Source organism: Ranitomeya variabilis, chromosome 1 (assembly GCF_051348905.1).
Source record: "Ranitomeya variabilis isolate aRanVar5 chromosome 1, aRanVar5.hap1, whole genome shotgun sequence".
NCBI lineage: Eukaryota > Metazoa > Chordata > Amphibia > Anura > Dendrobatidae > Ranitomeya > Ranitomeya variabilis.
The window spans coordinates 1,113,527,406-1,113,599,026 of NC_135232.1; the positions used below are offsets into that span (position 1 = coordinate 1,113,527,406).

General features: G+C 47.8%; 2 protein-coding genes across 4 annotated transcripts; one reads left to right on the forward strand and one right to left on the reverse strand.

The window, feature by feature from the left end:
* Positions 1-3,370: 3,370 nt before the first annotated feature.
* TACC3 (transforming acidic coiled-coil containing protein 3) lies at positions 3,371-44,788 on the reverse strand. 3 transcript variants are annotated; one of them, XM_077280198.1, is made up of 16 exons: positions 44,639-44,788; positions 25,680-25,842; positions 25,462-25,598; positions 23,326-24,669; positions 22,782-22,842; positions 10,458-10,647; positions 10,310-10,368; positions 10,073-10,197; positions 9,891-9,999; positions 8,926-9,072; positions 8,645-8,721; positions 8,034-8,077; positions 7,609-7,769; positions 4,579-4,685; positions 4,259-4,379; positions 3,371-3,528 (listed from the first exon to the last, which is right to left on the reverse strand). In XM_077280198.1, exons 1-16 carry the CDS (start codon positions 44,776-44,778, stop codon positions 3,463-3,465), a joined length of 3,051 nt encoding a protein of 1,016 aa, XP_077136313.1. In that variant the 5' UTR covers positions 44,779-44,788; the 3' UTR covers positions 3,371-3,462. The 3 variants fall into 3 exon arrangements, with proteins under 3 accessions (XP_077136313.1, XP_077136314.1, XP_077136315.1); XM_077280199.1 differs by having other exon boundaries at positions 44,610-44,676; XM_077280200.1 differs by lacking the exon at positions 44,639-44,788 and adding an exon at positions 44,531-44,630.
* Positions 44,789-55,367: 10,579 nt separating this feature from the next.
* Positions 55,368-61,271, forward strand: TMEM129 (transmembrane protein 129, E3 ubiquitin ligase). Its single transcript, XM_077280201.1, has 4 exons — positions 55,368-55,784; positions 56,436-56,910; positions 58,668-58,827; positions 60,009-61,271. Exons 1-4 carry the CDS (start codon positions 55,511-55,513, stop codon positions 60,255-60,257), a joined length of 1,158 nt encoding a protein of 385 aa, XP_077136316.1. The 5' UTR covers positions 55,368-55,510; the 3' UTR covers positions 60,258-61,271.
* Positions 61,272-71,621: the final 10,350 nt, after the last annotated feature.

The window sequence follows — 71,621 nt, forward strand, 5'->3', positions numbered from 1 at the left end:
TCTGAAGGAGCCATCAGGTTTACTTATTAGGAATAGAGGAGAGTAGAATCCTCTACCCTGATCTCCTTCCGGAACCTCTGACAGGACATTCTTATTGAGCAGGTCGTGAACTTCTGCTTCCAGGGCCGCCTGTTCTGCTGGAGAGGACCTGAGTGGGGTAATTCTGAAGAAGTTCTGAGGGAGAGAAGAGAACTCTAGCCGCAGACCCGTAGCTATTAACCCCAAAATCCAATCACTACTGGAGATTTTGGACCAGGCCGGGTAGAAGGCAGATAGTCTACCTCCCACCGGGGCGACTAGTCATTGGGGTGGTTTTTTGACCTCACGGGATGGCTCCTGACGTCCTCCACCTCCAAACATAAATCCAGTACCTTTCTTCTTTTTCTCATCCCATCTGCTCTGGTCTCTGGCTGGTCTCCTCCGAAAGAATCTCTTCCCTGCGAAGGGACGCCTGTAAGAGGTAGTTGGTAGATTGGGAAACTTTTTCTTCTCGTCTCCAGCTTTCTCCAGCAGTTCGTCTAGGACTGGACCAAACAGGTATTCCCCTTCGCATGGGATAGAGCACAGACGGGATCTGGATTGAAGGTCACCCGGCCAACATTTCAGCCATAGGGCCCTGCGTGCTGCGTTTGATAGTCCGGCCGCCCTAGCCGCCATTCTTGCCGAATCCGCAGATGCGTCCGCGAGAAAGGCAGCGGCATTCTGAATTGTTGGCAGGAATTTCAACATAGAATCTCTGGAAACACCGCCTTCCAACTTAGACCCTAGCTGATCCAGCCAGACCATCATCGATCTGGCTGCACATGTTGCGGCTACAGCAGGTCTCAGGGCACCCGCCGACATTTCCCATGTCCCTTTAAGGAATGAGTCAGCCTTCTTATCGAGAGGGTCCTTTAGGGAAGCCATGTCGTCGAAGGGGATAGATGATTTTTTAGACGCCTTAGACACCGCTGCGTCCAATTTCGGCGCCTTATCCCATGTATTCACCATGGGGTCCTCAAAGGGATATCTGCGTTTAAAGGCAGGTGGAAAAGAGCCTTTCTTCTCCGGTTTTTTCCATTCCCTTTTGATGAGGTTCTGGACCTTGTCATTGAGCGGAAAAGACCTACGTTTTTTAGGGTCTAGACCGCCAAACATTAGGTCCTGTGCTGAGAGTTCTGGCCTTTCATCAGCCACACCCATGGTGGATCTAACTGATTTAATAAGTTTGTCCATTTGGTCCAATGGGAAACAGAACCGGTTAGACTCCTCTTCCGAAGAGGACGCTGAGGAGACAGAGGCGTCTGACTCATTCTCCCTACTAGGGCCAGCGGACAACTCCGACTCTGAGGCGCTAGGCTCCCTTCTTCTTTTGGAAGACTCCCCCCGGGACAGGGATTTCAGGGAATCCTTCACCTCCTTCCTGATAATCTCCCTAAGGCTTGATGTGAAATCAGGAGACTCTTCCGCCACCTATGGGAGCGGAGAAAAAGGCTATGTAATTTATCTGGCGCTACCGCTATCAGTGTTCCCATCAATTTATTTCCTACCGTCTGCCGTACACACGACTGACAGTCTCTTAGGGTAGGCGTCTGGCAAAGGGCAAGCGCATAGCACGCACTCCTTGTTTTTTGATTTACCAGCACTTTTTTTCCCCTACGGAAATAAACATAGGAAAAGACTGCATCAGGGTACATTCACGAAGATCTCTTACCCAGGCAGTAGCGGTAGGTACCGGATTACTGGGGGGTCGGTCCAGATCCTTCTGTTTAGATCTGCGACTGGTCTGGTTACTGCGTCCGCGGGTCTTCAGCTGGGGGTTCGCATGGGACTTCTCCGAGGATCCGTCCTGCTCCTGCAGACCGACGGCAGCTTCTGGCTCATCCATAGCTGCAGATGGGCTCACAAGCAGTGCTGCAGCATTCTGTTTGGCTATAAATAGCCCTTCCCCCGGATCCGGAATCAGTGCAGGTGTGTGGCCAAATCCAACCCCCCCCCCCCCCCCCCCGACTTGCAGGTCACTGCTCCACCCCCCCCCCCCTGCACCCAAACGCCCCCCCCCCCCCCCCCCCGCCCCCGCCGCATGCAGGACAGCGGCGTTTTTAGAAAAAAACCGGCCGGTTTTTGACTTCCGGTCCTGGCCCCGCCCCCTGTGTGTCACTTCCGGTTTCGGGCAGAGCGCTCAGGAACGAACCCGGAAGCCGGGGAACGGTGCCGCCGGACCGCCCAGCCGCCCCCCCGCTACACTACCGCCGCTTCCGCGGCCGCAGCCCAGCGGTGACCGCGGCAGAGGCCGGCGTCCGACCCCCAGCTCCGGTCCCGAATCGAAAGGAGCACACAGGACGCCGCACCGCACTGCACCAACGGGGATCAGAGTGGGGAAGACAGAGGCCCAGGGGGGTGAGCGGACCCCGGGGGGGGGGACATACTCACCTCGCTGACCACTGGGGATGGACCTCCTCCGGACGTCGCTCCACACTGCACAGCTCACTGTCGTGGAGCCCTACCCGGACCCACCGTGGCGCTTGCAGGGACCCGCACTGCCCGAGGTAGGAGACCCCCTCGCTACCTGGGTCGGACAGCCGGCCTGGGTATTGATAGGTGAACGAAGTCGTATCTGCAGGGAATCCTGTCCTCCAGGAACAGGAAACCAACTGATGCGTGGGAGAGGTGCCGCCCTTATGTATCTGTAGGTTTCCTGTTCCTGAAGGGCGGATCCCCTCTCTCCGTAGTGCTGTCATGGACGACCGATAAAGAGGTGTTATCAGTCATTATACAAGAGGAGGAGGAGGCGAGCTGTGACATCACCTATTGTGAATGGTGGATCCTGTGTTATCTACTGTATATAGAGGTGTTATCAGTCATTGTACAGGAGGAGGAGGTGAGCTGTGACATCATCTATTGTGAATGGTGGATCCTGTGTTATCTACTGTATATAGAGGTGTTATCAGTCATTGTACAGGAGGAGGTGAGCTGTGACATCATCTATTGTGGATCTTGTGTTATCTACTGTATATAGAGGGGATATTGGTCATTGTGGAGGTGGGCAGCCCATCAGTCACAGGGCCTAGAGTGAAAACTGCAGAGTATTTTTTGTTAATTCTTAGATTGTGATGGTTAGAGGATGCATCTCGGCCTTATTTCCCCATCGCTCTCCGCACAGCAGTTGAGGTCATTAGTATGGCGGTCTTTTCCACATGCTGAGCCTTCGGAGTCCTCAGGTTTCACTGTGGCCAAATTCCACTATAGAGGCTGCGAATGACTTCCGAGAAGACAATGGGGCTTCAGCTCCAGGTGCAGCCTCAGTCCGTCTCCTACTGTATATATTGTGCGTTTTCACCCAGCATGATGTATGGACGTCATTCACCATTAAATCACAAGGGTTAAAGGGTTAAATTAAAGTCCTATTTATTAGCACAAACACATAAAGAGACAAAACAGTGACAATTAAAAATACACCAAAAAAAAAAAAAGTGCTGCACATCAAATCTTCTCCATCTTTAAGATCAAGTCATCGCAAATTTTTGTCAGTTCGTCGTTTTCTTTTGTCTGAAATTAAAGAATATAAATGGGGCAATTAAAATAATAATAATTAAAAAAAAAAAAAAAAAAATCTACAGCAGGCCGGATCCCAGGTCTGTCATCTGCCCGTATTCAGACGCCCATGAGTCACGAGCCAATCTGGACTCGTCAACCAGCAACGAAGCTCCAGATCATGCAATGAAAGCTGGTGTCCACTGTTATCAGCCACATCCGGGTCAGGGCACGCTTTATGTTGCCTTGTTGCAGCGATTTACTATAGAGCGCAGTCAGCGTCCCACGGCAAGATGGCGGGAAAGGTCCCGCATGTGAATGACAGCACTTCCTTCAGTCAAAGCCTCCAAGAAGCAGCCAGGACCATAATCTAGTCAGGAGGGCGGAAGGCGCTGCCAAAATGACCCTTTACTACCCCAAGATATGGCTGAGAAAGCCTGTGTGCACTAGAACCTCAGGGCAGAGTCATTACTTGTAACACTACAAGTGATATGAATCCTCAGGTACCAGCACTCACCACTCCAAAATTAAGACCTAATAAAACTAAGCAGAGGACTGCTGTGGTCAGTGATTGGCTGCAGTGGTCAGGCGAGTGAACTGTGCTTCTTTAATAGAAAGAAAAAAACATCCATTGACCACTGCAGGCGATCACAGGCCATCATCTCCATTTCCGGTGTCGGCGGAGACCTCACAGTGGCCTGCGCTGAATCCAGGAGGACACATACACCCCTCAGCGAGCCCTCACCTTCTGCTCCAGGCTGCGCTCTAGGGACTGCGTCTTCATCTGCTCCTTCCGCAGTGCGGCCTGCAGAGCGGTCGCTTCGCCTTTGGCTTTGCTTCGTACTTGAGCAATTTCCTCATTAGCTCTGTAAAGATGGAGATGATGGTTACAATCCCAATACATGTGTGACTCTGCCGAATCAGGACGGTACAACCAAGTCCATAAAAAAAAAAATGAAAAAAAATATTGAAGAGCCAAAAGGTCTTTGTGGAATTAGGAAAGAAAATAAACGTGACACGTGTATTGTCCCAGAGACCATCAATGGGGCGGATGCGATCACTTACCGGTTCAGCTTGTCTTCCGCGTGGGCCTTGAGGGCCTGATAGCGCTGCTCCTCTTTCTTTATCCTTGCAAGATAATCTTCAACGCATTTCTTCAGGGCCTCTTCATTCTAAGAAAAAATAAATAAAATTAAAGCAGGTTAGCCTGTTATCCGCAGATCCACACCCGTTGGTCTTGACGCCTCTTCATTTGGAGACACAAAATGTCCAACTCTGATATAACCCTTTCCTATGGAGGCTGGAGAGTTACACAACCAGTTGGCGTTCTGCAGGGAGGGACAAACCGCCAGTATTACAGATAATAAAGATCCACACGTGCGCCTCTTAACCCCTTCACAACATTGACACACTTATACATCATGGTCAGATAGTGGTTCCCAACCGATGACGTATAGGTAGGTCATGGCGATCGTGTGCTGCACCGCCCCTGGCTGTTTAACCCCTTAAATTCTGTGATCAATATCAATCACAACATATGAGGCTGCGAAAGAGGGGGATCCCTCTCCTGTCTGATCGGCGCATGACAACCTCCAGGTCAGCTGGCTACAGCAAGCCTGTTGGACCATTCTCCTGGCTGGCATGGTCTAACAGGCTTCTGTCAGTGCAGCACTGACAGGTATAGAGCACTGCAGTGCCGGTACATAGTAATACATTATAGCAGCAGAGTAATAAAAGGTAAAGTCCCATAGAAGGGCCAAGTAAAAAAGTAGAAATCACACACACCACAGTAAGGCTCGAGGCACATTTATCCTGCGCTCTCCACTGAGCACTTACACAGGGGTTTCTGTGTAAATCTCTGAAATACACGGTTCAGACGAACCCTCAACAAAAGATTCCCTATGAGGCAGACGGAGGCACTGAACGCAGTCTGACATGTGATCCAGCGGTGTCAGTCATTTTAGGTGTGCATAAAAGTACCGTCGGCCACAGTTTTGTGCACTTCTGAAAAGGACACCGCTGAACAGAGGCCAGGTGGAGTCCAGAGTAACTGCTGCCTCATAGTGAGTGGCTCCCTTAGGGATTTCATCTGACTCACATCACTTGGAGATTTAGATGGAAATCCCAAAGTAAGTGCTCAGTGTAGAGCACCGGATAAATGTGATCTTAAGAGTTTTGTAAAATTTTCCCAATAAAAGCAAGTCCCCACTCAGGTCCATCATCTGCATCTGTGAAATATAGAGTGCTTCCATGTTACTGGTTTAACAAAGCCTCTGTAAAGAGAAAATGACTCCTCAAAAGAATTTCAGCAAATTCTGTGCTCCTAAATCTAAAATGTTCCCCTCCCTTCTGAGCCCCAGTGTGTCTAAACCACATTTAGAGTCCACACGTTCGGCATTTCTGTAGTGATGAGAGCCCGCCTAATTTATGCGTGCGTGTCTCCAGAAGCACGAGCTGGGCATAATGTACTGGTCACTACAAAGGCAGTTTGCAATTTTCACTCAGCAACAGCCAATGCTGCTCATTTCAGGAAATAAAAAAAATAATAATTGGCATTACACCTGTAGATCTACCCCTTTGAGAATTTAATTTCCAAAATGGGGTCACTTGAGGGGGTATTCTGCTCTATCACTTAAGGGCTCTGTTAAGAAGTTTCTGGTGTTTTGGCACCCCAGAGGTTCTGTCAATGTGACATGGCACGCTCAAACCATTGCAATAAAATATGATCTCCAATATGGTGCCTCTTCTCTTATAAACTTTGCACTGTGCTTCAAAAGTAGTTTCTCCCCCTAGGGGATGTCGGCGTACTCAGAAATTGCCCAACAAACTATACGGTCCATTTTCTCCTGCTACCCTTGTGAAAGTAAAGTTTGGGGTTAATTAACATTTTTTTGGGGAAAAAAAGTAAAATATTCATTTTATCATTCCACATTGCTTCAGTTCCTTAGAAGCACATAAAGTGTTAATAAACTTCTTGAATGTGGGTTTGAGCACCTTGAGGGGTGCAGTTATTAGAATGGTGTCACTTTTGGATATTTTCGGTCATATAGGCCCCCCAAAGTCACTTCAAATGTGAGGTGGTCCCTAAAAAATGGTTTTGTAAATTTTGCTGGAAATCTGAGAAAAGAGTAGGTGATCTTTTAAGCCTTCTAACAGAAAGAAAAAAAATGAAAATTATGTTTAAAAAATGATGCAGATGTTAAGGAGACATGTGGGAAGTGTGATAAAGCAGATTTAAGGGTATTATAAAAAAATTATATATATATATATATATATATATATATATATATATATATATATAACGTTTGAAAACTGCAAAATTTGCCATATTTTCAAAAGTGCAAAAAAAATAGTTCTAAATTTACCGCTACCATAAAGTACAATGTGCCACGAATAAACAGTATCAGAATTGGTGGGAACCGTTGAAGCTTTCCAGAGTTATTACCACAAATTTGTAAAATTTGACCTTGTCAGAAAGATAAGAGGCTCCGGATGATGGGTTAACGAATTCAGGATCTCTTAATGAAGGAGGGAGCGGTGGGTTACGACCGTTAGGGTACCTTTACACAGTGCAATTTTGATCGCTACGACGGCACGAATTGTGACATTCCAGCGATGCATTTACGATATCGTTGTGTCTGACACGCTACTGCGATCCGGACCCCCGCTGAGAATCGTACGTCGTAGCAGATCGTTTGAAACTTTCTTTCGTCGTCTAGTGTCCTGCTGTGGCGGCATGATTGCATCGTGTGACACAGGTTGTATACGATGTGCGCACGGTAACCAACGGCTTCTACATCGCAAATACGTCATGAAATTATCGCTCCAGCGCTGTGTATTGCAACGTGTGACCGCAGTCTACGACGCTGGAGCGATACTCATACGACGCTGCAACGTCACGAATCGTGCCGTCGTAGCGATCAAAATTGCACTGTGTAAAGGTACCCTTAGTGTACCCCGCTGGTCTTAATGAATGGACCCCATTGTCTTTGGGGGAGGAGAGTACGGGGGCCACATAAGGATTGTGTCCTAATGTAAAGTGCAGCACATTATTTCAGGGGGTACTACTGCAGGTGGAGGCGGCCAAGGGGTTACCTTGCGATATCCTTCCAGGACGTCCTTCTGCTTCTCAAATCTTTTGAAGAGCTCAGAGAAAGACTTCTCCATGGAGTTGAGGTCCATCTGCAGCTGCTGCTTCTCCTCCACCGCTTTGTGCAGTTCTCGTTTGCTCAGCTCCTTCTGTCTTTGTGAATCCTCTGCAGAAGATAAGAAGACGTCATTGTCACAAGTGGTTAAATGTAAAGACCTAAGAAAGGCGAGACCAATATTGGAGCAAAAAGGGGCATCAGAAGGTGCTGGACAGGACCTTCTATCCAGGATTGCAGGGTCCGGACCGCACTAATTAATACAACCGAGGGCAGAGTCCCAGAACCAGGTGCAGCCGCATCGGGACATACAACGCTGTCCTAGGAGGAGAGTCATCTCTGACCACAAGAAATCCACCATACATTTATACGCACCCAGCATCTGTGTGATTGTGCTCTCAAACTCTGCAACAATTTTCCTAAAACATAGAAAAAAAGGAACAGATTTAGATAATTAACACATCCATTAATATGAATAATAATTTCCTATATATTTGCCAAAAGGAGGCAGAGAATTTATTAAAAAAAAATAAAATAAAACTTTGCTTCCAGCCAAGACGCAGCGCACACCTAACCCATCAGCAGCAGTGGAGCTCAGGCTGTCGACCATTTAGCTGCTGCTGTCAGTCAGCAACAATTACATAGAATGCTGGCAGGTGAGCGCAACGGCTCACGATCGCCCCGATCCCTTGTGATGCACTTACAGGGCACCAATGAGTTATCATGGAGATGGAATCATGCTGAAGACCCTCATAGTCGCCATCTTGGTACTCCTGTGAAGCCAAGCCACAGGCTGCACTCTATAGAAGACCATGATTTCTGCTCTGCATCTAGATTATGTACATTTGTTTTATTTCCATAAGGGATTTGTACCCGATTGCTTGTAACATGTATTTATTTCATAAAATGGTGCAAAGCTGCTGAACATGTGTATAAAGCGCCAAGCTTGACGAATCAGGCCCTTTGGCTTCTTCTCCTAAACTTACCCCATTTCTAAATATTCCAAGTAAAGTTTCTTATGTTTATTCTTCCATTCCACAACTTCTAAGTCTTTCGCTTGAACCTAAATCCATGAAAAAAAATTTAAAAAAAAAAAAAAAAAAGTCAGAAATGAAGGGGGAAAAAAAAAAAAAAAAAAATTTGCAGCAAGCGACCCCAGAAATCTGACTTTTGCATTGCCCGTATTAAAGCCCAGCAGGACCCAGGTGTGTGGTCCAGAAATGGGACCTGGCTGCATTTTCTCCATAAATCAGGGGCAGTCACTCACCTCCAGCCTGACTTGCTCTATAGCGCCATCCATGTCCATCTGGCTGTATTTCAGCACTTCCACGATTGCCCCCACATCAGATGGCAGCAGGAAGAGCTCTGGGGGTGGCACAATGTTTGTGGTGTCTGGAATTAAGGGAGCGTTGTCCTGTGGAGTAAGAAGACTGTCCTGAGCCGGCTGTGGAGTGTAACCGGACACCATTGTGGAGCGGCTGCTGCCTAAACAAGTGCACGCTGCTATAGTGACAGGAGGCGACTGCTGCACCCAGAGGGAAGCCTCGCTGCAGGTACACGGACTGAGGATGTAGGCAGGGTCACTGCTTGCTTCCTGTGCTGGCAGGCAGTGTGCGGCACATCGGAGCTCCAGCAAGTGCCTGGGAACGGCTTTCATGGGCAGTTTTGTGAGCAGTGACTGTTGCCGCCTCTAGGACTGAAAGCCAGCGGCTCCCGGGAGGAAAGATGATAATTTTCTCCCAGTAGCTGCACTTTTAGTAAAGAGGTCAGGAAGGTAATTTACCTGCAGGTTAGAGTTTTTTCCCCTAAAGTGACAGATTTGGATATTGAGTAGCCATCCTTAGGCTCTCAGGTCGGGTAGGGCACAGACACCCAGCACCTCCACCGATCAGCAGTTTTCAGCTCTGGATTAAGACTACACGGAGCTGAACAGCACAGCTCCATATACTGTAGTAGCCGTTCCCAGGTACGGCTCAGATCACATTCACGGTACCCAGAAATGACCACTTCCCAATGTATGGAGCTGTGGTGGGACGTCAGACCCTATCCCACCGGATATTGAGCTGGCCCGTAGACAGGTCATCAATAGCAAACCTAGAAATACCTTTAATGTCCAAGAGGAGAACACTTTAAAGTCTACAATAAACTTGATTAACAGGATCGGCGCTGGCGTAACTTGCTGGCAGGCACTAAAAAAAAAAACGCAGAACATTTTTGCAAAGTGTTACTCACAGAGATGGTGAAGGTCCCCAGGAGATCGAGTCCTTTAGGCTTTTCCTCATTTTCAAGGCACAGATTCACCGGAAACGAAGGTTCAGGAAAAGATCCGAAGAGCTCGGTCCTGAAAGGGTAGAGTAGCGTTACGCGACGGCCTCACCTTACAGACGATGGGCACCGTATGGCGCGTCCCTTACCCGCTCCTCAGCGGCACATCGCTCACTACGGCCGTGCCGGCAGCCGCAGACTTCTTGGGCGACTCTCTGAGCAGGGGGTCGAATTTCAGGTAGAGGGATTGCTTTCGGAGAGCAGATTCTTTGAACTACAAAAGACCAGGATGGGAGGAGGATTTTTTAGTAAATTCCATATGTCAGGACCGGCAGGTCGTAAATAATTCACAGACAATGGGAACAGAGAAGTGACAGGAGACTTACTGAAGTGGAGCCGAAGTTCTCCAAATAGTCAATTTCTATCGGTTGGCAAAAGCTTTCCACTGTAAGAGAAGGTAGACGACAGCGGTTACTCCGAGACGTCAACCAAACCAAAAACGTTCATCTCGACAGAACAACCAGCGCTCCTTACACTCGGTGGCGGGCTTGAAGTCAAACTCATCCGCGGACGTGAAGTCCATCTGAAGGGCGGCACCAAAATCTGAGTCCACTAATCCTACGTTAGGGGGCAGCGCATTATATTCTGGGGTCGCAAGAGTCTCGGGGGGTTTGTCTTCAGTCTGTGTAGCAGCCGGCTCCCCAGCCGCCATCTTCACATCAACCTGAGGAGACAACATGGGAAAACTTTAGGACACAGTTATAAGGTTACCAGCAGAGAACCCCACCAGGGGACTGCTCCACACTGGGTGCTTTCATGACCAGGGTGATTTCTCATTTGTTTTCCTTGTTTCCTACCATTGTAGTAGAGTTGTTTTTTTTTTTTGCATGGTATGAGTTGAACCATAAAATGATCTCAGCAGTAAACATGTAGTAGTATTACTATTATTTAGTTTTTAATTATTTTTATTTTTAATAAAAATAATATTATTTATTATTTTTATTATTACTTAATTATTATTAATTATTTTTATTATCATTCCGAATAGGTTTATTTTTTAACCCCTTAAGCCCCGAGGGTGGTTTGCACGTTAATGACCGGGCCAATTTTTACAATTCTGACCACTGTCCCTTTATGAGGTTATAACTCTGGAACGCTTCAAAGGATCTTGGCGATTCTGACACTGTTTTCTCGTGACATATTGTACTTCATGATAGTGGTAACATTTCTTCGATATAACTTGCGTTTGTGTGAAAAAAAACAAACGAATATTTGGTGAAAATTTTGAAAATTTCGCAATTTTCCAACTTTGAATTTTTATGCCCTTAAATCACAGACATATGTCACGCAAAATACTTAAGTAACATTTCCCACATGTCTACTTTACATCAGCACAATATTGGAACCAAAAAGTTTTTTTGTGACGGAGTTATAAGGGTTAAAAGTTGACCAGCAATTTCTCATTTTTACAACACCATTTTTTTTAAGGGACCACATCTCATTTGAAGTCATTTTGAGGGGTCTATATGATAGAAAATACCCAAGTGTGACACCATTCTAAAAACTGCACCCCTCAAGGTGCTCAAAACCATATTCAAGAAGTTTATTAACCCTTCAGGTGTTTCACAGGAATTTTTGGAATGTTTAAATAAAAATAAACATTTAACTTTTTTTCACACAAAATTTATTTCAGCTCCAATTTGTTTTATTTTACCAAGGGTAACAGGAGAAAATAGACCCCAAAATTTGTTGTCCAATTTGTCCTGAGTACGCTGATACCCCATATGTGGGGGTTAAACCACTGTTTGGGCGCATGGCAAAGCTCGGAAGGAAAGGAGCGCCATTTGACTTTTCAATGCAAAATTGACTGGAATTGAGATGGGACGCCATGTTGCATTTGGAGAGCCCCTGATGTGCCTAAACATTGAAACCCCCCACAAGTGACACTATTTTGGAAAGTAGACCCCCTAAGGATCTTATCTAGATGTGTGGTGAGCACTTTGACCCAACAAGTGCTTCACAGAAGTTTATAATGCAGAGCCGTAAAAATAAAAAATCATATTTTTTCACAAAAATTATCTTTTCGCCCCCATTTTTTTATTTCCCCAAGGGTAAGAGAAGAAATTAGACCACAAAAGTTGTTGTGCAATTTGTCCTGAGTACGCTGATACCCCATATGTGGGGGGGGAAACACTGTTTGGGCGCATGACAGAGCTCGGAAGGGAAGGAGCACCATTTGGAATGCAGACTTAAATGGATTGGTCTGCAGGCGTCACGTTGCATTTGCAGAGCCCCTGATGTACCCAAACAGTACAAACCCCCCACAAGTGACCCCATATTGGAAACTAGACCCCCCAAGGAACTTATCTAGATGTGTTGTGAGAACTTTGAACCCCCAAGTGTTTCACTACAGTTTACAACGCAGAGCCGTGAAAATAAAAAATCTTTTTTTTCCCACAAAACTTATTTTTTGGCCCCCAGTTTTGTATTTTCCCAAGGGTAGCAGGAGAAATTGGACCCAAAAAGATGATATCTAATTTGTCCTGAGTACGCTGATACCCCATATGTTGGGGTAAACCCCTGTTTGGGCACACGGGAGAGCTCTGAAGGGAAGGAGCACTGTTTTCCTTTTTCAACGCAGAATTGGCTGGAATTCAGATCGGATGCCATGTCCCGTTTGGAGAGCCCCTGATGTGCCTGGACAGTGGAAACCCCCCAATTATAACTGAAACCCTAATCCAAACACATCGCTAACCCTAATCCCAACCGTAACCCTAACCACTCCTCTAACCCAGACACACCCAACCCTATTCCCAACCGTAAATGTAATCCAAACCCTAACCCTAACCCTAGCCCTAACCCTAACTGTAGCCCTAACCCTAACCCTAGCGGGAAAATGGAAATAAATACATTTTTTTTATTTTTTTATTTTTCCCTAACTAAGGGGGTGATGAAGGGGGATTTTATTTACTTTTATAGCGGGTTTTTTAGCGGATTTTTATGATTGGCAGCCGTCACACACTGAAAGACGCTTTTCATTGCAAAAAATATTTTTTGCATTACCACATTTTGAGAGCTGTAATTTTTCCATATTTGAGTCCACAGAGTCATGTGAGGTCTTGTTTTTTGCGGGACGAGTTGACGTTTTTATTGGTAACATTTTCGGACACGTGACATTTTTTGATCGCTTTTTATTCCGATTTTTGTGAGGCAGAGTGATCAAAAACCAGCTATTCATGAATTTCTTTTGGGGGAGGCGTTTATACCGTTCCGCGTTTGGTAAAATTGATAAAGCAGTTTTATTCGTCGGGTCAGTACGATTACAGTGATATCTCATTTATATCATTTTTTTATGTTTTAGCGCTTTTATACGATAAAAACTATTTTATAGAAAAAATAATTATTTTGGTATCGCTTTATTCTCAGGACTATAACTTTTATTTTTTTGCTTATGATGCTTTGTGGCGGCTCACATTTTGCGGGACAAGATGACATTTTCAGCGGTACCATGGTTATTTATATCCGTCTTTTTGATCGCGTGTTATTCCACTTTTTGTTTGGCGGTATGATAAAGCGTTGTTTTTTGGCTCGTTTTTTTTTCCTACGGTGTTCACTGAAGGGGTTAACTAGTGGGGCAGTTTTATAGGTTAGGTCGTTACGGACGCGGCGATACTAAATATGTGTACTTTTATTGTTTTTGTTTGTTTTTTTTAGATAAAGAAATGTATTTATGGGAATAATATTTTTTTTTTTCCTTTATTTAGGAATTTTTATTTTTTTTTTTTTTATTTTTTTTTTTACACATGGGGAAATTTTTTTTTTTTACTTTTTTACTTTGTCCCGGGGGGGACATCACAGATCGCCGATTTGACAGTGTGCACAGCACTCTGTCAAATCGGCGATCATACTTTCATCGGAGCAGGCTGCAGCTTTCATCTGCAGCCTGCTCCTGACCCGGAAGTCCTCCCTGAGTACATCACCTTGTACCGATCGTCTCAGGGAAGCCCGCAGGGAGCCCCCTCCCCGCGCGACGCTTCCCTGTACCGCCAGCACACCGCGATCATGTTTGATCGCGGTGTGCCGGGGGTTAATGTGCCGGGGGCGGTCCGTGACCGCTCCTGGCACATAGTGCCGGATGTCAGCTGCGATAGGCAGCTGACACCCGGCCGCGATCGGCCGTGCTCCCCCCGTGAGCGCGGCCGATCGCTATGACGTACTATCCCGTCACCGGGAATTAAGGCCCACCCCACCTCGACGGGATAGTACGTCAGATGGGATTAAGGGGTTAACTGGGTAAAACGGAGGCGATTCAGGTTCATTTTTTTATTTATTTACCTATTTTTAGGCTCCTTAAGGTATAAACCTGTGATCCATTGATTATTTGACATTCCATCTGTACACTACAATACCGGGGGGGGGGGGGGGGGGGGGGGGCTCTTCCAATCAATATCACTTAAACTGATGAATAATCAAAAAAAAAAAAAACCAAAAAAAAACCCCACACATAGGAAAGTTAGCTATTATACGGCAACATTTTCTACACCTAAATATGAACTCTACAAAATATGAGGTCAAAGTCCACCAACTAAAAACAAAGTTTATTGAAGTATATCAAAAAGTGGCAAGAAACATCCATAATAGTAATAAACTCAGACTCCGGTGACCAAGGAGCGAGGTCTGCACACATGATATAAGGAGGCACAGTATTCAGAAAGGTTACCAGTAATTCATATAATGGTTGTAATACTAAAAATGAGAAACTATTTTATGTGCATATCTATTCAGCCCTTTTGCAATGACGCCCCTAAAAACATGTGGTGGAAGCAATTACCTTCATAAGTCCCATGCTTAGTGACGGGATGTCCATCTGTGTGCAATCTAAGTGTCACATGGCTGTCAGTATACACACACACTTTTCTGACAGGCCGCAACACCATTAGCAAGAGGCGCCACTAACCAACCAACATGAAGGAAGAGGCACCACTAACCAAACACCATGAAGGAAGAGGCACCACTAACCAAACACCATGAAGGAAGAGGCACCACTAACCAAACACCATGAAAAGGCACCACTATCCAAAACACCATGAAGGTAGATGCACTACTAACCAAACACCATGAAGGAAGAGGCACCACTAACCAAACACCATGAAAAGGCACCACTATCCAAAACACCATGAAGGTAGAGGCACCACTATCCAAACACCATCAAGACCAAGGAGATCTCCAAACAAGTCAGGGACAAAGTTGTTAAGAACAAGTCAGGGTTGAGTTATATAAAAACATCCCAATGTCTGACGATCCCCAGGAGCACCATCAAATGGAAAGAATATGGTACCACAACAAACCTGTCAAAAAAGGGCCACCAAAACTCTCAGCCTGGACAAGGAGGACATTGATCAGAGGCAGCAGAGACCAAAAGGTAATCCTGAAGGAGCTGCAGAGTTCCCAAGCAGAGACTGGAGTATCTGTCCATACGACCACAATAAGCCTTACACTACATAGAGGTGGCCTTTATGGAAGAGTGGGCAGAAAAAAAAGCCTTCACTTACACGCAAATTGTAAAGCTCGTTTTGAGTTTGTCAAAAGATATATGGAAGACTCCCCCAAATGAGGAAGGTGATGCAGTTAGATCAGGCCAAAATTGAACTCTCGCCACTAAGGTAAATGATATGATTGGCCCCAGACACCGCTCATCACCCCCAAGAACAACATCCCTATAGTGAAACACGGTGGTAGCAGCCTCATGCTGTGGGGATGTTTTCTGACAGCAGGGTCAAGGAAAATGGTACGAGTCGACGGGAGGGTGGGGGAAGATGGATGGTGCAAAGTACAGGGATATTCTTGATCAAAACCTTTCAGTCTGACAGTGATTTGAGACTGGGACGGAGGTTCACCTTCCCAACAAGACAATGACCCAAAGCTTACTGGTAAAGCAACACTTGGGTGGTTTAAGGGGAAACGTGTAAATGTTTTGGAGTGGCCTAGTCACAGCCCAGATCTTAATCCATTGGAGAATCTGTGATCAGACTTGAAGATTGCTGTTCACCAGAGGAAACCATCTAACTTGAAGGAACTGGAGCTGTTTTGCATTGAGGAACGGGTAAAAATCCCAGTGGCAAGATGTGGAAAGCTCAGGCTTATCTAAAGCGACTTGCCGTTGTAATTGCCATAAAAGGAGGCTCTACAAAGTACTGACTTTAGGGTGTGAATACTTATGCACTCTGAAGTATTCAGTTATTTTGTTCCATTTGCTTCACACACACACAAAAAAAAAAAAAATATTCAGGTGTAGACAAGTTCTTTACATGAACTTATGCAACCCCTCAACAACAAAAAAAAAAAATTAAATAAAATTCCAGGTTGGGAGGTAGCAAAACATGGAAATGCCATTGGGTGAATACTTTTTGCAAGCTACTGTACACAGGACAATGTGAAATGGACACAAGTAATAGACAAGTAAGAAATTGCTATATGGACGGAGTGTGCAAAAACTATTAAACACTGAGAAACTGCCACAATTGACACACGTTTCGCATGGGCTACCTCAGGGGGGGGATGTTGCAGTGAATTGTACAATCGCCTATGAAGCCCCGTGTGTTGGGGGACGATGATCTATACAGAACAGTCTCGCCACTAAAGGGGTTGTCCAGGACGTTTCTAACTATGGTCCTAAAATTTAACAGACAGCTACCTGCCTGCTCTACGTGGCGCTGGCTCAGGAACGTCACCATTTGCTCCTGCTCTACATCAACACAGGAGCTTCTTCTGGGCTGCTCTGCTGGCTGCACGAGACTGCCGACATCATGCCGAGTGACAGCCAAGGTCCTGCAGTCAGGCACTGAGGGGCGGCTGTCCGTCAGCATGACATTAGCAGCCAGTAGAGTAGAAGAAGCCGCTGCTCGTCTGACCGCTCCTTGATGACAGATCGGTGCCATCAGATTAACAGCAGCATTTAAGTGGTCAAACAGTGGACAACCCTTTTAAACCATTGCTTAACCATTTAAATGCTGATGTTAATCTAATGGCAGTATTTAAAGAGGTTACACAGGACTATTTAATTTTTTTCTTTTTAAGACTCTCTCTCTCGTTAAAAATGAATGTTTGGGTGCAAAATATTTCTGCAATTGGTTTTCATTAAAACTTTTCCACGGTTTGGCTTTTATGGGTTTTGTTATTCTGCACCTCTCCGCTTGGATGTGGTCCGTGATCATAAATCAGCCAAGAGGAGTTCAGACAAAAGTTACCAAACTTCCCCTCAAACCATCATAGCACCCCCCCGACCGCTTCTGTTAACCCTTTCTACAGCCAGCAATAGAGAGCACAACACAGGCTATAAAAAGCAAACGGTGCTGAATTTTTAATGACCCAAAAAAAAAAAAAAAAAAAAAATTTAGCCCAAAATATATAAATTTTAAGTACTGTATATATTCGAGCATAAGCCAAGATTTTTAGCCCATTTTTTTAGGCTGAAAGTGCCCCCCCTCGGCTTATACTGGAGTCATTGTCCCAGGGGGTTGGCGGGGGAGGGGGAGCAGCAGGAGTCGGCGGCTGTCACATCATACTCACCTGGCACAGTCTCTGCACGTCCCTGCTTCTCAGATGGTCTCCAGCAGCTCTTCCCGTGTTCAGCGGTCACATGTTACCGCTCATTAAAGTAATGAATATGCACACGACTCCATTCCCATAGGCGTGGAGCGCATATTCATTACTTTAATGAGAGGTACCATGTGACCGCTCAGAACTGGAAGGAGCTGCCACCCCAGGACAGAGAAGCAGGGACGTGCACAGGCCGCGCCAGGAGGGTGAGCCATATGATAATCACCTGTCCCCGTTCAACCACCGCGCTCCGTCTTCCGTGTCCTCTGGCTGTGACGTTCAGGTCAGAAGGCGTGATGACATGGTTAGTGCGTGCCACCCTCTGCCTGAACAGTCACTGCAGAGAGACGGAAGACACAGCGGCGCGCGGCAGTGGAACAGTTGAATATCGCAAGTGCTTGGGGCCTGAGCCAGCGGCGACTCCGGCACCTGGCCCCCATAGCGCGCCGGTGACCCGCCTGCTCAGGACACCGTACCTGGCCCCCAGCAACAAGAGGTTAATATGTCTTTTTTTCCCTTTCTCTTAAATCGCAGCAGCATATGGGCATATTATTCTACTAGCTATTGAACCCGTTCTACGCCCGGGTGGCGAGCATTTATATTGGTATATGGTCTCCATCCTGGTATGTGCTGCTCCCATCTTGCGCCCCCATCCTGTCATGTGCTGCTCCACCGTGTCATGTGCTGCTCCATCCTGCGCCCCCATCCTGTCATGTGCTGCTCCACCGTGTCATGTGCTGCTCCATCCTGCGCCCCCATCCTGTCATGTGCTGCTCCACCGTGTCATGTGCTGCTCCATCCTGCGCCCCCATCCTGTCATGTGCTGCTCCACCGTGTCATGTGCTGCTCCATCCTGCGCCCCCATCCTGTCATGTGCTGCTCCACCGTGTCATGTGCTGCTCCATCCTGCGCCCCCATGCTGAGTGCGGGCGGCCGTGCTGAGTGCGGGCGGCCGTGCTGAGTGCGGGCGGCCGTGCTGAGTGCGGGCGGCCGTGCTGAGTGCGGGCGGCCGTGCTGAGTGCGGGCGGCCGTGCTGAGTGCGGGCGGCCGTGCTGAGTGCGGGCGGCCGTGCTGAGTGCGGGCGGCCGTGCTGAGTGCGGGCGGCCGTGCTGAGTGCGGGCGGCCGTGCTGAGTGCGGGCGGCCGTGCTGAGTGCGGGCGGCCGTGCTGAGTGCGGGCGGCCGTGCTGAGTGCGGGCGGCCGTGCTGAGTGCGGGCGGCCGTGCTGAGTGCGGGCGGCCGTGCTGAGTGCGGGCGGCCGTGCTGAGTGCGGGCGGCCGTGCTGAGTGCGGGCGGCCGTGCTGAGTGCGGGCGGCCGTGCTGAGTGCGGGCGGCCGTGCTGAGTGCGGGCGGCTGTGCGTGGCTGTAGGCGGCTGTGCGTGGCTGTAGGCGGCTGTGCGTGGCTGTAGGCGGCTGTAGGCGGCTGTGCGTGGCTGTAGGCGGCTGTGCTGGGTGCGTGGCTGTGGGCGGCTGTGCTGGGTGCGGTGGCTGTGCTGAGTGCGCGCGGCTGTGCGTGGCTGTGCTGGGTGCGGGCGGCTGTGGGCGGCTGTGCTGGGTGCGGCGGCTGTGGACGGCTGTGCTGGGTGCGGCGGCTGTGGACGGCTGTGCTGGGTGCGGCGGCTGTGGACGGCTGTGCTGGGTGCGGCGGCTGTGGACGGCTGTGCTGGGTGCGGCGGCTGTGCGTGGCTGTAGGCGGCTGTGCTGGGTGCGGCGGCTGTGCTGGGTGCGGTGGCTGTGGTGGGTGCGGCGGCTGTGGGTGGCTGTGCTGGGTGCGGCGGCTGTACTGGGTGCGGCAGCTGTGCGTGGCTGTGGGCGGCTGTGCTGGGTGCGGCGGCTGTGGACGGCTGTGCTGAGTGCAGCGGCTGTGCTGGGTGCGGCGGCTGTGCGTGGCTGTGCTGGGTGCGGCGGCTGTGCTGGGTGCGGCGGCTGTGCTGGGTGCGGCGGCTGTGCTGGGTGCGGCGGCTGTGCTGGGTGCGGCGGCTGTGCTGGGTGCGGCGGCTGTGCTGGGTGCGGCGGCTGTGCTGGGTGCGGCGGCTGTGCTGGGTGCGGCGGCTGTGCTGGGTGCGGCGGCTGTGCTGGGTGCGGCGGCTGTGCTGGGTGCGGCGGCTGTGCTGGGTGCGGCGGCTGTGCTGGGTGCGGCGGCTGTGCTGGGTGCGGCGGCTGTGCTGGGTGCGGCGGCTGTGCTGGGTGCGGCGGCTGTGCTGGGTGCGGCGGCTGTGCTGGGTGCGGCGGCTGTGGGCGGCTGTGCTGGGTGCGGCGGCTGTGGGCGGCTGTGCTGGGTGCGGCGGCTGTGGGCGGCTGTGCTGGGTGCGGCGGCTGTGGGCGGCTGTGCTGGGTGCGGTGGCTGTGGTGAGTGCGGCGGCTGTGGGCGGCTGTGCGTAAGTGGCGTAAGTAACAAATAGCTGTGGCATGAAGTGCCACAGCCTCATGGCACAGCAATTTGTTACTTGCGGAGGGTGAGTATACTTACCTGTCCCGTTCCACCGACGCCATTCCGGGCCATGAATATCCCCCTGCTCCCGGATTCGGCGCCTGCGCAGTCCGCGCTTTCCGGCGCCATTTTCTTGAAGACACATTGCAGTGTGTCTTCAAGAAAATGGCGCCGGAAAGCGCAGACTGCGCAGGCGCCGATTCCAGGAGCAGGGGGATATTCATGGCCCGGAATGGCGTCGGTGGAACGGGACAGGTAAGTATACTCACCCTCCGCCTCCTGGCTCGTCCCTGTTTCTCTGTTGGAGATCGCGGTGTGCGTTCAGCGCTTACACATACCGCGATCTCCTAGGAGCGTCGCTCTGTGGGGTCCAGACTGCGCCAGCGCTTGCGCAGTCTATAAAGGCTTCGGACAGAGTGACGCTCCCAGCGTTATATTATAGATGGAGCATCTTATGGGGCCATTATTAACCCCTTTCTGACCTCAGACGGGATTGTACGTCCCGAGGTCAGAACCCCCGCTTTGATGCAGGCTCCGGCGGTGAGCCCGCATCAATGCCAGGACATGTCAGCTGTTTTGAACAGCTGACATGTGCCCGCAATAGCGGCAGGTGAAATCGCGATTCACCCGCCGCTATTAACTAGTTAAATGCCGTTGTCAAACGCAGACAGTGGCATTTAACCGGTGCTTCCGGCCATCCGGCTGGAAATGAGCGCATCGCTGACCCCCGTCACATGATTGGGGTTGGCAATGCATCAGGATGGTAACCATAGAGGTCCTTGAGACCTCTATGGTTACTGATCCCGGCCTGCTGTGAGCGCCACCCTGTGGTCGGAACTCCGCACACCTGCAATTCAGCTACATAGCAGCAATCTGATGATCGCTGCTATGTAGCAGAGCCGATCGAGTTGTGCCAGCTTCTAGCCTCCCATGGCAAAAGTAAAAAAAAAAAATATATATAAATAAAATAAATATATATATATATATATATATATATATATATATATATATATATATATATATATATAAAAAAATTATATAAAAAGTTTCTCACACCCCTTTCAAAATAAAAGAAAAAAAAAAAGAAAAAATCAAACCTACACATATTTGGTATCGCCGCATTCAGAATCGCCCGATCTATCAATAAAAAGAAGCATTAACCTGATCGCTAAACGGAGTAGCGAGAAAAAAATTTGAAACGCCAGAATTACATTCTTTTGGTCGCCGCGACATTGCATTAAAATGCAATAACGGGCGATTAAAAGAACGTATCTGCACCGAAATGGTATCATTATTATTATTAAGCCCTCACCCAACCCCAGATCACGAATAATGGAGACGCTAAAGGTAACAGAAAATGGCGCAATTTTTTTTTTTTTTTTTTTACAAACTTTGAATTTTTTTTCACCACTTAGATAAAAAATAACCTAGACATGTTCGGGTCTATGAACTCGTAATGACCTGGAGAATCATAATGCAGGTCAGTTTTAGCATTTAGTGAACCTAGCAAAAAAGCCAAACAAAAAACAAGTGTGGGATTGCACTTTTTTTTGCAATTTCACCTCACTTGAAATTTTTTTCCTGTTTTCTAGTACACGACATGGTAAAACTAAAGAGGTCGTTCAAAAGTACAACTTGTCCCGCAAAAAATAAGCCCTCACATGGCCATATTGACGGAAAAAAAAAAAAAAAAAAAAAAGTTATGGCTCTGGGAAGAAGGGGAGCGAAAAACGAACACGGAAAGACGGAAAATCGCAAGGTCATGAAGGGGTTAACCTTCGTGAAGAATTATATAGGGCATATTATTCTATGGTGCTTCTTTTGGGGCCATCATTAACCTTTGTGCAGCATTATATGGGGCATATCTTAATATGGAGCATCTTATGGGGCCATCATGAACTGTATGGAGCATTATATGGGGCTCCTGATTCAATATGGATATTCAAAGACACTTCTCCTACTGATGTCTCAGTTTTACTTTTATTGGTATCTATTTTTATTTTTGAAATTTACCGTGGCTGCTGCATTTCCCACCCTAGGTTTATACTCGAGTCATTAAGTTTTTCCATTTTTTTGTGGCAAAATTAGGGGTCTCTGCTTATACTCTATTATATACGGTAGTAAAAAAAAACAAAAAAAAAAAACCCCAAGGTCTGTGCATAAGATTTCTGAAATCGCAGACTTTGCTGGTACCATAAAATGCAGCTGAAAATTTGCATTAAAAAGTTCGCATTTTAAGTGTGAACTTAATTACCACTAATGTTCACACATCACTAGGACCACTACCCGATCCCAGGAATCAGCCATTGTCCCTAAGTAAAGCTGGTGTTACCCTTTGCTGGGTTGAGCTTGAAATCAGCCTCCTTCCCCCTCTTGCAGCTGATCATGTAATTCCTTCTAGCTCTGTAGTACAAGACTTCTCAGCCTTGACATACTATAGAGACCCTGCTCCAGTCATGACAAGCAGGTCTTTCAGCAGCGGCTGTTCTGAGGCGAGAGTGCTCATTTGGAAGCTCTTTGCATTAGAGTTTAGAAGTGCAGCTAGTCGGACGGCTGTATCTGACCGGCCTCATGTTGATGATCTGAACTGTCAATCTTCAGGAGCGCACTGCCACCTAACAAGCATGAAGCTGGCAGGCAATGGAGCAATGCGCTCAGGAAGAAAGAATAAACAAATCAACTTGATATTAGTCGATTGGCCGCAGCGGTCACACAAATAAGATTTTGTTACTTCCAGTATGTGCATGGGCCATGAGTGAAGGCAATGAAGCAGCAAGGATTTAACAAGGTGAAGTCATTGTTAGATGAAGTAGAAATGAAGACTTCTCACCTTGTTCTCCTGTGTGACGTCTCCAGTCTTCTCTTCAGCTGCACCCGGCTCCTCGACAGTTCTACAATACAGAAGCAGAAATTACTAGAGAGGTTTCCCATGACATCTTCTGCTTGAACCCTGAAGACCATAGAGTCAAGATCTCTGCCCTCAGCTGTGGCAGACGTCTTGGCGGAACGCACTAGCGTACAAGACGGTGTAAACCCGACAGGTCAATAAGGCATATAGTGATCAGCAGACGTGTCAGTTTTAGTAAATACGTTGGAACAATTCTCGGACTTTTGCTGTTCCTCCTGTCCTTTTTTTCAGTCTTTTCCAGATAGGAGAAAGGAGGAACAGCACAAGGCTCGCTGGGACAAGTATTTACCAGGACAGAGGTCAGGAAAGCCTGTAGGTCTGCTTTAGGAGAATTTACTTTTACCCAGATACAGTGCTTCTCCTAACTAGGAGAGGCACTGTATCAAGACCCAAGTTTAAACCAAGGTTTATCAGTGATCCCCTCCTCCCTTCAGATCTCCTACATAGTCTAATTCAAAGTTCTTACGTCTCAATGTTTCCTGATGCATCGCCGTCATCCTTCTTACTAGACTCCTCCACAGTCTCACCGGTGTCTGCCTTCGGTGGACTTTCCTCTTTCTTCACACATGGTGCATCGCCGGCCGCTTTCATCACTTTGGGGGAACCGGCAATCTTTGTCCCTCCGCTTCCGAAGGGATTGTAGTTGGGGTCGTCAAACTTGTCCCAGTCAAAGTTGTAAGATGCTTTGGGAACGATGACGTCCCCTTCAGGCTCTGACGGCTGAGGAGCAGCTTGTTCATTAGGTGTCTCTGGAACGGCTACTTTGGGAGCAACTTTCTTCTTAGCCAACGGTTTGACACCAAGACGCTTCCCCAACAATTTGGGCGGTAGCTTTTTGACAGTAGCATCGCCTCCTCCAAAGTCAAACTCCAGTTTCAACAGCTCACCTTTAGGATTGTCTCCATTGTCAGAAACTGGATTCATAGGGGAATTTTGCACTTTTGACCCACCAGTATTAAATGGATCAACACAATCAATTTGGTCAGGGTCAAATTTGTAGGTGGCTTTTGGGAGTGGGGGAGAATTTGGAACATCGGGTGGTGATGTATCGTCACCTGCACTATTAGGGTTTTGTACCACTCCTGCAGCAATGGTGTCCATACTAACAGATTCTGCCTCTTCTGGAGGACTGCCATCTACAGCTTCATCTGCTGCCATATTTGTTGGCTCCTCAGGGGCAGGGTTAGACTCCTCAGTCAGAGGTACTGTATCATCTAGAGAAGCTTTACCGGACACCTCAACACTTCCAGGGCAGAGCTGTACAATGACTGGAGAATCTGGATTTAATTGGGTAGCCCCCAATAAAGACATAGTTTGATCAGCAAGAGTAGTGTCAACAGGAGTCTCCCACACACTTTTCACCTCCAAGTCTGACAGAGGCTCAGCGAGGACACCGGCAGGAGGCTCAGCGAGGACACCGGCAGGAGGCTCAGCGAGGACACCGGCAGGAGGCTCAGCGAGGACACCGGCAGGAGGCTCAGCGAGGACACCGGCAGGAGGCTCAGCGAGGACACCGGCAGGAGGCTCAGCGAGGACACCGGCAGGAGGCTCAGCGAGGACACCGGCAGGAGGCTCAGCGAGGACACCGGCAGGAGGCTCAGCGAGGACACCGGCAGGAGGCTCAGCGAGGACACCGGCAGGAGGCTCAGCTTTCACAGGCGAATTCACCATTTTATTCCCACTTGTGAATGGATTGATATCCCCTAGGTTGTCAAAATCAATCGTGTACGCTCCCATGCTCATCAATTGAATCTCATCTTCAGGAAGGGTGGTGGGCTCACTTGTAATATTAGGGTCTCCTGAATTCAAACTGCAAATGGAAATAAATAGTAATCGGTAATGAGCAATAAATGCCCCGTTAACATAATACATGGAATATCGTCGTAATTCTCGATAGCAGTTTTACAAAACCATCACAACAATGCACCTTTTTAAAGGGGTTGTTCACCATGTTGAAATCAGTGGCCAATCGTTAGGTCATAAATATCAGATCATTGGGGGAGGTCTGACACCCGGTATCCCCACCAATCTGCTGTTACAAGCTCCAGAATAGGTGTTGAGCAACAGTACCTGACAACGACCACCAGTCTCCGGTGCTGTCAGCTGTCACAGTACCAGTGACCAGCTGATCGGTCGGGTGCCACGTTTTAGTCCGCCACTGAACTGATATTGATTATGTATGCTATGATAGACTTAATCTCAGTCCTGGATAACCCCTTTAAAAAAAGGCCCCAGACTGTAAACACCGCCGTGACCAGTGTTCGCCCTTATCTAACCCTATAGCAGTTTATGACAGTCCTAGTGACGACATAAAATCGGATGACAGGAAATGTTATGAGTCACTTTAGCTTTTTTTTTTTTTAGTTAGTTGTGACTCAAAATCTGGGCAAGTAACCTCACAGAACCCATGTAGTGCTCAAGTACAGCATCGTGGAGCCCCGGGAGCGTCTGACAAGCCATCACTGATCTTACTACTGCAGCCTTTCAGTTATGGAACATCATGTACGAGGTCGGACTATCTAAAGGGATGCTGTGATATTTATGACAGGAAGTGAAGGAACCGTCGACCAGCACAACTGCTAATGTTCTAGCGGAAACTCACCGGCTGGAGGAGAGGTGCAGCTGCTCCAGCGCCTGAGTGCAGTCGTCCAGCGTGAAGACGCCGTCCTGCTTGTTGGCCATGCTCGGAGTTACAATCCTGTGAGTCTGAGGATCCCTCATCGGCGTCTGAAACGTCACCTAAAAACCACAAGCACACGGTGAAACATGTGGCTGTAGACGACGCTTCCTGTGCTCGCCGGCCGCGCACACCCAGCATACCTTCATGCCTTTCACCACACTCTTCGGAGGCAGATTGTCCCTCTGTGAAGGACGCAGGATGGAGGGGCGGCCGGAGCCCGGAGGAGGGGTGAACAGGAAGTCGCACGGCTCTGCTGCTATGTCGCACCCAAAATTCTCATCATTTAATATCAGCAGACTCATCCTACAGGGAAACAAAGGACGGGGTGAGAAGGCTGAGAGCAAAACAGTCACTTACCGGACCCCCATCACTGCTCCGTCCTGCTGGCAGTGCCCCTGCCCCCACTGCAGATCACCTGGCTTCCTCTAGCTGAGGAGATTTTTCTGGCTGAGATGGAACATGACCGGTGCTGGCAGTCAGTGGCTGTGCGGTCACCCTCCACCCCACCAGGAGAGGAAGCCAGGAAACTTGTGGATGACCCAAGCTGTATGGAGAAGCAGCAGGGGTCCCGAAGGCACGTGTAACCCATTATTAATTCGTTTACAATCCTTTTAAAACCTCAAGGAGATGTCATGGAGAAAAAAAAAAACCTCAAGGGGTGACATGCGCCACATCTGGCATTTGATGGATTTGTCCACTAGGTGGCGCTGTGTAATAAGACATTATATTGGACTCATGCCGCTGGATCCGTTTTTTTTCCTCGGACTTGAATTACCGATGGATGGCTCATTTTTTCCCTAATTATTGCCTCATTTCTCACGATAAGTGGGGCACCAAATTTTTATGTTATTTTTCATAAAATTACGTAATCTAATTTATAAAATTCCAGATTGAGATTTCAGCGCCGTCAATTTTTCACAGAGCTGAAATCCCGATCTGTGCATGCACCAACTATGGTGCCATTTTATTGAAGTCTTGCACCCAATATTTAAAAAAAAAAAAAGGAGGCAGGCCAGTGACCTGTACAATAAGGAGGCAGATGGTGGTGAGGGGGCAGAGAACCAGGAGACACTGCCCCACGCCACCAAACACGTACATTTTATGAAAACTTCAGAAAGTGAATGTTCAGCAGCCACTCAATAGATCCCTTCACATCAGATATTAAATGAATCAGCATCACAGCGTTCTCTAACATTGTTGGTACTCACAGTAAAATCTGTTTCTCGTAGTCTTCATTGGCACAAGCACAGAATCATAGGATAGCTTGCTGCCACCTGTAGGCTGATACTATTATTACATAAATGAAAATTGGCTCCTCCCCAGCAGACTATACCTCACCTGCCAGCCTCAGGCTTCCTCAGTTCAGTGAGAACGCAGAAGCGGAAAAAAAAATAAAAATGAATTAAACCCACAAAAAAAAAAAAAAATACACCCACAGAGGAAAACAAAAAAAGCATGCCCAAATTGGTAACTAAGGGTTTGTGCTGTGTCCTCCAATGAAGACAATCAAAAAACAAATGTTACGGTAAGTACCAAAAATCTTAATTTCCCGGCCACTTCATTGGGAGACAAAAATGGGACGTCCTAAAGCTGTCCCTGGGGTGGGAAAATCAATAATATACTGTTGCTACCAATTTCTCAATTCTTGCCCAGTCGGAAGATTGTGCAACTGCAGTCTGGATGCAAGTCTTGGCAGGAAGATTTTGCAAAGAAGCAAAAAGGTGTGGACCCTGTAAAACTTGGAGGTGTTATGTACTAAGGACCATGTAGCTGCTTTACAGAATTGCTGAACTGATGCCTGGTAACAAATCGCCCAGGAAGCCCCCACCGACCGCCTACAGTGTGCCTTAACCCCAAGAGGAGTCAGCCGGGCCTTCGCCTTCTAGGCCTGAATGATGGCAGTTCTAATCCAACAAGCAATAGTTACCTTCGAGGCGGCCAGTCCCCTGCGAGGGTCTTCTGGTGTGAAAAACAAGGAGTCAAACTTTATAAATGGGGCAGTGGTTGATAGATGTTGTCAGGGATGAACAGTGGCATTTAATTTATGCAAAGCCTTCTCGAACTGATGACAAGGTGCAAGGCAAAATGAAGGCAAGACAATGTCCTCGTTATGAGGGCAGTGCGGCCACCCTGTTGCTGAATCCCCGCCCCGCACTGTGTTATTCATTATGCACAGTGCGGGGCGGGGATTCAGCAACAGGGTGGCCGCACTGCCCGCACAGTCGCAGTCAGGCACCCGGCATCTGAGCTATGACGGCCAATGAACACTGCGCCTGCCCCAGGCAGGCGCACACAGCGCAGGCGCCGGATTTAAGAAGAAACAGCGCGAAGGAGGCGGCGACCATCGCCCCTGAAGAGAAGAGTGACGGCAGTTGGGAGATTCATAGAGGAGGCTTCGGACTGCCTCCAGGTACATTGTCAGGTTTTTGTGGCAAACTTTAAAATGCTTTATTGAGGGATTAACTAAATCAAAAACTAAAAGAGCCACCTTGTTAGACTGCAGCATTACTGCTGCACAAGGTGGCTCTTTTAGTTTATAACGGCTGGAGGGGGTGACAGTGGCCCTTTAAGGTGAAAAGCCGAAACCACCTTGGGGAAGAAGGATTGAACAGGTCTCAACACTACCTTATCCTGGTGGAGGCAAGGTAAGGAGCTTGACAAGAAAGCTGCAAGATCCAATACGCTCCTAACAGTTGTGATGGCTATACGGAAAGCTACCTTATAAGCAAGATGAAGTGCAGAAATCTGAGGGGCTTAAAAAGTGGAGCCAGAAGAGCAGCCAAGACTAGATTAAGGTCCCACGGCTTGAGGGGGAGGTGGAAGTTAATCGTGCGCTAGACCTAACTAAAGAAGTGTCCGATCTGAGTTTTGCTGGCACATCTCCCTGAAATAAAACAGCCAAAGCAGACACCTGTCCCTTGAAAGAACTAAGCCAACCCTGACTCCCGGCCTGACCAAGAAGAAGTACAGAACAGGCAGAGAAAAACACATTGGAGAAATACCAAAAAACTCACCAGCAAAAGAAGGTTTTTCAAGTGTGGCGATATGTGCAATGAGGAGGCCATCTAGGCCCCGATCATGGCTTGGTTGACTGAAACCTGCTGCCCTCAATTGTGGCTTCAACAGCCATGTCATTAAATTGATAAGTTCTGCTGGAAAAATGGACCCAGAGACAGATCTGGATGGTGACGTAGAGTAAAAGGTACATCCACATACCAGGCACTCCTAGGCCAGTCTGGTGTGATGAGGATAACTAGAATCCCCTCTTCATTTACTTTGAGAAGTCAGGAAAGAAGAGGGAAAGGAGGAAATGGGTAAGGAAGGGAGACCTGAGACAAGGGAATTGCCAATGCGTCAACTGCAGCTGCCTGAGGATCCCAAGATCTTGCGACAAATCTTTGTACCTTGTGGTTTAATCTTGATGCCAACAGGTCCACATCTGGTGTGTCCCACTGACAACAATTCTGCTCTAAAAACCTCTGGGTGAAGAGCCCATCCTCCTGCATCTAGCAGCTCAAGAAATCTCATCCAGTTGTCCACTCCAGGTCTATGAATAGCTGAGATCAGAGGAAACTTATTCTCTGCCCATTTCAGCATCTCAGCCACCTCTGAAATAGCAGATAGATTCCACATCGCTCTTTGACTGTTCATATAAGCCACTGCTGTGGCATTGTCTGACTGAATCCTGATGGACAATCCTACAACCAGGTGTTGCCAATATAGAAGAGCCAGATGGATGGCTCTGAGCTCCAATACATTGATCGGAAGGAGTCTCTCCCAACTGTTCCAGGATCCCTGAAACAACAAGTGAAGGAAGACGGCCCAGCCATCTGATAAGGCTGACATTTGTGGTCAGGATCTGCCACTCGGTGGGGCGGAAGGAGCAACCCTGGGTTAATAGGGGCAAAGTCAACCACCACCTGAGAAACTGGTGCCAGCAAAGTGGAAGGAGGGCTGGACGGTGTAGAGATTGTTTCTACCTCCCCCAACAGGCCAACAGTGTGTTCGGTAAAGGCCTTGAATTAAATTGTGCAAACAGGACTGCCGCGAGCATTGCCATCATCTTCCCCAAAACTCATGTAAAACCAGAGAGCATGTTCCTGGCCCCTTCAGAATTTGGACAAAGAATGGCAGTGCTAGCCTTTTCTCCTCTGGAAGGAAGAATGACGCTTGAACTGTGTTGAACATGATCCCTAGAAACCAAAGCTGCTGTGTTGGAATTAACAGTCTTTGCCCTGTTGATGATCCATCCGAATTGTTCCAGGGAATCAAGACAATCTGAAAAGCGAATACCGTAAATCACTGATGAGTCAGAAAGATAGGTTCATGGAGATTAGGCATCCTGAATGCCTATGGAGGACAGAAACTCCCTGCCTCTGTGGATGCTGTGAATGACCGGAGTGACTCCATCCTGAAGTGACGTAGCTGCAGCCATTGGTTCAGCAGTCTTACATCCAGAATGGTTTGGTACGACCCATTCTTTTTGGGGAGGACAAATGGGTTTGAGTTGAACCCTCTGATTTATCCTGCTTGAATCAGGATGCTATGGCTTGATTGACTGGCTCTTATGGGGGAACGAGACTTGAAAAAAAAAAAAAAATATATATAGTTCTTACCGATAACGGTATTTCTCTGAGCCCATGACGGCACCACGGAGAGAGGGGATCCGCCCACCAAGGACAGGAAACCTACGGATAAAAAAGGCGGTACCACTCTCCTGCATCAGTTTGTTTACATAGAGAATGATGGGAGACTACTAAGGCATTTGTAATTTTTAACTCTTTAGCCTAATAAAATACCGCGTGACTAACTAAAAGTAGACTATAAATAGACTATGGCACTTTTTAAATGTGCACACCCATAAGTGAAGGGAGGGAATGTACGGGTGCCGTCATGGGCTCAGAGAAATACCGTTATCGGTAAGAACTATATTTTTCTCTGATCGCCCATGACGGCACCACGGAGAGAATTGCATAGATAGTACATTCAGGGAGGGACCACTGCTTCCAGAACCCTTTTACCGAAGGTAAGATCTGAGGAAGAGATTAGGTCCAATCTATAGTGCCTATAGAATGTGGATGGTGAGGACCAGGTAGCAGCTCTACATATCTGGTCTATAGAAGCTCCGGCCTTCTCCGCCCAGGAAGTCGCCACTGCTCTTGTCGAGTGAGCCTTAACCTCCCCGGGAACGGACATCCCACTTGCCGAGTATGAGAGACTGATGGCGTCCGTGATCCATCTTGCTATGGTGGCCTTAGAAGCTTTTTTCCCCTTCCGGGGACCCTGGAAACACAAACAGAGAGGAATCCTCCCTACTCTCTCTAGTGGCTTCTAGGTATTGTAAGAGACACCTTCTTACATCCAGAGTATGTAATGTTTGTTCCTCCTTATTTGTAGGGTTGGGACAGAAGGAGGGGAGAGATATCTCTTGAGACCTGTGAAATTTTGAAGCCACTTTCGGGAGATATGCTGGGTCTGTTTTTAAAATGACCCTATCCTCTAAAATTTGTGTGTAGGGGGCATTAACTGATAGAGCCTGCAAGTCGCTGACCCTACGGGCAGAAGTGAGGGCGACTAACAGAGCGGTTTTGAGAGACAAGTTTTTTATTGAAGTTTTGTGTAATGGTTCAAATGGTGGACTAGTCAGGGCTTTAAGGACCAAGTTTAAGTCCCATTGTGGAACCACTTTCACTGGCAGAGGCCTCGATCTTCCTGCTGCTCTGATGAACCTAGAGACCCACCTATTGAAGCTAAGTCAAAATTGAATAATGCTCCCAATGCTGCCACATGAACTTTTAGGGTACTGGTGGCTAAACCCATCTCCAAACCTTTTTGTAGGAACTCTAATATGGAATTAAGGGGAATGTCTCCCTATTTTTGCGCCTGAAGAAGACAAAAACTTTTTCCATATTTTGCCGTACTGTCTTGTTGTAACCGGCTTCCTACTTTTTAACAGAGTTGAGATTACACCTGAAGAGAACCCTCTGCTTTCTAATATCTTCCTCTCAAGAGCCAGGCTGTCAAGTGCAAGTTCTTGACTTGCGGATGACAAACCGGGCCCTGCGACAACAGATCCTGGAGGTCTGGTAATACCCACGGGTCGGATATTGACATTTCCCTCATCCATGAGAACCAAGGTCTCTTCGGCCAGAACGGGGCAATTAAGATGACCAGTGCCCCGTCCTCCCGAATCTTCCTCAGCACTGCTGGAATCAGAATGAGAGGAGGAAAGGCATAGACCAGATGGTGACCCCAAGAAATCAGGAAAGCGTCCACAGCTACTGGGTTCCCCAAGGGAGATAGGGAGCAGAAGGAGGCTACTTTTTTGTTTAAATGGCTCGCGAAGAGATCTATTTTGGGAACCCCCCATATTTTTGTATCTGAGTAAATATCACTGGATTTAGTTCCCATTCCCCCTGTTTTAGGCTGGAACGACTTAGAAAGTCTGCCTTGTAATTGTCTACCCCCTTTATGTGTAGGCTTGTCAGGGATAGAAGGTTGCTCTCGGCTATCTGAAGGATTGAGCTGGTCACTTCCATTAGATTTTTGGAACGGGTACCCCCTTGATCATTTAGGTAGGACACTACTACTTGATTGTCCGACATCACCCTTACATGGTGAGATTGAAGGACTCCCAGAAATTCCTGAAGGGCAAATTTCACTGCCAGGAGTTCCTTCATATTGGAGGAATTGTTTACAAGGGACGGAGACCAAATGCCCTGAGCTACTAGGTCGCCCAGATGAGCCCCCCACCCTGAGGGGCTTGCGTCCGTAGTTAGGACCTTCGAGATCGGAATTACCCATGGGACTCCCTGGGAAAGATTTTTCTGCAATGTCCACCAAGTCAGAGAGTGATTGGTGCGAGGAGACAATATTAACCGCTCGTCTAAATGTTCTCCTAGAAGGTTTTGCTCTGACAGTAGTTGCCATTGGAGATCTCTTGAATGTAGTTGGGCCCACTGGACCGCCGGGATGCAAGAGGTCATAGAGCCTAATAGGGACATGCCCTGACGGAGTGTTATGGAGGGGAGAGATTGTACTCTTAACGCTAGACTTTTTATTTTTTGTATTTTGCTCTCTGGGAGCCGACATTCCATTTGTTTGGAGTCTAGAGTGAGACCTAGGTACTCCTGAACCTGAGAAGGCACCAGTCTGGATTTCTCTAGGTTTATTAGCCAACCTAGATTTTTTAGAGAGTGAATCACTAGGTCTAGTTGGCTCTTGCAATGTTGCGGGGAGGAGCCTATCACCAGGAAGTCGTCCAGATATGGTACGATCAGGGTATTTTCTTCCCTGAGGTGCGCCATTACCTCCGCCACCAACTTTGTGAAAACTCTCGGGGCGATTGCTAAGCCAAATGGTAGAGCTGAGAACTGGAAGTGACTTAGGACTCCCTGGATGTGGACTGCCAGTCTGAGGAATTTTTGGTGGTCCTTGTGTATTGGGACGTGATAATATGCGTCCTTTAGGTCCAGGACCACCATGAAGCATTGAGGAAATAGCATCTTGATAGATGATTTTACTGTTTCCATCTTGAATGCTTGAACCTCTAGATAGTTGTTTAGGTTCTTTAAATTGATAATGGTCCTGAAGGAACCATCTGGCTTCTTCCTCAGGAAAAGAGGGGAATAGTACCCTTGCCCTCTTTCCTGAGGGGGGACTTCCAGGAGTACTCCTTTTTTTACTAACCCGACAACCTCGTTTTCTAACGTCAACTGCTCCTCTGCCGAGGTTCTTGTGGGCGTTATCTTGAAAGAGGGATGGGGGTACCTCTTGAATGTTAATCTCAGTCCCGACTCTATGATGTTTAGTATCCATCGACTTGAGGTAATCTTTTCCCAGGCTGGGAGAAAGAGAGATAACCTTCCCCCCACCTGGGGCGAACCTTCATTGTGAAGGTTTTTTGTTGTCATTGAGGTTATTAAAGATAAACCCCTTATTTTTGTTCTTTTTATCTTCCCATTTCCCCTGGTTTCTCCCCGTGTTCTTACGGAAAAACCTCTTGTTCCGAAAGGGCTTCCTATAAGAGGGGAGACCCAGAGGAGGGAAGGATTTTTTCTTGTCCCCCGCTTTTTCCAAGATGTCATCCAGGGTGGAACCGAACAGAAATTCTCCTTCACAGGGGATAGTGCACAGTTTTGTTTTCGTCTGTAGGTCGCCCGGCCAATTCTTAAGCCAGAGGGCGCGCCTGGCCGCATTAGCAAACCCTGCTGCTCTGGCGGATAGCCTGAGAGTCGGCCGAGGCATCAGCTAGGAAAGCCGCGGCCCCTCTCATTACAGGTAGTGTGTCTAGTATTGAGTCCCGGGAAGTTTTCCCCTTTAATTGGCCCTCTAGTTGGTTCAGCCAAATCATCAGGGAGCGTGAAGTACATGCTGCCGCTACTGCCGGCTTCAGGCCTCCACCCGCTGCCTCCCAGGTACCTTTGAGAAAGGCGTCTGCCTTTTTGTCCATGGGGTCTTTTAGGACCCCCATGTCTTCAAACGGGAGGGAAAATTTTTTTGAGGCCTTAGCGATTGCTACATCTAATTTGGGGGCCTTCTCCCAAAAGGAGCAGGATTCCTCCTCAAAGGGGTATTTTCATTTAGGCGTTAGAAGAGTCTTTTTCATAGGCTTCTTCCATTCTTTCTTAATTAAGGCTGCTATTGCTTCGTTAAGAGGGAAAGCTCTTCTCTTTCTTTGTTCCAGGCCCCCAAACATTATGTCTTGTACCGATTTTTTAGGGTGGGAGTCTACCAGACCCATGGTACTTCTCACGGCTTTTATGAGGCCATCAGTATCCTCTAGAGGGAAACAGTTATGTCCCCCCGAGGACGAAGTAGATGAAGAAGATGAGGTGGAGGAGTTGAAGGACACTGAATTCTCACTATCACTTCCTGATTTTGAGACGGGAGATGGGGACCTGAGTCTGGTTTTTCTCCTTTTTTTTTCCACTTTTTAGTGATCTGAAGGTGTCCTCTACTTGTTCTTTAATCAGGCTCTTAAGGTCTGTTGCAAACCCAGGAAGGTTTTCGGATAAAGTTTGCTGAATGCAAGTATTGCATAGTCTCTTATCCCATGTAGGTGGAAGATCCTCTCTACAGATGGCGCAACTTTTGTGCTTAGTTTTACATACGCTTTTCCTCCCCTATAAGAGACAAATAACAATCTTACTGTCTCTGACATTCACGAAGATCCACTTACCACCTCCAGGACCCATAAATACCGGTTGGGGATTGTCTGCCTCTGGCTTCTTCCCCGACGCCGTACTGGACTCCTTACTGTGCCGGGACCTTTGGCGTTCTTTGCTGGTGTCCTGGTGCCCTTTCTGCTGTCGCCTCTTTTGCTGCTGCGGCGGCGATGCTACAGGTGGAGGTGACTCGGGCTGAGGTGATATCGGGTCGCTCATACTGCTGCTGGTCTGCTTATGCTGAGCTGACACTGCGGCACTACTACTCATGAGGCTCTTTTGCTTATTACAGCAGAGCCACTGGGAGGATGTGGATTCCTAAATTTAAACTCCCCCGCCGCTTCTGCGCAGTCCACGGGGAGGAGCGCCGAACACCGCCTATTAGCTCGGCGCTCACCGCCGGCGCCTGCGCAGATTGCTTCTAGTGCCCGAGCGGCGCCCATCAGCGCCTGCGCAGACCGCACCCGGCGCTCAAGCGTCGCCCCTCAGCGCCTGCGCAGACCGCGCCGCCCGAGCTCCCGCGAGACCAGCTGGATCCCGGGCATGCGCCGACTTTCAAGATGGCGCCCGGGAAGCATTTATGGCGCAGCTGACCGGCGCCCCCGGTCCTATGCAGCCCTTGTAGCGCGTTCCTCTGCACGCCCGATGGCGGTGCAGCGTGCAGACTCATGCTTGTTCAGGGAGGGTCGCGCTGCACCTCCCGCAACCACAGAGGGACCCCCCTGGATCGTTGCTGCTGCTGCATCTTACCTGGGGAGGTGACCGCGACTCCTTGTCACCTCCCCCGCACACCCTGTCGCCCCTGGCTCCCAGCGGTGGCACTTCGGGTCACCACCCTAGCCGAGGCAGAGGGACCCCAGCTGCCTTGAATCGGACTGGATGGCCCCGGAATTCCAACGTCGAACTGGTAAGTCCGTAGGTCTCCCATCAAGGACAGGAAACCAACTGATGCAGGAGAGTGGTACCGCCTTTTTTATCCGTAGGTTTCCTGTCCTTGGTGGGCGGATCCCCTCTCTCCGTGGTGCCGTCATGGGCGATCAGAGAAAAAACAAAACACCTCATGGAAAAGTGACAAACTATACTGTAGCCAGAAGAGACTACATCTACGACCCATAAATGGCTGACTGCCCCCAGCCATGCCTCCGTGAAGAGGAGGCAGCCATCCAACCAGGAAGAATCCTCAAGTGGGAGGTTCCTGTCAGATGTTAGCTCCTCTACTGCCTCCGGAGGGCTTACCACCCGAACAGAGGGAACACACGATGGGACTAAATTTAAAAGGATGATCTTCTTGACCTCTGGGAGACTGGGTCTGACCATACTACCAGAATCCACCAATGCTGGAAACTAATGAGGGGCAGAAATGCAAAGACCCCAGGCTTCGAAATAGACAGCTGGGTCTGGCCTGGGGAAGCACGGTGCTTCTGACACCCGTGGAATCAGCAATGACCTTGTCCAATTTAGTTCCAAACAGACCTTGTCACGCGCTTGACTCTCCTAAGGAAACATGTTTTAGTGGAGGACAGGGTGGAATCATCTATCACCACCTCCAGAGAACTAGAGAGGAGTCAACAGACACCAGACCATCTCCCTCATCTTCTCCTGATTGTTCCACTCCTGGTTCTGGCTTACACATACTGACCAAATACTGAAGGTGTGACTGTGGCCTAACAAAGGCTCTGCACTGGAACTAGAGTCTGAGGGTTGAGGGAAGAGTACTTCCTAAGAGGGGGAGAAAGATCATAGACTTGTTCCAGAGAGGGAGACCTGGAGGATGAGGTAAAGCGAGGCCACTCAGATATCAGGCAAGACTGGCCATACTGGCAGGAGGGTCCGACTCACAGCAGCGGTCAGAGATCCCAAGGCAGCAGCCACCATTGTCGGATGCTCCACAACAGTAACTAGTGTCCTTGACAAACTGGTTAGTTCAGCTACTGACGGAGCTAGATTACAAGCCCAAGCACATGGGGCAATACTCTTCTCCCATTACAGAGCTCCCTTGAGCAGGCACAAGCAGTGAGGGAGGCAGAGGAGTACAGGAGATATAGTAGGCCATCGATTAGCTTGTAATGTTTTTCAAAGGGCAAACATACATAAGTGACTAGTGCGGGCTGCGCTGATGGGCTTGCGTAGTCTTCTCTGGACCCCAAGGTTATAAGAGCGGGGAAAAATGACAGTGAGCAGTGCTTTAAGAAAAGTTGCTGAGGAGAACCAAATACTAGTCCCCAGATGTCAACAGTCTACCCTGTCCACGGTTTCAGAAGAGAAACGCTGTGTTGCTTGTGTCTGTTGCTCTCTGGTGAGAGGCAAAAGCAGGATAGCACGTGGGGATCCCACACAGGAGCCACGGCAGCAGCAATGCCAGCTGCACAGGACCGCTGCACCAAGCAAGCCAACACCACCGCGCAATCCACCCCACCTAACCCATGTCATCGCACGACCCCAGCATGGAGAGTAGAGGGTGATACATGGAGGGCAGACCGAAACGGCATGCTGCACAGAAAAAAATTGCCTAGTGCGCTTGGCAGGACTCTGCAACCAGGCATCACAGGCCCGAACCTCTCCTCGCTGGACCTACCCTACCTTAATTAGAGGAGGTGAAACAGTGAGTAAGGGGGGTGGGGAGAGGATCTCACGTGTCCCAAAAATCCTAAATCCAACGTTCTGTTCCATGCTACACACGCGCACTATGTGGGGTGGGTGGGCAGGCAGGCACTGGCTGGCGCATGGGCCACCTCCCCAGTACCCAACCACTGACAGTACCAAGGTACTCTAGTTCGGCCATTCTGACACAAGAGGATACGGGTTGCACAGTTACAGCCTGCACTCCGTCACTACATGGGTGAAACAGATTTAAGAAACCTGTTATAGGGCTCAACCAAAGGTATACCGTAACTATCTACTAAGGAAACAAGTACGCATAGAAAAGGATCACCATAAAAATGACAAGAAAGTCATTGATACAGCAAGATACATGCAAACGTGGGTGAAGCAGAGCGCACAATTGCACCTCGTTACCCTGAACACGATCCAGCTGAAAAGCAAAAAGACGGTTAACACCTAACGAATAAAGCAGGTCTGATACCAACCTAGCCAAAACTGAGGGAGCCTCAGGCTGGCAGGCGAAGTACAGTCTGCAAAGGATGAGCCAGTTTTAATTTAAAAAGTAATATAGTGTCAACCTCCAGGTGGCAGCAGACCATCCCACTGTTCTTTGTGTCCCCAAACAAGCAGCAGAGAATTTTGTTTTTTAATCCAATTTCCCCTGTAACTGGGGCTGGTATATTAGCCCCAGTTACAGTGGAAATTCACCCATCTGCCTGCATAACAGCTGGCCGGATCTCCCAGAACCAAAGCAGTTCCTGCTCCTTCCTTAAACCCAGTGATCACATGACCGATGGGACTGTAAGAGTAAGCGCTGTCAGCACCGCCTATTCTGTATACACTTGTCTCCGTATACACAGCGATCAGGAAGGAAGAGTCGGTAATAAACCATCTGTGCCCGACAGCCGGCTCCCACAACTCCACCACAGCAGAATAGTGAGTGCAGCTCTGGGGTATAATACAGGATGTAAGTCAGGATCAGTACAGGATCAGTAATGTAATGTATGTACACAGTGACTGCACCAGCAGAATAGTGAGTGCAGCTCTGGAGTATAATACAAGATGTAACTCAGGATCAGTAATGTAATGTATGTACACAGCGACTGCACCAGCAGAATAGTGAGTGCAGCTCTGGGGTATAATACAGGATGTAACTCAGGATCAGTAATGTATCTACACAGTGACTGCACCAGCAGAATAGTGAGTGCAGCTCTGGGGTATAATACAAGATGTAACTCAGGATCAGTAATGTAATGTATGTACACAGTGACTGCACCAGCAGAATAGTGAGTGCAGCTCTGGGGTATAATACAGGATGTAACTCAGGATCAATAATGTAATGTATGTATACAGTGACTGCACCAGCAGAATAGTGAGTGCAGCTCTGGAGTATAATACAAGATGTAACTCAGGATCAGTAATGTATGTACACAGCGACTGCACCAGCAGAATAGTGAGTGCAGCTCTGGGGTATAATACAGGATGTAACTCAGGATCAGTAATGTAATGTATGTACACAGTGACTGCACCAGCAGAATAGTGAGTGCAGCTCTGGGGTATAATACAGGATGTAACTCAGGATCAGTAATGTAATGTATGTACACAGTGACTGCACCAGCAGAATAGTGAGTGCAGCTCTGGAGTATAATACAAGATGTAACTCAGGATCAGTAATGTAATGTATGTACACAGTGACTGCACCAGCAGAATAGTGAGTGCAGCTCTGGGATATAATACAGGAGGTAACTCAGGATCAGTAATGTAATGTATGTTCACAGTGACTGCACCAGTAGAATAGCGAGTGCAGCTCTGGAGTATAATACAAGATGTAACTCAGGATCAGTAATGTATGTACACAGTGACTGCACCAGCAGAATAGTGAGGGCAGCTCTGGGGTATAATACAGGATATAACTCAGGATCAGTAATGTAATGTATGTACACAGTGACTGCACCAGCAGAATAGTGAGTGCAGCTCTGGAGTATAATACAAGATGTAACTCAGGATCAGTAATGTAATGTATGTACACAGTGACTGCACCAGCAGAATAGTGAGTGCAGCTCTGGGGTATAATACATGAGGTAACTCAGGATCAGTGATGTATGTACACAGTGACTGCACCAGCAAAATAGTGAGTGCAGCTCTGGAGTATAATACAGGATGTAACTCAGGATCAGTAATGTAATGTATGTACACAGTGACTGCACCAGCAAGAAAGTGAGTGCAGCTCTGGGGTATAATACAGGATGTAACTCAGGATCAGTAATGTATGTACACAGTGACTGCACCAGCAGAATAGTGAGTGCAGCTCTGGAGTATAATACAAGATGTAACTCAGGATCAGTAATGTAATGTATGTACACAGTGACTGCACCAGCAGAATAGTGAGTGCAGGTCTGGGGTATAATACATGAGGTAACTCAGGATCAGTAATGTATGTACACAGTGACTGCACCAGCAAAATAGTGAGTGCAGCTCTGGAGTATAATACAGGATGTAACTCAGGATCAGTAATGTAATGTATGTACACAGTGACTGCACCAGCAGAATAGTGAGTGCAGCTCTGGGGTATAATACAGGGTGTAACTCAGGATCAGTAATGTAATGTATGTACACAGTGACTGCACCAGCAGAATAGTGAGTGCAGCTCTGGGATATAATACAGGATGTAACTCAGGATCAGTAATGTATCTACACAGTGACTGCACCAGCAGAATAGTGAGTGCAGCTCTGGGGTATAATACAAGATGTAACTCAGGATCAGTAATGTAATGTATGTACACAGTGACTGCACCAGCAGAATAGTGAGTGCAGCTCTGGGGTATAATACAGGATGTAACTCAGGATCAGTAATGTAATGTATGTACACAGTGACTGCACCAGCAGAATAGTGAGTGCAGCTCTGGGATATAATACAGGAGGTAACTCAGGATCAGTAATGTAATGTATGCTCACAGTGACTGCACCAGTAGAATAGCGAGTGCAGCTCTGGAGTATAATACAAGATGTAACTCAGGATCAGTAATGTATGTACACAGTGACTGCACCAGCAGAATAGTGAGGGCAGCTCTGGGGTATAATACAGGATATAACTCAGGATCAGTAATGTAATGTATGTACACAGTGACTGCACCAGCAGAATAGTGAGTGCAGCTCTGGGATATAATACATGAGGTAACTCAGGATCAGTGATGTATGTACACAGTGACTGCACCAGCAAGAAAGTGAGTGCAGCTCTGGGGTATAATACAGGATGTAACTCAGGATCAGTAATGTATGTACACAGTGACTGCACCAGCAGAATAGTGAGTGCAGCTCTGGAGTATAATACAAGATGTAACTCAGGATCAGTAATTTAATGTATGTACACAGTGACTGCACCAGCAGAATAGTGAGTGCAGCTCTGGGGTATAATACATGAGGTAACTCAGGATCAGTAATGTATGTACACAGTGACTGCACCAGCAAAATAGTGAGTGCAGCTCTGGAGTATAATACAGGATGTAACTCAGGATCAGTAATGTAATGTATGTACACAGTGACTGCACCAGCAGAATAGTGAGTGCAGCTCTGGGGTATAATACAGGATGTAACTCAGGATCAGTAATGTAATGTATGTACACAGTGACTGCACCAGCAGAATAGTGAGTGCAGCTCTGGGGTATAATACAGGGTGTAACTCAGGATCAGTAATGTAATGTATGTACACAGTGACTGCACCAGCAGAATAGTGAGTGCAGCTCTGGGATATAATACAGGATGTAACTCAGGATCAGTAATGTATCTACACAGTGACTGCACCAGCAGAATAGTGAGTGCAGCTCTGGGGTATAATACAAGATGTAACTCAGGATCAGTAATGTAATGTATGTACACAGTGACTGCACCAGCAGAATAGTGAGTGCAGCTCTGGGGTATAATACAGGATGTAACTCAGGATCAGTAATGTAATGTATGTACACAGTGACTGCACCAGCAGAATAGTGAGTGCAGCTCTGGAGTATAATACAAGATGTAACTCAGGATCAGTAATGTAATGTATGTACACAGTGACTGCACCAGCAGAATAGTGAGTGCAGCTCTGGGATATAATACAGGAGGTAACTCAGGATCAGTAATGTAATGTATGCTCACAGTGACTGCACCAGTAGAATAGCGAGTGCAGCTCTGGAGTATAATACAAGATGTAACTCAGGATCAGTAATGTATGTACACAGTGACTGCACCAGCAGAATAGTGAGGGCAGCTCTGGGGTATAATACAGGATATAACTCAGGATCAGTAATGTAATGTATGTACACAGTGACTGCACCAGCAGAATAGTGAGTGCAGCTCTGGAGTATAATACAAGATGTAACTCAGAATCAGTAATGTAATGTATGTACACAGTGACTGCACCAGCAGAATAGTGAGTGCAGCTCTGGGGTATAATACATGAGGTAACTCAGGATCAGTGATGTATGTACACAGTGACTGCACCAGCAAAATAGTGAGTGCAGCTCTGGGGTATAATACAGGATGTAACTCAGGATCAGTAATGTATGTACACAGTGACTGCACCAGCAGAATAGTGAGTGCAGCTCTGGAGTATAATACAAGATGTAACTCAGGATCAGTAATGTAATGTATGTACACAGTGACTGCACCAGCAGAATAGTGAGTGCAGCTCTGGGGTATAATACATGAGGTAACTCAGGATCAGTAATGTATGTACACAGTGACTGCACCAGCAAAATAGTGAGTGCAGCTCTGGAGTATAATACAGGATGTAACTCAGGATCAGTAATGTAATGTATGTACACAGTGACTGCACCAGCAGAATAGTGAGTGCAGCTCTGGGGTATAATACAGGATGTAACTCAGGATCAGTAATGTAATGTATGTACACAGTGACTGCACCAGCAGAATAGTGAGTGCAGCTCTGGGGTATAATACAGGATGTAACTCAGGATCAGTAATGTAATGTATGTACACAGTGACTGCACCAGCAGAATAGTGAGTGCAGCTCTGGGGTATAATACAGGATGTAACTCAGGATCAGTAATGTAATGTATGTACACAGTGACTGCACCAGCAGAATAGTGAGTGCAGCTCTGGGGTATAATACAGGATGTAACTCAGGATCAATAATGTAATGTATGTACACAGTGACTGCACCAGCAGAATAGTGAGTGCAGCTCTGGGGTATAATACAGGATGTAACTCAGGATCAATAATGTAATGTATGTATACAGTGACTGCACCAGCAGAATAGTGAGTGCAGCTCTGGAGTATAATACAAGATGTAACTCAGGATCAGTGATGTAATGTATGTACACAGTGACTGCACCAGCAGAATAGTGAGTGCAGCTCTGGGGTATAATACATGAGGTAACTCAGGATCAGTAATGTATGTACACAGTGACTGCACCAGCAAAATAGTGAGGGCAGCTCTGGGGTATAATACAGGATGTAACTCAGGATCAGTAATGTAATGTATGTACACAGTGACTGCACCAGCAGAATAGTGAGTGCAGCTCTGGAGTATAATACAGGATGTAACTCAGGATCAGTAATGTAATGTATGTACACAATGACTGCACCAGCAGAATAGTGAGGGCAGCTCTGGGGTATAATACATGAGGTAACTCAGGATCAGTAATGTATGTACACAGTGACTGCACCAGCAAAATAGTGAGGGCAGCTCTGGGGTATAATACAGGATGTAACTCAGGATCAGTAATGTAATGTAATGTATGTACACAGTGACTGCACCAGCAGAATAGTGAGTGCAGCTCTGGGGTATAATACAGGATGTAACTCAGGATCAGTAATGTAAAGTATGTACACAGTGACTGCACCAGCAGAATAATGAGTGCAGCTCTGGGGTATAATACAGGATGTAACTCAGGATCAGTAATGTAATGTATGTACACAGTGACTGCACCAGCAGAATAGTGAGTGCAGCTCTGGAGTATAATACAGGATGTAACTCAGGATCAGTAATGTAATGTATGTACACAATGACTGCACCAGCAGAATAGTGAGTGCAGCTCTGGGGTATAATACAGGATGTAACTCAGGATCAATAATGTAATGTATGTATACAGTGACTGCACCAGCAGAATAGTGAGTGCAGCTCTGGAGTATAATACAAGATGTAACTCAGGATCAGTGATGTAATGTATGTACACAGTGACTGCACCAGCAGAATAGTGAGTGCAGCTCTGGGGTATAATACAGGATGTAACTCAGGATCAGTAATGTAAAGTATGTACACAGTGACTGCACCAGCAGAATAATGAGTGCAGCTCTGGGGTATAATACAGGATGTAACTCAGGATCAGTAATGTAATGTATGTACACAGTGACTGCACCAGCAGAATACTGAGTGCAGCTCTGGGGTATAATACAGGATGTAACTCAGGATCAGTAATGTAATGTATGTACACAGTGACTGCAGCAGCAGAATAGTGAGTGCAGCTCTGGGGTATAATACAGGATGTAACTCAGGATCAGTAATGTAATGTATGTACACAGTGACTGCACCAGCAGAATAGTGAGTGCAGCTCTGGAGTATAATACAGGATGTAACTCAGGATCAGTAATATAATGTATGTACACAGTGACTGCACCAGCAGAATAGTGAGTGCAGCTCTGGAGTATAATACAGGATGTAACTCAGGATCAGTGATGTAATGTATGTACACAGTGACTGCACCAGCAGAATAGTGAGTGCAGCTCTGGAGTATAATACAGGATGTAACTCAGGATCAGTGATGTAATGTATGTACACAGTGACTGCACCAGCAGAATAGTGAGTGCAGCTCTGGGGTATAATACAGGATGTAACTCAGGATCAATAATGTAATGTATGTATACAGTGACTGCACCAGCAGAATAGTGAGTGCAGCTCTGGAGTATAATACAAGATGTAACTCAGGATCAGTGATGTAATGTATGTACACAGTGACTGCACCAGCAGAATAGTGAGTGCAGCTCTGGAGTATAATACAGGATGTAACTCAGGATCAGTGATGTAATGTATGTACACAGTGACTGCACCAGCAGAATAGTGAGTGCAGCTCTGGAGTATAATACAGGATGTAAGTCAGGATCAGTTATGTAATGTATGTACACAGTGACTGCACCAGCAGAATAGTGAGCGCAGCTCTGGAGTATAATACAGTATATGACCAGTCCATAGAAGTGATTGTAGTCGGACACAGGCCCCGCATTACTACCGTATAACGCCGCCACACGTTCACTTCCCATGTACCGCTCACACAACGCCCAGCCTCCCCAGTCCCCGCGGTCACTCACAGCAGCACGTCCTGTCCGGCGCACATTACCTGCCGCGTTGCTCGGTGCCGCTATTTAACCCCACGTCTCGCTCTCCTCCGCCGTACACCGCGCTGCTGCAGAGTCTGTTTGAATTTCGACAGTTCGCGGAATGTGACCAATCAGAAGCCAGGGAGGGTGAACATGTCATGACGCAAATACGAACCCACTAATCAGAGTTCAGGAAAGCGCTTCTGCAGACGTAAGCGTCGGGAGCGAGCGTAGAAAGCAGCGCATGCGTGCTGCACGGTCAGAGGGCTGTAGTTCTGTAGTGACGTCATCCCTTGACAACAGGGCTGATATTTACAGCTGAGGCAAAAAGCACTTTACGGTCACAGAACTGTACTGTCGCGATGTAATCACTGCCCACAACTCTGTGAGGTCACAGGGCAAAGCAGTGCAAGCAAAATCAGCTGGTGTCACGTGGTCATTAACCCCTTGAAGCCGTGTTTCACATTTTTCCTCCATTCCTTTTTTAGTCTTCTTAGGACAAGTTGTTAACTGCGGGACGAGCTGTAGTCCTGAATGACGTCATTCATTTTGGAAATAGAATGTGCTGAAAAGCGGGAAAACAATCCAAGTGCGGTGAAAGTGTGAAAAAACAGCATTTTCTGTCTCATGTCATGGGCTTGGTGCAATGCTCCCTTGTGGTAGAGAGGGTCCTGTCGCTTCTCTTACGGGGGCAGCCCGCTGAGGTCTTTCCAAAGTTACATGTTTTTCTGCATTTTTTTACTACCTAAAAAATAGCAAAAAAAATGGTCTTCATAGGCGTAATCTGAGCAGAAACGTATTAATTCTTCTGTCAATAGAACTGGTTGTTTATTGGTGGCGATGAGTTGTAGCTTTAATTGTGTTAGGGTCCGTGCGACACCTTTTATTTAAAAAAAAACAAAACAGCAATTCTGCCACAGTGCAATACAGGACTGACGGCAGCGCTCACCTTCTCCAGATGTTGAAACTGTCTAAAAGGGCTTCATCAGAGAAAATCACCCACCCCATCACAATCCTCCCTCACCCACCCCGCCCCATTCCCTCCTCCCCATTCCCTTCTCCTGCCCCATCTCGTTCCCCCCCTCACCCACCCTGTCCCGTTCCCCCCCTCACCCACCCTGTCCCGTTCCCCCCCTCACCCACCCTGTCCCGTTCCCCCCCTCACCCACCCGGCCCCAGTTCCCCCCCTCTCCCACCCTGCCCCAGTACCCCCCCTCTCCCACCCCGCCCCATGTCCCCCCCTCTCCCACCCAGCCCCAGTTCCCCCCTCTCCCACCCCTCCCCATGTCCCCCCCCTCTCCCACCCAGCCCCAGTTCCCCCCCTCTCCCACCCCGCCCCAGTTCCCCCCCTCTCCCACCCCGCCCCAGTTCCCCCCCTCACCCACCCCGCCCCAGTTCCCCCCCTCTCCCACCCCGCCCCAGTTCCCCCTCACCCACCCGGTTCCATTCCCCCATTCCCTTCTGCCCCATCTCGTTCCCCCCTCACCCACCCTGTCCCGTTCCCCCCCTCACCCACCCTGTCCCGTTCCCCCCCCCTCACCCACCCTGTCTTGTTCCCCCCCCTCACCCACCCTGTCCCGTTCCCCCCCTCACCCACCCGGTGCCATTTCGCCCTCACCCACCCCATCCTATTCCCCCCTCACCCACCCAGTCCTATTCCCTCCTCCCCATTCCCTTCTCCTGTCCCATCTCCGTCCCATTCCCCACAATCCCTTTCCCCCTCTCCTACCCCGTAGCATTCTGCCTTCACCCACCCCATCCCCCTACCCCACCCCTGTCCCATTTCCCCCTCACCAACCCCATCCCATTCCCACCCCTGTCCCATTTACCTTCACCCACACCATCCAATTAACTCCTGCCCCATCCCATTCACTTCTCCTGCCCACCCCATTGCCCACCATCCCATTCCCCTCTCTCACCTACCCCATCCCATTCACCCACCCCATCCCATTCCCTCCTACCGCACCCCTGTTCCATTTCCCCCTCACTCACCCCTTTCCCTCCTCCTTCCCCACCCCTGTCCCATATCCTCATCCCCTCCATTCCCCCCTAACCCATCCTGTCCCATTCTCGCCTCCCTCTCTCATTCCCTAGCCCACCCCCCGTCCCATTCCCCCCAACCCCGTCTCATGCCCTCCCCAGTCCCATTTCCCCCTCCACCACCCCTGTCCGATTTCCCCGTCTACCACCCCCATTCCATTCTCTCCTCCCCCGTCCTTTCTTTTTACATTTTTTGTAGAGGAGTCCCAGAACAAGGACATTAATACTGAAAGGGTCCCAGGATGGAGAACATTATGCCAGGGTAGGGAATATTATACCAGGAAGGGGCAAGGATAGAGGACATTATTCCAGGATGTGGGAAATTATAACTAAAAGGGGCCCAGGATGGGGGACTTCTTACCAGGAAAATGCCCAGGATGAAGGACATTATACCTGAAAGGGGCCCAAGATGCCTGACATATCTGGAAGGGGCTAAGTTTAGGAAGAATGAGGGACATTATACCAGGAAGGGGCACAGGATCGGAAGGATGAGGGACATTATAACAGGAAGGGGCACAGGATGGGAAGGATGAGGGACATTATACCAGGAAGGGGCACAGGATGGGAAGGATGAGGGACATTATATCAGGAAGGGGCAAAGGATGGGGGACTTTTTACCTGTAAAGGGCCCATACATCTGACGAACATGCAGGTGGGGGCCTGGTCCAAATTTTGCACTGGGGCCCATCGGACTCTAGTTACGCCACTGATTGAGTCTTTGCATAAACTTGATGCCTTTGTCAATAAAAGTTGAAAACAAAACTATGAAATGCTTCTAATTGTACTCCAGTAACCATGGACACATCCGACCAAAAGATCTAAGGACAGTGAAGCAGCAAAATGTGTGAAAGCCAAAATTTGTGTTGGTCTCAAAACTTTAGGCCACGCCTGTAGATTCAGGCTGAAAACAGCAAAACCATGAAGGAGCCCATATGGGACCAAGGAGTAAAAAAAAGCGTGAAACAAACCTGGAACAAACCTGGAGACGGAGAACGCCAAGAGGGTGTGAAGCTGTGATCAGAGTACAAGGGGGGAATTTGGGGAATCTAAGGTGTGACACATACCTGGCCTGTTTCACACGTTTCTGTACACATTGTTTCCTTTGTGATTTCGCTGCCTTCAGTCTGAATCTACTGTACAATGTGCACAATCCAATAAGACTGAGGAAAACCATTGCATGAACCGGTCCTTCTAAGATAGTAGTGTAGATACCGAGGGTAGGGGCAGAGGGGGCAGTCGCCCTGGACCCTGTTCTCTATGGGGGCCCTCCCAGAGCTACGTATGGGGAGTGCATTACACTATATAGAGTCTGCATATGGGGAGTACATTATACTATATACTGTCTGCCTATAGGGGTGCAAGATACAATATAGAGTCTGCATAAGGGGGAAGCATTATACTCTATAGAGTGCATATGGGGGGTGCATTATACTATATAGAGTCTGCCTATGGGGAGTGCATTATACTATATAGAGTCTGCCTATGGGGAGTGCATTATACAATATAGAGTCTGCATACGGGGGATGCATTATACTATATATAGTCTGCCTATGGGGAGTGCATTATACAATATAGAGTCTGCATACAGGGGATGCATTATACGATATAGAATCTGCCTATGAGGGGTGCATTATACTATATACAGTCTGCCTATGGGGAGTGCATTATACTATATAGAGTCTGCATACGGGGCGTGCATTTTACTATATAGAGTCTGCCTTAGGGGGTGCATTATGCTATATAGAGTCTGCCTAGGGGGAGTGCATTATACAATAGAGAGTCTGCATACAGGGGATGCATTATACTATATAGAATCTGCCGATGAGGGGTGCATTATACTACATAGAGTCTGTATACGGGGAGTTTATTATACTATATATAGTCTGCCTATGGGGGGTGCATTATACAATATAGAGTCTGCATACAGGGGGTGCATTATACTATATAGAGTCTGCATACGGGGAGTTTATTATACTATATAGAGTCTGCCTATGGGGAGTACATTATACAATATAGTCTGCATACGGGGAGTGCATTATACTATATGGAGTCTGCATATGGGGGATGCATTATACTATATAGAGTCTGTCTATGGGGGTCCATTATACTATATAGACTGCCTATGGGGGGTGCATTATACTATATAGAGTCTGTCTATGGAGAGTGCATTATACTATATAGAATCTGCCTACGGGGAGTGCATTATACTACAGTTAGGTCCATATATATTTGGACAGAGACAACATTTTTCTAATTTTGGTTACAGACATTACCATAATGAATTTTAAACAAAACAATTCAGATGCAGTTGAAGTTCAGACTTTCAGCTTTCATTTGAGGGTATCCACATTAAAATTGGATGAAGGGTTTAGGAATTCCAGCTCCTTAACATGTGCCTCCCTGTTTTTAAAGGGACCATAAGTAATTGGACAATTGACTCCAAGACTATTTCATGGACAGGTGTGGGCAATCCCTTTGTTATGTCATTCTGAATTAAGCAGATAAAAGCCCTGGAGTTGATTTGAGGTGTGGTGCTTGCATTTGGAAGGTTTTGCTGTGAAGTAAACATGCGGTCAAAGGAGCTCTCCATGAAGGTGAAACAAGCCATCCTTAAGCTGCGAAAACAGAAAAAACCCATCCGAGAAATTGCTACAATATTAGGAGTGGCAAAATCTACAGTTTGGTACATCCTGAGAAAGAAAGAAAGCACTGGTGAACTCATCAATGCAAAAAGACCTGGGCGCCCACGGAAGACAACAGTGGTGGATGATCGCAGAATAATCTTCATGGTGAAGAGAAACCCCTTCACAACAGCCAACCAAGTGACCAACACTCTCCAGGAGGTCGGCGTATCAATATCCAAATCTACCATAAAGAGAAGACTGCATGAAAGTAACTACAGAGGGTTCACTGCACGGTGCAAGCCACTCATAAGCATCAAGAATGAAAAGGCTAGACTGAACTTTGCTAAAAAACATCTAAAAAAGCCAGCACAGTTCTGGAAGAACATTCTTTGGACAGATGAAACCAAGATCAACCTCTACCAGAATGATGGAAAGAGAAAAGTATGGTGAAGGCGTGGTACAGCTCATGATCCAAAGCATAGCACATCATCTGTAAAACACGGCGGAGGCAGTGTGATGGCTTGGGCATGCATGGCTGCCAGTGGCACTGGGTCACTAGTGTTTATTGATGATGTGACACAGGAATGAATTCTGAGGTATTCAGAGCCGCCATACTGTGTGCTCAGATCCAGCCAAATGCAGCAAAACTGATTGGCCGTCGTTTCATCCTACAGATGGACAATGACCCAAAACATAAAGCCAAAGCAACCCAGGAGTTTATTAAAGCAAAGAAATGGAATATTCTTGAATGGCCAAGTCAGTCACCTGATCTCAACCCAATTGAGCAGCATTTCACTTGTTAAAGACTAAACTTCCGACAGAAAGGCCCACAAACAAACAGCAACTGAAAACCACCGCAGTGAAGGCCTGGCAGAGCATCAAAAAGAGGAAACACAGCGTCTGGTGATGTCCATGAGTTCAAGACTTCAGGCAGTCATTGCCTCAAAGTGTTTTCAACCAAGTACTAGAAATGAACATTTTATTTAAAATTATTGAATCTGTCCAATTACTTTTGGTCCCTTTAAAAACAGGGTGGCACATGTTAAGGAGCTGAAACTCCTAAACCCTTTATCCAATTTTAATGTGGATACCCTCAAATGAAAGCTGAAAGTCTGAACTTCAACTGCATCTGAATTGTTTTGTCTAAAATTCATTGTGGTAATGTCTATAACCAAAATTGGAAAAATGTTGTCTCTGTCCAAATATATATGGACCTAACTGTATATACAGTCTGCCAAGTGGAGTGCATTATACAATATGGAATTTACCTATGGGGAGTGCATTATACTATATAGAGTCTGTCTATGGGGAGTACATTATACTATATAGTCTGTCTATGGGGGTGCATTATACTATATGGAAGCCTATGGGGAGTGCATTATACAATAGAGAACTATCTGGTGCATTATTCTATATGGAGGCTATCTAGGGGACCATCATACAGTGTGGAGATTAAAGTGTTGGAGCCATCAAAAAGTTTTGGGGATACTAAGAGGTCAGTATATATACAGTGAGGTGGCATCATACTGTGTATAGAGGAAAAAGAGATTGTAACCACAAATGGGGTAATAAATTATTATATAAGATATTATAATGACCCCAGTGAAAACAACAAAACGTGAGTGGAATCCACTCCTAACATGGAGAAAAAGAACCAACCACCTAAAGCCTGGATACCAGTCCCAGAAAAAGGAAAACAGAGCAGGGTATATGTATTAATGTATATAAATCTTTATTAATGGTAATGATACATATAAATAAAAGTGCACATGTTGGATAAAATGATTAAAATTGAATCTCCAAAAGTTATATAGTAGCCAATAGGCCGACGGTGTACCAAAAGGAAATTAAATACTTATATAGAAATTATATGTATATGTCTCCCAAATTAACTAAAAATTCATGAAATCGTGAAACGTTAAAGGATAAAAAAGTAACCCATAATAGGGTTAAAAAGGAAAGTGACAAGAGTGCAAAGTGCAGACGTGCAATATAGGTTGGTGTAAATTACTCACAAATCTATCAAGTGCATTGCACACAAAAGACAATAAAGTGGCCAATACAAAATATGGAGGACATATACCTGATGGTAACACCGTATCCAACAAGACGCACCCCGACGCGCGTTTCGGATACACGATCCTTCGTCAGGGGATACTAAGAGGTCAGTATATATACAGTGAGGTGGCATCATACTGTGTATAGAGGAGCTGTTGAGGGGGGAGACTCGGGACATTATTAAATGTAAGGTGGGCACTTATTGTTATAGGGAAACCTTCAGGTTACTGTGACTGTCAAAGGGGCACACACAGTATTATTACTTTCTAAGGGGCAAAATGTGGGCAGTGTTTTCTAGGGCACTTGCACCCGGCATTACTATATTATAGAGGGGTGCTTTACCATCTGGAAGGCACAGAGAACCACACAGCAGGTGCAGTAATAGGGACACACACGGCCTCAGCGGCTCAGTATCGGGGTATCAGGTGCAGTAATAGGGACACATACGGCAGCAGCGGCTCAGTATTGGGGTATCAGGTGTAGTAATAGGGACACATACGGCAGCAGCGGCTCAGTATTGGGGTATCAGGTGCAGTAATAGGGACACATACGGCAGCAGCGGCTCAGTATTGGGGTATCAGGGGCAGTAATAGGGACACATACGGCAGCAGCGGCACAGTATTGGGGTATCAGGTGCAGTAATAGGGACACACACGGCCTCAGCGGCTCAGTATCGGGGTATCAGGTGCAGTAATAGGGACACATACGGCAGCAGCGGCTCAGTATTGGGGTATCAGGGGCAGTAATAGGGACACATACGGCACCAGCGGCTCAATATTGGGGTATCAGGGGCAGTAATAGGGACACATACAGCAGCAGCGGCTCAGTATTGGGGTATCAGGTGCAGTAATAGGGACACATATGGCAGCAGCGGCTCAGTATTGGGGTATCAGGTGCAGTAATAGGGTCACATACGGCAGCAGCGGCTCAATATTGGGGTATCAGGGGCAGTAATAGGGACACATACGGCAGCAGCGGCTCAGTATTGGGGTATCAGGGGCAGTAATAGGGTCACATACGGCAGCAGCGGCTCAGTATTGGGGTATCCGGTGCAGTAATAGGGACACATACGGCAGCAGCGGCTCAGTATTGGGGTATCAGGGGCAGTAATAGGGACACATACAGCAGCAGCGGCTCAGTATTGGGGTATCAGGGGCAGTAATAGGGACACATACGGCAGCAGCCGCTCAGTATTGGGGTATCAGGTGCAGTAATAGGGTCACATACGGCAGCAGCGGCTCAATATTGGGGTATCAGGGGCAGTAATAGGGACACATACGGCAGCAGCGGCTCAGTATTGGGGTATCAGGGGCAGTAATAGGGACACATACGGCAGCAGCGGCTCAGTATTGGGGTATCAGGTGCAGTAATAGGGACACATACGGCAGCAGCGGCTCAGTATTGGGGTATCAGGGGCAGTAATAGGGACACATACGGCAGCAGCGGCTCAGTATTGGGGTATCAGGGGCAGTAATAGGGACACACACGGCAGCAGCTGCTCAGTATTGGGGTATCAGGTGCAGTAATAGGGACACATACGGCAGCAGCGGCTCAGTATTGAGGTATCAGGTGCAGTAATAGGGACACATACGGCAGCAGCGGCTCAGTATTGGGGTATCAGGGGCAGTAATAGGGACACATACAGCAGCAGCGGCTCAGTATTGGGGTATCAGGTGCAGTAATAGGGACACATACAGCAGCAGCGGCTCAGTATTGGGGTATCAGGTGCAGTAATAGGGACACACACGGCAGCAGCGGCTCAGTATTGGGGTATCAGGTGCAGTAATAGGGACACATACGGCAGCAGCGGCTCAGTATTGGGGTATCAGGTGCAGTAATAGGGACACATACGGCAGCAGCGGCTCAGTATTGGGGTATCAGGGGCAGTAATAGGGACACATACGGCAGCAGCGGCTCAGTATTGGGGTATCAGGTGCAGTAATAGGGACACATACGGCAGCAGCGGCTCAGTATTGGAGTATCAGGTGGAGTAATAGGGACACATACGGCAGCAGCGGCTCAGTATTGGGGTATTAGGTGCAGTAATAGGGACACACACGGCAGCAGCGGCTCAGTATTGGGGTATCAGGTGCAGTAATAGGGACACATACGGCAGCAGCGGCTCAGTATTGGGGTATCAGGTGCAGTAATAGGGACACATACGGCAGCAGCGGCTCAGTATTGGGGTATCAGGGGCAGTAATAGGGACACATACGGCAGCAGCGGCTCAGTATTGGGGTATCAGGTGCAGTAATAGGGACACACACGGCAGCAGCTGCTCAGTATTGGGGTATCAGGTGCAGTAATAGGGACACATATGGCAGCAGCGGCTCAGTATTGGGGGATCAGGGGCAGTAATAGGGACACATACGGCAGCAGCGGCTCAGTATTGGGGTATCAGGGGCAGTAATAGGGACACATACGGCAGCAGCGGCTCAGTATTGGGGTATCAGGTGCAGTAATAGGGACACATATGGCAGCAGCGGCTCAGTATTGGGGGATCAGGGGCAGTAATAGGGACACATACGGCAGCAGCGGCTCAGTATTGGGGGATCAGGGGCAGTAATAGGGACACATACGGCAGCAGTGGCTCAGTATTGGGGGATCAGGGGCAGTAATATGGACACATACGGCAGCAGTGGCTCAGTATTGGGGGATCAGGGGCAGTAATAGGGACACATACGGCAGCAGCGGCTCAGTATTGGGGTATCAGGTGCAGTAATATGGACACATATAGCAGCAGTGGCTCAGTATTGGGGTATCAGGGGCAGTAATAGGGACACATACGGCAGCAGTGGCTCAGTATTGGGGGATCAGCAGGATGAGGAGTTTGTGCAGGTTGGGAATAGATGGTGATGGTTGGAATATGAGAAGTGAAATGTGTCTTTGTTGTTTTCTCTGCAGACGAGTTGTAGCTGGAAGAAGTTGTGTCGGTCTGGGCCAGATGGAAAAGACGGGAAAAGTGAACAATTCCATCAGAAGGAACGTCAGCGGTAAGTCATTATCTGTAACTGTGCAGTGATCTCTTACATGTTCTGTAGGGCTGGTATCTGTCACTGACCATATGGCGGTAATATTTTTATTGGTCTTTATATAGAGATTATCTTCAGTAATAGCGCGGTCATCTGCTGAGGTTCTCCTCCACTATTAGGGCGCGTCACCGTTGTAATCAAGGTTACCTGGTTCGGCTACTTTCATACTAGTATCGGCCCGACGTACCGACGCACGTTGAGAAATAAATGCACAACGGGGGCAGCGGATGCAGTTTTTCAATGCATCCGCTGCCCCATTGTGAGGTGCGGGGAGGAGGGGGTGGAGTTCCGGCTGCGCATGCGCGGTCGGAAATGGCAGACACGACGCACCAAAAAACATTACATGTAACTTTTTTTGTGCCGATGGTCCGATGCAACCGTCGCACGACGGATACAGCGTGTGGCAATCCGTCGCAATGCGTCGCTAATGAAAGTCTATGGAGAAAAAACGCATCCTGCGGGCAACTTTGCAGGATGCATTTTTTCTCCAAAACGACGCATTGCGACATGCGTCACACAACGCAAGTGTGAAAGTAGCCGAAGCTTCGCGCCATCAATGTTAAAGTCCCAGACAACCCCTTTAATGCAATTAATAAATTGGATATCACAGCGAGGAACATAAGAAGACATAAAACCCCACGGTGGACGGACGGCTGGGGGGTCCTTTCATTTGGGATTTATCGTTCCCGTTTTCCTCTACACTATATGGTAGGATGAATCGTCCTGCGAAAAACAAACCCCGGTACAGTGACTGCTGGAGGAAGAAAAGAGGAGGAGGAGGGGAAGAAAGATGAAGATCGATGGCGGCTCCTCCAGGGGTGACGGGGTCACTGGTGTTTTGGCAAAGAAGCGAATTATACGTTATTTCTGTATTCTGTGGTTTCGGGGGCAGGGTCTTCCCTCCCTGGATTTATACCGGGGGCATCAGAAGCGTCACATGGCGGGGAACAGGCCCAGTGTGCAGCTGTGGAGCCCAGAGTACAGGAGGGCTGAGCATTCCTCAGCTGCACACAGCTGCAGATCCGTCACAGTGCAGCAGGACGGTGACAGCAGGAGCTGATCCATCACAGGCTGTACGTGTCACAGCTGGTTACCGTCACGTGACTCCGAGAACAGCCGTATAACTACAATCCCCGGCATGCCCTGCTGTACGCTTGGCCGGAAGTGTGCTATGGTTACTGACTTCCCCCTGCTCCGCAGTGTGGTGATGGAGAGCCCGGCCGTCACCTTTACTTTGGCTTACGTGGTGTTCGCCGTGTGCTTCGTGTTCACTCCCAATGAGTTCCACTCGGCCGGCATCACCGTGCAGAACCTGCTGTCCGGCTGGCTGGGGATCGAGGACACGGCCTTCATCCGGTACCATGTGCGGAGAACCACGGCCACTATGATGGTGCACTCTCTGCTGCCCCTGGGTGAGTGGCCGCCTGCGGGTCCTACCCCTCCACTGTGTGCATCCCCTGTGCGGCCCTGCGGGTCCTCCTCCTCCGCTGCCTGTATCCCTGTGCTGCCCTGCGGGTCCTCCTCCTCCGCTGCCTGTGCTGCCCTGCGGGTGGTCCTCCTCCGCTGCCTGCATCCCCTGTGCTGCCTGCAGGTCCTCCTCCTCCTCTGCCTGTGCCGCCCTGCGGGTCGTCCTCCTCTGCCTGTGCCGCCGTCCTCTGCCTGTGCCGCCCTGCGGGTCCTCGTCCTCTGCCTGTGCCGCCGTCCTCTGCCTGTGCCGCCCTGCTGGTCCTCTGCCTGTGCCACCCTGCGGGTCCTCGTCCTCTGCCTGTGCTGCCCTGCGGGTCCTCGTCCTCGTCGTCCTCCGCCTGGGTCGTCCTCCTCCTCCGCCGCCTGCACTACCTACGTCTGCTCATCCCATGTGCCACCGCCTCCATCTCCTCTGCTGCCTGTGCCCCCCCTTGCACCGCCTGTGTGCTGCCTGTCACTTCATACATCTCTTCTTCTGCCTGCGTGTCCCCCTCTTCCCTTTGCCCACCACTGCCTGTGCCCCCCTGCCCTGCATGCGCCGCTCCTGCTGGTACTGTGGCAGTTGGGGTGGTGACGCCTGCTCTTCTCATTCCCAGGTTATTATCTAGGGATGTGCCTGGCCGCCCCGGAGAAGCAGCTGTATTACTTCTATGCTGCCAGTGAAGGCTGGAGGGTCTTTGCTCTGTTTGTGGTCATCCTCCCGTCCATTACCGGCTGCCTCGCCCTTTACTGGTCTTGGAAGAAGTGGACTAATCACCCTCTGGCGCAGGTCCTGTCCCACCACGCTCTGCCTCAGTCGGACTGGACGGTCGTTGCCTCCTCCATCAACAGGGAGTTCCGAAGAATTGATAAGTTTGCAACAGGGGCCCCCGGTGCCCGGATTATCGTCACAGACACGTGGGTGATGAAGGTCACCACCTACAAGGTCTATGTGGCACAGCAGCAAGACATTCACCTGACTGTAACCGAGTCCCGGCAGCACGAGATGTCCCCCGACTCCAACACTCCGGTGCAGTTTATAACCATCCTGGTGGCCAGCGTTAACCCCTACGTGAGGTCTTTCGATATCAGGTAGCGTGTGTGCTCCTAATACAAGTCTGCGGGTAGGACCTGGCGGCTACATCATCACCGGGTCTCCCCGGCACAGCAGAGCTGCCGGTGCTACAAGCCCTGCTCTGCCTGGGGTGTGCCATGGCTATAGGGCTGGTCCCTCTGTAACGTGTGGGCTGTAATATGGCCGTCATAGCTGGTAACAGCTCATTGGTGTAGGACCCCCACAGATGTGATTGTGAGGATAGGTCTTCAAGTAATGGACAACCCATTTAAAGGTTTATTACAATTGTGTTTTTTTCACTTACTGTTTTCTTAAAACCTGCAGCTGTCCTTGAGATATAAACTTTTTTTTTTTTGTTTACATCTGGTTGCCTAAAGGCCCCGTCTCACTAAGCGATTTACCAACGATCACGACCAGCGATACGACCTGGCCGTGATCGTTGGTAAGTCGCTGTGTGGTCGCTGGGGAGCTGTCACACAGACCGCTCTCCAGCGACCAACGATCAGGGGAACGACTTCGGCATCGTTGAAACTGTCTTCAACGATGCCGAAGTCCCCCTGCAGCACCCGGGTAACCAGGGTAAACATCGGGTTACTAAGCGCAGGGCCGCGCTTAGTAACCCGATGTTTACCCTGGTTACCAAAAAAAACAAACAGTACATACTCGCCTTTCGGTGTCCAGGTCCCTTGCCGTCTGCTTCCTGCTCTGACTGAGCCGCCGTACAGTGAGAAGTGAGAGCGCAGCGGTGACGTCACCGCTGCGCTCTGCTCTCACTGTACGGCGGCTCAGTCAGAGCAGGAAGCAGACGGCAAGGGACCTGGACACCGAAAGGCGAGTATGTACTGTTTGTTTTTTTTGGTAACCAGGGTAAACATCGGGTTACTAAGCGCGGCCCTGCGCTTAGTAACCTGATGTTTACCCTGGTTACCAGTGAAGACATCGCTGGATCGGTGTCACACACCGATTCAGCGATGTCAGCGGGGCCTCAACGACCAAAAAAAGGTCCAGGCCATTCCGACACGACCAGCGATCTCGCAGCAGGGGCCTGATCGCTGGTACGTGTCACACATAGCGAGATCGCTATGGAGGTCGCTGTTGCGTCACAAAACTTGTGACTCAGCAGCGATCTCGCTAGCGATCTCGCTATGTGAGACGGGGCCTTAAGACCGACCACCTCTGCTGCCTAGCTTGTAAGGCCGGGATCAGACATACGTGAGATGCAGCTGAGTCTCGCAGGTGAAATCCCTCCTCTGGCGCCGGCACTCCGGAGCGTGCGGCTCCATGTGTTGCTGTGCGGCTGCGCTCTGGAGTGCTGGCTCCAGAGGAGGGATTTCACCTGCGAGACTCGGCCGTATCTTGTGTATGTGTGATCCCAACCTAAGCATTACGCTGGGATTAGTTGGTAACTGTGATCCTGGGCAGCTTCAGAGCAGTGCTTACAAGCTCAGTGGAAAAGATTTTCACACTTACTGTGTAGGCTCTATCTGCTGAAACATGTCACATTTTCTTGGGATTTAAGTCCTGATCTCGGGGGGGGGGGGGGGGGGGGTCACGCATAGTATGTGGTCAGCTGGCCCCCATGTAAATCGGTGGGTTCCCCTTGACTCTTGGACTCCTCTAGTCGCTGGTAGTGGGTGATTTGCCATCTGACATTTTGGAGACTCCTTCATGTAGATGTCGCCTCCATCAAAAAAACACTTTGGCTTCGGTGATGATTTGAAGTCTGTGGGGAGCGGCAGAGAAACGAGGGGTCCATCATTTCTTGTTTTTGCAGATTGAACTCGACAGAATACGGCGACCTGAGGGAGAAGCTTCACGCCCCTATACGGAACGCAGCCAACGTGGTGATACATCAGACGCTGAGCGACATGTTCTTGGATACCTTCCGCTCCCTGGTGGAAGACAATCATGTGTACGAGCTGCAGAGCAACCGGGTAATTCCTGGGGTGGGGGAAGGGGCGGACGTCCATTACCACCGGCTCTAGTGTCTGAGATGGACATGCACTCACGTGTCCGCCTCTTGTCATCTGCTATTCCTGATCACTTCATGAATGGTGGGACTGGACCTCCAGGATCCTCACAGATTCTTAAAATTTAAGGGTTTGCAACACTGGCTTAGTGCAGAGCCCCCTTCACTCTTTCCATACACAAGTGCCCCAAGACCATCAGGATGTCTCCTAAACCACATATTTGGCTGAGAAATTCTACGTCCGTCCTTCAAGGAGAACTGCATTTCTGGTAAGCAGTGTCATCTGTCCTGAGGTCTCTCCAGACCACACAGGGGTAAAACATACAAAACCACACTTGCAATTTTGCCACTTACAGGGTACTCCCATCTAAAAGATCCTATCTAATATATTGGCAAATGCCTCCAGTTATACTATAGTTCTTCTGATTTGCTATGTTGCTTACCCCATGCGCAGGGCGTTGCAGTAGCTTGTGTATCCATGGTTACAACCACTAGCAACTAACTGTTAGTGGTCGTAGCCATGGATCTCTAAGCTACTGCGATGCCCTGCACATGGGATAAGTGACATGGCAAATCAGAAGAACTAAACTACACTTCTAGTTGAAGGTATTTGCTAATATTACTACATACTTGGATAGAATCTTGGAGATGTCAATACCCCTGTAACCTTTTTTTTTTTTTTTAAACCAGCGGTCACAGCTGACGGGTGGGGTGCTAAGTGCTGGACCCCAGTCAATCAGATCCTAAGGGTAGGGCATCAATGCAATGGTGGACAATCTCTTTAATACTGGTGGTCAAGAAGCTGCCTTGGGAACCCACCGGCACCCCACCCCATGATTGTCTGCAGCAGAACCATTTTAAATGCCGCTGTCGGAGTGTTGGCATCATGTAAATGGTTAAATGGCAGCGAGCCTCCATAGTGGTGGCTGCCGGCAGCCTTTGTGGATATTTGGTGGGAGTTCTCTAGGGGTCTGACTCATGGGTAGTACATTGCTGCCTATCAGACATGGCACCGATATGGTGTGCTGGCCTAGCCACTACGATCTTTGAGGGCTATAATGGCAGAAATGTTGGTTGTCATTTAACTTTCCTAAGGACAGACCTCAGCCAAGTCTTTAAGAACGGACCTGTTTCCTCTTGTTTCAGGAGCTGGAGCCCTGTATTGGCTGCATGCAGACTACTGCCAACATCAAGCTGGTGAAATATTGCAACGAGGCCAACGAAGGAGAGTGTCGTCAATGTTACTGCCGGCCCATGTGGTGCTTAACCTGCATGGGCAAGTGGTTTGCCAGCCGCCAGGACCAGCAGCATCCGGAGACCTGGCTGTCCAGCCACGTGCACTGCCCCACCTGCCGAGCCAAGTTCTGCATGGTGGACATCTGCCTTATACGATGACTGCACTCGGGCGCTTTCTACAGTTTTGTATCTTGATCTTTTTGTACAATCCAATGTTTTTTCTATGGAAACGTAGCAGGTGAGGAACCCTGACCGGACCCCTGGGTCGCCATTCAGTTGGGTCTGCTGCTTGTACACTCGGTTTATGGAAGGAGCATAATGCTAAGGCTTCTGTTCAGACTCAGTCGCCATTATCTTGTATTAGTGTGCGACAGCGCCTATTGCCATTATGGCGGCATTATGTATGATTTATTTTATTTTTTTTCAGTGCAGTTTTTGACTGACAAAACGCTGGGCTCAGCAGCTCTGTGGACATGGACCACACTAGGTCACTAACCCTAACAACTAGCTGACGTCACCACTGCAGCCATGTCGGCAAAGACCAGGGGCAGTAGCGGAGAGGTGGCATTTGGGCCACGGAGTATAAGGAAGGCTCATCTGATTTTATTTTTTTAGCTAGTGCAAACTCTAAGGGGGATTAAAGCCTGAAGACCTTTCACCCAATTCACTTTTATTTATTTGGACTCAGTGTGGGTTTTTTTTTTTTTTAATTTGGGATGAAGGCAGCGAGGTCCTCCTGTGGGGGGTGCCGTTCACACAAGCAGGTGTCAAGCCTTTTTAATCTTTATTACACGGATGTAAAGGCCCGTACTCGCTGATGTGTGGGGAGATGCGTTGGTGCGACGCTTTGCCGCTGCTGCAGGGAGGACGTCCTCTCTCCTTATTTCTTGTTTCTGTATGAAGTATTTCCTCCAATGATTTTACAATTATTGCCAATTGGGGCTTTCCTGGTGGTTATGGAACTACAAGTCCCAGCAATAATGTACCACTTAAGTGCCATACTGGGACCTGCAGTTTCACAACAGATGGAGGGCTGTGGGTAGCAAATGACAGGTTTATAGTGTTTTATGAATCAAAGCTGTATATCGGGGTGACACAAATTCTGTATTCAGGGTGTGATCGAGCGTTACTGATCAGAGGTGTTACTGAAGGTTTTATTGTGTTTTTAATAAACTGATTTCCATACATTATTGTTGTAGGGTTGTCTCTTTTTTTTTTTTTTTTTTTTTTGAGTGAATCTGCATGTGGAAAAAAAAAAAATCACAGCATGCATCTGAAAATTCATACAACTCTCCCATTGTAATCTATGGGTGTTGATGGGGTCCTGGCTCTGTGCGGTCATGTTATTACCAGATGCTCCCTCCTTGTCTGTATGGAGCTTGTGCACTGGATACCATCATGGGGAACAGAAAAGGGCCTTCCACAAAGCTGGAAGCTAAAATTCTCCTTAGGTATGTGTCCACGTTCAGGATTGCATCAGGATTTTTCATCAGTATTTGTAAGCCAAAACCAGGAGTGGAACAATTAGAGGAAAAGTATAACAGAAACATATGCACCACTTCTGTATTTATCACCCACTCCTGGTTTTGGCTTACAAATACTGATGGAAAATCCTGAATGTGGACACATACCCTTAATGTCTGAAGGATCAAGATGGTCATTCACTGAAACGAAGAGGCCAAACCCTGAAAGACCCATACTATACCTCTTCCACCCAACTGCATACATAAGGGTAATGTTCTCAAACTTGCCAAACCCACTCAGCCGTCGAATAGACATGTGATCTGTCAATGCAGCGGTGGCTCTATACCACTTCTTCTGATGCTGTGTATCGTGCTTGGTGATGTAAGGCTGCTCCACCATGAAGCTCCAGGCGGGGTGCTGTGTTTGGGCTGAGGTGAATACACTGGAGGGCTGGACTCCAGTTATGGAGTCAAAAAATCAAGAGAAGCAGAAAACCAGGTCAATAGGGGTGGGGGAAACACAAACTTTCTCTATCAAGGAATTGGTATTAGTGGGGAAAAATGACCAGATGTAAAGTGGGTACTGTCAAGTGACAGATCAATATATAGCCTGATCTACTCAAATAGAAATGTCATTGAATAGCTGCAACATACACAACAGCATATATAATTTGACATGTAGATCATAAGTACATACCACTGTAAAAAAAAAAAAAAAAAAAAAAAAAAACAGGTACATCTGTAATTGACCTAATACAGACCAAAGTAGCAGTGCACAGGTATAAATAGTTCTAAACAAGTATCCATAGTGTGACAATATAGTGCATAGATGTCTGTAGACACCTGGTTGTCAGATTGTAAAAGGATGGCAAGTTGATTACTCAGTGATGAATGCAGACGCCTAAACGTGCGTCGAGGTGGGCACTTCCATGTGAAAAATCCTCAGATTATACTACAAATTCCAAATCATTGGTCAATTAAGTTTATAATTTTTCACCAACACTATTGACCTTGTTCTTAGTTTCTCTACTTTATGATTTCTCCGATGGGTCACATTTAGTCCGCACTACACATGCACTTGCAGTAGGAGACTTCTCCCCATAATTGATCTGATAGTTGCCTCACTTTTGCATTTATATTTTAGTTTAGTAGTTATGGAGTCAGAGCGTTGGTGACTTTTCTGCCCTCTGCTCCTCAGCAGCTGGTGACCACCCACTCTAATGTTATAGGGTCTCCACTCTGTGGCTGAGTTACTGTGGTTCCTTCCACTTCTCAATATTATGACTCACGGGGGAGAAATGTCATGGATGGGCTTGTTACCGTGGATTGTGCTGGTAGCCATGAGCTCTGTACTGTTTGGAAGCGATGTCCTTAGGGTCTTGTCCCCATTTTCCACCACCTCCTATTATACTGACTCACTACTTCCTAATCTCCATTGCTTGGTCTTTCTCTATGCCCCCCCACTGTTTCCTATTCAGGCTGATGTTTAGTGACAAACATGTTGGTAAAATGTCCCCCACCTGGGGAGAAGCTGGCCATTCACATGCAATAGCGGCCGGTGCCCATGTGCTCTTAGGCCCTCAGCTAGTTTTAGCCACTCATCCATAAATATGAGCTCTTGACTTGGGAGAGAGGAGGAGAAAATCACTGCCGGACCACTTGGATGACCGATCATTATCTCCCCCAACATATGAATTGGGAGACCCCCATACATAGTAGATTGTCAACCGATCAAGTTCTGACAACTTTACAAGGGACTAGTCTGCTGCCAGACACCTTTGGTGGAAATCCAACATGGCCACTTCTGTATTTTCCATAAGGGGAAAGTTTGGACACCCCGAGACATTGAATGGTCCTGCTGAAATCGGCATATCTAAGGCCAGTTTCACCTATGTGTGCTCGGATTGTAATACTCGGCCCTACCGTAGGGTCGCCTGCCCCATCTAACCATGCCTATGTTGGGAGAACAGGCTGCCAGGGCGGGTATTGTGATCTGATCACGGTCCGTGTTCCCCAGATGGGTAAAATTGACCTTAGTCAGGAAAAATATCTGATGAAACGTTATACTTTCGAAGCTGTACCGTGTCTACAGTTCCAATGGAGATCTATTCGTTTCCATGGTAACAGACTACAAACAAACCCTGCGTAGTCTGATCCTGCGGTCACATTCTCCTCCACTTTTTTCCCTTAACTCTTGATATATCGAATACAATGATTGTCCGAGAACTACGGGATGGACATAAGGGTGGTTATACAACTGCCGGATCAGACGTCACTCGATTTGTCACCATGGAGACAAACAGGTCTGAATAGAATCGATAGATACCAAATGGTTGGACGTTATTGATCGTTGCTTACTCTTTTTTTTTTTTTTCAAAAGCATTGAGTTAAAATGGACGTAACCTTTAAGCTTGCTATACATAAATGTTGGCCGGACCTGAGTGATGTCAACATGCCTGATCTCGTGTGCCGGGATCCTGTTGGCTTTAGGCCTCGTTCAGATGTCAGTGATTTTCCCGTACAATAAAATCGGTCTGTGTTTTATCAGAGTTTGGTCTGAGTTTTACTAGTTTTTCTCTGATGAGAAAGAATTTAAAAAAAAAAAAAAAAAAAAGTGTTTTTTTTTTCTGTTTAGCAGTCCGTCAAAAATGGATATTCGTGATATGGGTCCACCTAGTGCTCGCCAAGCAGGTAAAATCTCTCACCCTCACGCAAACATCGTTTACATGTCTGGGGACTCCTTTGTACATCAGGTTACCCCCAAGGATAAGTACCTCATGGGGTCTTCATTTGCATTTCTTTTGTCGGGGGAAGGGTTAAATACTAGTGATGAAGGAACATGGTCAGATAAGGAGTTATCTGAGCATGCTCGACTGCTAACCGACTGTCTTCGGCGTGCTCGAAAAATATGTTCCAGTCCCCGCGGCTGCAGATCTCGCAGCTGTTCAACAGCTCCTAACACATGCAGGGGTTGTCTGCGAGTGTGTGTGCCCTTGGGGGGATACAGTGGGTTACCCTTGGTTTGACATGCCTGGTGCATATTTATCCATAGAAAGCCTATTGGGCCCTAGCTGTGACCCTTCATATATCTCAAAAATGACCAAGGAGCGCTCTCAGGTCATAGCTAAGGCGGTCGTAATACAAGAGTCTCTTATGCCTAGGGGCTGCCATATGTGAGGTAGGTAAGTGTCGTGCTCAGACACTTACACACCCCAAGCAAAAATGGCAGCCTACAGTGGCTAAAGTAAAAAAAATAATAATGTTGTACAATTAATTTTGCCTTAAAATAATTGATTATATAATCAATAATTATTAATGCAAAATTAAAAATCGCAGCACCTTCCCTTCAAAGGGTTATCATCATCTGCATTGATGGCTAGTGTCAGAGAGAGCTTGTAAATATAACCACTTTTTCAATTTACTGTTTATTAAAATGTGCAACCGTTCTTGAGATATTAACACTTTTGTTTACAACTCGTTGCCTAGGAGACCGACCACCGCTGCTGTCTGGCTTGTAAGCGCTGTTCTGAAGCTGGCCGATATTGGGAGATAACTTTAGCGATCCTAGACAGCTTCAAAATAGTGCTTACAAGTCCAATAGAAAAGAGTCATCAATGAGCATGTTTTGCTGATTTACGGACAGTTTTTCATCAGTGCGCTGATCTGGTTTACGGACCGTTTTTCATCAGTGCGCTGATCTGATTTACTGACAGTTTTTCATCAGTGCGCTGATCTGATTTACTGACAGTTTTTCATCAGTGCGCTGATCTGATTTACTGGCCTTCATCAGTGCGCTGATCTGGTTTATGGACCGTTTTTCATCAGTGCACTGATCTTATTTACGGACCGTTTTCATCTGTGCGCTGATCTTATTTACGGACCGTTTTCATCAGTGCGCTGATCTTATTTACGGACCGTTTTCATCAGAGCGCTGATCTGATTTACGGACCGTTTTTCATCAGTGCGGTGATCTGATTTACGGACCGTTTTTCATCAGTGCGCTGATCTCATTTACTGACAGTTTTTCATCAGTGCGGTGATCTGGTTTACGGACCGTTTTTCATCAGTGCGCTGATTTGATTTACTGACCGTTTTTCATCAGTGCTCTGATCTGGTTTACGGGCCGTATTTTATCAGTGCGCTGATCTGATTTACGGACCGTTTTTCATCAGTGCTCTGATCTGGTTTACTGACCGCTTTTCATCAGTGCGGTGATCTGATTTACTGACCGTTTTTCATCAGTGCGCTGATCTCATTTACTGACAGTTTTTCATCAGTGCGCTGATCTGATTTACTGACAGTTTTTCATCAGTGCGCTGATTTGATTTACTGACCTTCATCAGTGCGCTGATCTGGTTTACGGAACATTTTTCATCAGTGCACTTGATCCGAATTATGGAACATTTTTCATCATTATGCTGGATCCGATTTATGGTCCCATTTCCCTCCAGTGCACTGGATCCGGTTTATGGACTGTTTTTCATCCCTGCACTGGATCCGATTTTCATCCATCTTTGGTCTCTGCGTCCATTTTCACCATTAGTATGGCATCTGGTTTTCTGGTGTGCATTTAAAAAAAAAAAAATCAGAGCCTCTCCTAGCCATGAAACAGTAAAAATGGATGATATCTATCTTCTATCCATTTTTTTTCCACACATCCATTGATTTGAATTGGGCGAGTGTGATCATAGACACGGGGACAAAAATGGACACTCGAGCCCCACAAATAACATGGACATGCGAGCAGCCTCCTAGGCTATAATGGGAATGTGTGAATGAGGCCTTAGGGAGCAGGATAGCAGCAGCTGGGCCTCCACCTATCTATGGCAGGTCATCCATTATTTCAGGGCATGTGAATGGTGTTGATTTCCTGTGTTAGGGTAGGGGGAGGTGAGGGGCACACAGCTGCCATTATGCTAGGCCGGTGCAGTACAGTCTGTGATGTTGGGATCCAAACTTGGGTCAAGGAGATCTGTGGCTGACGGTCTGGACAATGTAGTCTCGGACCGTGAAGGAGGGATTTACATCCAGGATATTGGCGAGGGAGATTAACATGGCCGCCGTATCCCTCTGTTGTTCTGGCGCTCGCCGCTATAGTAGTGCCATCGACAAGTGTCCCAGTTATAGGCCCCAATTGGCATTGACTCTATTTCTATGAGGCAAGCAAGGCTCGGCATAACATTACTGCCCACAGGAAGGAAGGACCTCGCACAGCTAGTTAATGTGACGTCCAGTGTTGGCAATGTATCCACAACTGACTGAAATTCACCTCTCTTTCCAATACGTCTTCTCAAAAATATGGAAATGTGCCATTCAACATGGCCGCCATTACAACTCGCACAGGCGTAGCTATTTCCTTAGCTTTTGTACACACGTTACAAGCACTAGGTAGCCATTTTGTGAGCTCCTCCACACATATTACAAGCACGAGGTAGCCATTTCCAGAGCTTTTATATACTCATTACAAGGACGAGGTAGCCATTTTTTTTAGCTCCACCGCATACATTGAAAGCATGAGGTAGCTATTTTGTGAGCTCCACATATATATATTACTAGCACGAGGTAGCCATTTTGTGAGCTCCACCACACATATTACTAGGACCAGGCTGTTATTTTGTGAGCTCCACATATATATATATTACTAGCACGAGGTAGCCATTTTGTGAGCTCCACCACACATATTACTAGGACCAGGCTGTTATTTTGTGAGCTCCACATATATATATTACTAGCACGAGGTAGCCATTTTGTGAGCTCCACCACACATATTACTAGGACCAGGCTGTTATTTTGTGAGCTCCACATATATATATATTACTAGCACGAGGTAGCCATTTTGTGAGCTCCACCACACATATTACTAGGACCAGGCTGTTATTTTGTGAGCTCCACATATATATATTACTAGCACGAGGTAGCCATTTTGTGAGCTCCACCACACATATTACTAGGACCAGGCTGTTATTTTGTGAGCTCCACATATATATATATTATTAGCACGAGGTAGCCATTTTGTGAGCTCCACCACACATATTACTAGGACCAGGCTGTTATTTTGTGAGCTCCACATATATATATATTACTAGCACGAGGTAGCCATTTTGTGAGCTCCACCACACATATTACTAGGACCAGGCTGTTATTTTGTGAGCTCCACATATATATATTACTAGCACGAGGTAGCCATTTTGTGAGCTCCACCACACATATTACTAGGACCAGGCTGTTATTTTGTGAGCTCCACATATATATATATTATTAGCACGAGGTAGCCATTTTGTGAGCTCCACCACACATATTACTAGGACCAGGCTGTTATTTTGTGAGCTCCACATATATATATATATATTACTAGCACGAGGTAGCCATTTTGTGAGCTCCACCACACATATTACTAGGACCAGGCTGTTATTTTGTGAGCTCCACATATATATATATATATATATATATATATATTACTAGGACAAGGTAGCCATTTTGTGAGCTCCACCACACACATCACAAGTACTGTGTGGGGGGACATTATACTGTGTAGAACACACAGTGGGGGGTATCATACTGTGTGTGAGGGAATGTACTGTGTGTGGGGGGCATAATACTGCATAGAATGCAATGTGGGGGACGTTATACTGTGTGTGAGGGGATGTACTGTGGGGGGCATCATACTGCATGAAATTCAATGCGGGGGACATTATACTGTGTGTGAGGGAATGTACTGTGTGTGGGGGGCATGGAGGAGGCACTGTGGGGGCATAGTAACATAGTTAGTAAGGCCGAAAAAAGACATTTGTCCATCCAGTTCAGCCTATATTCCATCATAATAAATCCCCAGATCTACGTCCTTCTACAGAACCTAATAATTGTATGATACAATATTGTTCTGCTCCAGGAAGACATCCAGGCCTCTCTTGAACCCCTCGACTGAGTTCGCCATCACCACCTCCTCAGGCAAGCAAGCAAGCAATTCCAGATTCTCACTGCCCTAACAGTAAAGAATCCTCTTCTATGTTGGTGGAAAAACCTTCTCTCCTCCAGACGCAAAGAATGCCTCCTTGTGCCCGTCACCTTCCTTGGTATAAACAGATCCTCAGCGAGATATTTGTATTGTCCCCTTATATACTTATACATGGTTATTAGATCGCCCCTCAGTCGTCTTTTTTCTAGACTAAATAATCCTAATTTCGCTAATCTATCTGGGTATTGTAGTTCTCCCATCCCCTTTATTCATTTTGTTGCCCTCCTTTGTACTCTCTCTAGTTCCATTATATCCTTCCTGAGCACCGGTGCCCAAAACTGGACACAGTACTCCATGTGCGGTCTAACTAGGGATTTGTACAGAGGCAGTATAATGCTCTCATCATGTGTATCCAGACCTCTTTTAATACACCCCATGATCCTGTTTGCCTTGGCAGCTGCTGCCTGGCACTGGCTGCTCCAGGTAAGTTTATAATTAACTAGGATCCCCAAATCCTTCTCCCTGTCAGATTTACCCAGTGGTTTCCCGTTCAGTGTGTAATGGTGATATTGATTCCTTCTTCCCATGTGTATAACCTTACATTTATCATTGTTAAACCGCATCTGCCATCTTTCAGCCCAAGTTTCCAACTTATCCAGATCCATCTGTAGCAGAATACTATCTTCTCTTGTATTAACTGCTTTACATAGTTTTGTATCATCTGCAAATATCAATATTTTACTGTGTAAACCTTCTACCAGAGCATCATACTGTGTGTGAGGGAATGTACTATGTGGGGGTCTTCATGCTGCGTAGAGTGCATTGTGGGGGGCATCATACTGTGTGACGAGCACTGTAGGGTCACCATAACATGGAGGATGCACTGTGGGGGCATTATTTGAAGTAAGCAACATGAGGGACACTGAGGGGGCATCATACTGTGTGTGAGGGAATGTTCTGTGGGGGGCATCATACTGTGTGTGAGGGAATGTTCTGTGGGGGGCATCATACTGTGTGCGAGGGAATGTGCTGTGGGGGGCATCATACTGTGTGTGAGGGAATGTACTGTGGGGGGCATCATACTGTGTGTGAGGGAATGTTCTGTGGGGGGCATCATACTGTGTGTGAGGGAATGTACTGTGGGGGGCATCATACTGTGTGTGAGGGAATGTTCTGTGGGGGGCATCATACTGTGTGTGACGGAATGTACTGTGGGGGGCATCATACTGTGTGTGAGGGAATGTTCTGTGGGGGGCATCATACTGTGTGTGAGGGAATGTACTGTGGGCGGCATCATACTGTGTGAGGGAATGTACTGTGGGGGGGCATCATACTGTGTGTGAGGGAATGTACTGTGGGGGGCATCATACTGTGTGTGAGGGAATGTTCTGTGGGGGGCATCATACTGTGTGTGAGGGAATGTACTGTGGGGGGCATCCTACTGTGTGTGAGGGAATGTTCTGTGGGGGGCATCATACTGTGTGTGAGGGAATGTTCTGTGGGCGGCATCATACTGTGTGAGGGAATGTTCTGTGGGGGGCATCATACTGTGTGTGAGGGAATGTTCTGTGGGGGGCATCATACTGTGTGTGAGGGAATGTACTGTGGGGGGCATCATACTGTGTGTGAGGGAATGTTCTGTGGGGGGCATCATACTGTGTGTGAGGGAATGTACTGTGGGGGGCATCATACTGTGTGTGAGGGAATGTTCTGTGGGGGGCATCATACTGTGTGTGAGGGAATGTACTGTGGGGGGCATCATACTGTGTGTGAGGGAATGTTCTGTGGGGGGCATCATACTGTGTGTGAGGGAATGTTCTGTGGGGGGCATCATACTGTGTGTGAGGGAATGTACTGTGGGGGGCATCATACTGTGTGTGAGGGAATGTTCTGTGGGGGGCATCATACTGTGTGTGAGGGAATGTACTGTGGGGGGACATTATACTGTGTGTAAGGGAATGTACTGTGGGGGGCATCATACTGTGTGAGGGAATGTACTGTGGGGGGCATCATACTGTGTGTGAGGGAATGTACTGTGGGGGACATTATACTGTGTGTGAGGGAATGTACTGTGGGGGGCATCATACTGTGTGTGAGGGAATGTACTGTGGGGGGCATCATACTGTGTGTGAGGGAATGTACTGTGGGGGGGGCATCATACTGTGTGTGAGGGAATGTACTGTGGGGGGACATTATACTGTGTGTGAGGGAATGTACTGTGGGGGGACATTATACTGTGTGTGAGGGAATGTACTGTGGGGGGGGGGCATCATACTGTGTGTGAGGAAATGTACTGTGGGGGGCATCATACTGTGTGAGGGAATGTACTGTGGGGGGCATCATACTGTGTGTGAGGGAATGTTCTGTGGGGGGACATTATACTGTGTGTGAGGGAATGTACTGTGGGGGGGGCATCATACTGTGTGTGAGGAAATGTACTGTGGGGGGTCTTCATGCTGCGTAGTGCATTGTGGGGGGCATCATACTGTGTGACGAGCACTGTAGGGTCACCATAACATGGAGGAGGCACTGTGGGGGGCATTATTTGTGGGACGCACCATGAGGAGGCATCATAGTTTGTGAGGGAGGCACGGTTTAGCTGAAAACAAAACGTTTGTGTCCCTCTTTGCCATCTTAGAACTTTGGTAGGTGCACTACTGCCCAGAAGAGACCCCCATAGATGTGTGGAAGCCGATAATGACGTCATACACGTTTATTTACAATGGGGTCCTATGAGTGATGTAAGGCTTCTATCAGAGGTGTGGGTTAGGACCCCCAGGACATAAATCTGCAGGAGCAGATAAAACGCAATGTGAACAATGCCCTATACAAGCGACAGACGCTGCCATGAACCTCAATAATAAACCCCCAGCTGACTTATAGCAGGTAGAACACTATGTCAGTAAGCCATCATTTATACGCCTTTATTTACTACTTGTCTCTTTCCTTTTATTTTAGCGCCAAAATAATAATAATAAAAAAAACCTGCTAGTATTATGGCGGGGAATCTCTTCAAAACTCAACACGGCCACAAATCCCTAACAACCAATCAGGTGAGAGAACCAGCCGCTTCCGTTCCCACCCACCAACGAGATCGAACCAATA

What these genes read in the sequence shown, in the direction of transcription:
- TACC3 (XM_077280198.1), bottom strand. Translation starts at nt 44,778, where the DNA reads ATGACATGTTCACCCTCCCTGGCTTCTGATTGGTCACATTCCGCGAAC. An exon ending in TAGAGCAAGTCAGGCTGGAG is followed by an intron (nt 8,722 to 8,925) that starts GTGAGTGACTGC and finishes TCATGGATTTAG; the next exon opens with GTTCAAGCGAAAGACTTAGA. An exon ending in GCGGAAGACAAGCTGAACCG is followed by an intron (nt 4,380 to 4,578) that starts GTAAGTGATCGC and finishes CCATCTTTACAG; the next exon opens with AGCTAATGAGGAAATTGCTC.
- TMEM129 (XM_077280201.1), top strand. Translation starts at nt 55,511, where the DNA reads ATGCCCTGCTGTACGCTTGGCCGGAAGTGTGCTATGGTTACTGACTTC. An exon ending in GTGAGGTCTTTCGATATCAG is followed by an intron (nt 56,911 to 58,667) that starts GTAGCGTGTGTG and finishes TTGTTTTTGCAG; the next exon opens with ATTGAACTCGACAGAATACG. An exon ending in ACGAGCTGCAGAGCAACCGG is followed by an intron (nt 58,828 to 60,008) that starts GTAATTCCTGGG and finishes CTCTTGTTTCAG; the next exon opens with GAGCTGGAGCCCTGTATTGG.